At 45.1% G+C, this 68,274-nt stretch overlaps 6 protein-coding genes, 2 long non-coding RNA genes and 1 pseudogene across 13 annotated transcripts in view; 5 read left to right on the forward strand and 4 right to left on the reverse strand.

Annotated features, from left to right (window-relative positions):
- Window positions 1–1,330: 1,330 nt before the first annotated feature.
- Window positions 1,331–20,282, forward strand: SLC1A1 (solute carrier family 1 member 1). The gene is made up of 9 exons (XM_027883493.1): window positions 1,331–1,749; window positions 3,958–4,000; window positions 5,825–5,932; window positions 7,244–7,428; window positions 8,836–8,943; window positions 13,446–13,568; window positions 14,092–14,286; window positions 14,765–14,899; window positions 18,179–20,282. The coding sequence occupies exons 1-9, from the start codon at window positions 1,601–1,603 to the stop codon at window positions 18,423–18,425; spliced, it is 1,293 nt and encodes a 430-aa protein (XP_027739294.1). The 5' UTR covers window positions 1,331–1,600; the 3' UTR covers window positions 18,426–20,282.
- Window positions 20,283–21,738: 1,456 nt separating this feature from the next.
- LOC114057336 (glutamine-rich protein 2-like) lies at window positions 21,739–28,754 on the forward strand. Of its 3 annotated transcripts, none has more exons than XM_027883492.1 (16): window positions 21,739–22,547; window positions 22,797–22,901; window positions 23,169–23,273; window positions 23,672–23,986; window positions 24,120–24,190; window positions 24,339–24,468; window positions 24,622–24,804; window positions 25,081–25,203; window positions 25,422–25,484; window positions 25,839–26,003; window positions 26,160–26,278; window positions 26,956–27,021; window positions 27,327–27,428; window positions 27,841–27,940; window positions 28,107–28,200; window positions 28,586–28,754. In XM_027883492.1, the coding sequence occupies exons 1-16, from the start codon at window positions 22,128–22,130 to the stop codon at window positions 28,615–28,617; spliced, it is 2,193 nt and encodes a 730-aa protein (XP_027739293.1). In that variant the 5' UTR covers window positions 21,739–22,127; the 3' UTR covers window positions 28,618–28,754. The 3 variants fall into 3 exon arrangements, with proteins under 3 accessions (XP_027739293.1, XP_027739292.1, XP_027739291.1); XM_027883491.1 differs by having other exon boundaries at window positions 21,740–22,547; window positions 23,675–23,986; window positions 25,078–25,203; XM_027883490.1 differs by having other exon boundaries at window positions 21,742–22,547; window positions 25,078–25,203.
- A 4,528-nt stretch (window positions 28,755–33,282) lies between these two features.
- LOC114057351 (zinc finger protein RFP-like) lies at window positions 33,283–37,769 on the reverse strand. The gene is given in 9 exon segments (XM_027883518.1): window positions 33,283–33,991; window positions 33,993–34,040; window positions 34,593–34,777; window positions 34,922–34,969; window positions 35,386–35,501; window positions 35,792–35,814; window positions 35,917–36,135; window positions 36,225–36,320; window positions 37,029–37,769. Coding segments are annotated over 9 exon segments (1,296 nt in total). The 5' UTR covers window positions 37,425–37,769; the 3' UTR covers window positions 33,283–33,826.
- A 924-nt stretch (window positions 37,770–38,693) lies between these two features.
- On the reverse strand, window positions 38,694–40,425 carry LOC114057349. The gene is made up of 2 exons (XR_003571193.1): window positions 40,182–40,425; window positions 38,694–39,037 (listed from the first exon to the last, which is right to left on the reverse strand). It is a non-coding gene; the product is annotated as an uncharacterized LOC114057349 (long non-coding RNA).
- Window positions 40,426–41,288: 863 nt separating this feature from the next.
- Window positions 41,289–42,231, reverse strand: LOC114057348. The gene is made up of 3 exons (XR_003571192.1): window positions 42,063–42,231; window positions 41,682–41,957; window positions 41,289–41,350 (listed from the first exon to the last, which is right to left on the reverse strand). It is a non-coding gene; the product is annotated as an uncharacterized LOC114057348 (long non-coding RNA).
- A 26-nt stretch (window positions 42,232–42,257) lies between these two features.
- On the forward strand, window positions 42,258–45,140 carry LOC114057347 (butyrophilin subfamily 1 member A1-like). Of its 4 annotated transcripts, XM_027883517.1 has the most exons (4): window positions 42,373–42,535; window positions 42,693–42,803; window positions 43,569–43,671; window positions 44,091–45,140. In XM_027883517.1, the coding sequence occupies exons 3-4, from the start codon at window positions 43,596–43,598 to the stop codon at window positions 44,600–44,602; spliced, it is 588 nt and encodes a 195-aa protein (XP_027739318.1). In that variant the 5' UTR covers window positions 42,373–42,535; window positions 42,693–42,803; window positions 43,569–43,595; the 3' UTR covers window positions 44,603–45,140. The 4 variants fall into 4 exon arrangements, with proteins under 4 accessions (XP_027739314.1, XP_027739318.1, XP_027739317.1 ...); XM_027883513.1 differs by lacking the exons at window positions 42,373–42,535; window positions 42,693–42,803 and adding an exon at window positions 42,258–42,339; XM_027883516.1 differs by lacking the exon at window positions 42,693–42,803 and having other exon boundaries at window positions 43,573–43,671.
- Window positions 45,141–45,347: 207 nt separating this feature from the next.
- LOC114057335 (C-type lectin domain family 2 member E-like) lies at window positions 45,348–47,406 on the reverse strand. Its single transcript, XM_027883489.1, has 4 exons — window positions 47,320–47,406; window positions 46,450–46,622; window positions 46,015–46,121; window positions 45,348–45,561 (listed from the first exon to the last, which is right to left on the reverse strand). The coding sequence occupies exons 1-4, from the start codon at window positions 47,402–47,404 to the stop codon at window positions 45,348–45,350; spliced, it is 579 nt and encodes a 192-aa protein (XP_027739290.1). The 5' UTR covers window positions 47,405–47,406.
- Window positions 47,407–51,130: 3,724 nt separating this feature from the next.
- LOC114057346 lies at window positions 51,131–54,474 on the forward strand (annotated as a pseudogene).
- Window positions 54,475–64,376: 9,902 nt separating this feature from the next.
- The window catches only part of CDC37L1 (cell division cycle 37 like 1), an 8,251-nt gene continuing 4,353 nt past the window's right edge, over window positions 64,377–68,274 (forward strand). The window contains exons 1-3 of the mRNA XM_027883512.1: window positions 64,377–64,514; window positions 65,773–66,054; window positions 67,276–67,366. Of these exons, the coding sequence (XP_027739313.1) occupies window positions 64,410–64,514; window positions 65,773–66,054; window positions 67,276–67,366 (478 nt within the window). The 5' untranslated portion in view covers window positions 64,377–64,409. The remainder of the gene's footprint in view (window positions 64,515–65,772; window positions 66,055–67,275; window positions 67,367–68,274) is intronic.

A 68,274-nucleotide genomic window follows, 5' to 3' on the forward strand; every position in this document is an offset into this window, starting at 1 on the left:
ACTTTTAAAATCATCAGCATTGCCTAATTACAAATGTACATCACTGTGACATTACTAATTTACCAAGACAGGATGGGGAGAGGAGACAGGGAATACCAGGCAACTTAACATTACTTGTGGCCAGATACAGAGAGAAGTTAGTCCCACTGCTCAAGACTGGGCTGTGTTCATACCCAATATGAAGCCACAGGTAATTTCACCATATATTTCAGCTCGGGGAAGATTACGAGCTGTCTGCTGAGATAAACAGTGACCAGCAGTGGAAAAGCTGACTGAACATCAAAGGCCAACCTCAACTACCAAGTGAATTTCCTCAATAGAAAAGTGCTGGATTGCTCCTGATTCTCAGGTGCAAGAATATATAATGTGTCACACCTGGAAAAATTACATAAAATACTGCTTTCCTTGTCATCTCATCTCCTTCCTTAAAGGGTTTTACCCACTCTGTCACTGCCAGGCTCCACTCCTACCTCTCTGAAGTCCATATCTCCTTTTAAAAGAAGTTTATTCCCTGCAAATGGCCTTGAACTGTTCCATATTTGCTTAAAGAAGCATGTGTAGTCAGCCTTCTTAAATAAGAAACAAAATAAAACTGGCTATCTCATATGTCTGGGAAATTTCTGTGAATACAGAATAGGGTGGAAAATTAATAAAGACATTCATATGTGTCTAAGTTTGAAGTTGTCCCAAGTCTTTGTGGTATGTTAAACAAGAGGCTGTCTGAAAGTTCCTGCTATTCTAAGCTGATTCATGATGTTACAGCATTACTTATTTCATAGTGTAGAGCTACACAGAGGCAGTCCTGCCTTTATTCACAGCTGTCATTAGAAAGACCATTTCCTAGCTGGTTGAAGCATCATCCAAATGCCTCTTTCTCTCTTTACTGAGATTTAGTAATTTCTTTAGGTTGCTTTAGGTTTGTTGGGCTTGGGGCAGGTGGTGGGGAGAGGGGAAGGGGAATAATGTGCCTTTGGAAAAGCCTAGTATTTCATATAATTTAAAAAAAATGCTTAAAATGAGGCCACTAAAGTAAATGAAAAATTTGTTATTGATTTAAGTATTTACAAGGTCAAATCTAGTATTTCTTAATCCACAATTTTTTATTTCTTTTTTCTGAAGCCCTTCTCTTACATAACTTTACTGATAACTGACTTTACCAAAACATTCTGTGACTTTGACGTGACAGGACAATTCACTTGTGTTCATATCTGAAAGCTAGTAACAAGAAGGGCTACAGAAGGGGAAAGCAATTAAAAATATTCACTATGCAAAAGTTGAAGAGTAGTACTCTTCAGTGAACCACTTTCAACTGAACCACCTTCAGCTGAAGAGTACTCAACTCAGCTTCAGCTCTTTGCCTGAAACCCAGCTAAAGTAATTTACTCTCTTGGTGAGCAGTAGTGATTTAGTATCATACACACTGAAGTGCCCAAAGCTGAAGTGCCCAAGTCCAGTGGCAAGACTGCAAGTAGCTCCAGTATTGGGGAACCCACACATTTACTGACACTACCTTATCTGTATGAGCACCCAGGGAAAGCATTCATTGAGTTGAGCTTACAAAGAATTTGGTACACAAGATACACTGAAGAAGAATGCATCAATGCCTCTGCTGCACTCTTGCTTCTCCTTTGCAGGAATTGTCTTAGTTGTGACCATTAAACCTGGAGTGACTCAGAGAGCAAGTGAGATCGACAGGGTAGGCAGTACCCCAGAAGTCAGTACTGTTGATGCCATGCTCGATCTGATCAGGTGAGGCTTTAATTTTTATTTCCTGTATTGCTTTTGCAGAAGTCCAAGCAAACACAACAGATGTTGGGATATGTAGTACAATAAGATGCTTTCTGATGTTGTTTGGATGAATAAGAGGAGAATAATTTGTATTCCAACAGGTTAGATATTTAAAAATACGTTGAAAGCAGCTTGTTTAACACCACAGACTTTAGTTAATAAACCAATGGCGAAAAATCCCTCCTTCGCAGAAATTGGTATGCAAGATTTATCTACTATGAAGAAAAGATCTATAAGGGATTGAATTGTGGATTGCTAACTGGCAGCTTCTGTGTCATCCAGCATAGACAGCCATCTGAAATTGTAGTGCTGTATTCCCCTTCTCAAGGTGGGATGCAGAGTAATCGATGCAGTATGTAAAGGTTTCTAAGGGTTCCACCGTCAGGTTTGCTGCATCACCAGTATCTAAGGCAGCCTTATAAAGAGTCTTTCCCTATCAGCATCCTGGAAAATTATAGATACTTTAAAGTGGTTAGAAGGAGGAAAACCCTAGAAAAGCCTGCAGAAGGCATGTGCAGATTTTCAAAGGTAATGTGTTTAAAGAATTAGAAGAAAAATTCGCAAAAAAAGGGCTGCATTTCCAGTAGTGGCTAGGTAGTTCCCTCAGGAATGTTTCTGTGGATTTTTTTTCTCCAGCTGCAATGAGTCTCTGTTCTGTGGGCTATTCCTGCCCACTGTTTTCTTTTTGTAGAATTTTTACTTTATCTGTAATGTAAGAATCAACTGGCACATATATAAAATTGGATTTCTCAGCATTTTTTTATTTTAGGAAATATGAATGGCATTTGCAGATGCAACTCCAGATAGCCACTATCCTATATATTATCAAATGTCTGGTGTCATTGGGGCAGTTCTGCCCCAACACAGGTCAAGGTAAACGTCTTTGAAAATAATTCAATTTCTCTGAGGTTTGTATATGAGATAGTTGACAGTCCTCAATCCCCAAGCCCCATGTCCAGTAATTCACAGCTCTTCCCAGCCTCTGTCACCTCCTGCCTGTGGATGACCACAATGACAGCTTCTTGGATAGCTCATCTCATTCCTCATGGTCACTTGCCCGGGAATCAATGAGAGGAACTGTGTAATCAGTTTCATTATAAAACCTAATGTAGCCAGTCTGTTACCAGTAACTTCCACATGAACATTTCCATACATACTCACAGGGCTGATGTAGTTCCATGCACAAAAAGTCTTCCTATAGCAAAAAGTGGTGTGAATTGTAATTGGTAGTTGTTTGGGTGTTTGCTATAGTTAATAGCTCAACTTCTTGCAAAAAAATTAAAGACTGTATTTAGGAGTTAGGGACCTGAAATCCTGTTTTAAAGGAATTAGAGTTAATTTTCCTCCATATTTATGCTCATCAGATTTAAGATTCAAATCCAGACAATAAAGGAAATATTGCAGCAATAAAGGAAAACCCCAGGCTTGTACAAACTGCTCTTGCTTTTGAATAGATTTTGCTTTAAAAATTTGAGAACTAAAAGCAGAAGTTTGTGAACATTCTGTGAGGTAGATGAAAACTTGTGCTTCTGTGTATGGACTGGATATTCACTAAATATATAATTAATGCCTTTTTTTTTTTTTTTTTTTTTTTTTTGCAATCATTTGAATCTGAAATTGGCTGTTGGAAAGAAGGTACACAAATGGGTTGAACTAAATTTCCTAATTTTTCAGTGTGTGAAAATGGTTCTGGACCCTGAAATAACACAATGGAGTCTTCCATTAGCCAAGATTAATTTCTGAATTCAAAACTACAATAGAGCACACCAAATATCTTATTCTTTCAGTATAGCCCTTATAAAAAGTTTTTTATTTTTCTTTTCTGCCTATTTCTGACAAATCCTATAAAAGTGGTGTGTCCTGTACTCCTCATGCAAGTGATGGAGATGATGTAGCAGGGAAAAAATACATTGGGTTTAGTATATCAATAGAAATATCAAATACTGAAAAATAAGCCCAAAAATTTAACAGTAGGAAAATGGTCATCTGATCGCTGGGACTCAAACCCTAATTTCTTTGGACTCTATATCTGATGATGCCAAATATACTGCTTTCTGCTTAAAGGAAATGCAATCTGTTTTTTAAGCAGCAAATTTTGTCATTTTGTTTATACAAACAACTTTTTCTTAGTATGCTATAATGTTGAAATGCTTCTATGTTTCCTACCAGGAATATGTTCCCAGAGAACCTTGTTCAGGCCTGTTTTCAACAGGTAAGTTTGAACATTCTTCACTTCTGTGGTTTTTCATTGTTAACTACAAATTGTTCTCTTATGTCCCCAAAAAGATCTATGTCAGGCAAGACTATTTCTGAAAAGTCTAGGAGTTTCTAATCTCCTATAAAGAGGTGAGGTTTTAAGGTATCTTGGTTTCATTTCTATTATGATAAACACTCTATTACCAGCTATATAGTCCTTAATATTCTGTTGCAAAAAGACGCTGTTCAGGAGCTGGATGCAAAAACCAAGCAGTGTATAAGACAGGATTTTTCCTTTTGGGACAAGATTTAGAAAAAACTTCCTATGAGGATCTGGTTCCTTGTTCTTAAGGTCTCTCAGTGTCTGATGATGTCTGCATATTTTAGCCCTCATCCTGATGTGTCTCACATCTAATGTCCATTGCTAGACTAAATAATCCACATTAAGGAAAAGGCAGAGTCTGTTTGAGACATCTTTCAGGAATAGTGAGAGTTGCAAGGTGAAAAAAGAAAGTCTTGTCTATATATTAGATTTCTTTCAGATTCAGTCATCTTTATCTATAAATACATCAACTGGTTTTCCTGTGATGCTCTCAACTTTCCTTTTGTTCTTCCCAGCAGCTGCCTACCAGTTTATCTAAAATTTGTATGTAAGGTAGTTAACCTTTTGCAGGACGTGATGTCAGATGTGCTGCTGTGTACAGCTCAGTATATTTCCCCTTAATAAAACTTCTCCATGTAGTATTTCTTATGTATTAATTACTGTCACCCAACAGTAAGAGGATAGACAGGTTCTTCCAGGGATACTTGGCAGAGTGATGGTGGCATTAAATCATAGTTACTGTTAAAGTTTTATTTTCTTAACAGGATATTATAATTAGCATAGCACAGAATTTATAATCAGAATAGCACAGGATTCCTATGAGCAGAACCAGTGTGGTACGATTTTATTATAGCACCACTTAGCTTATGTTTTCTAATCACCTGGACCCTCTGCAGATTTGGCCAAACCTTAATACTTGGTTTGCTGTATCAACATAGCAACCGTACTGTAGACTTGAGAAACGTCTCAAATAATGTGGGTTGGTCACTTAGTCCCCAGAGGAATCAGACAATGGTGGAGGCATCCCTGACCACCAGGTCTCACTGTCCAACCACAGCTCTGGTCCAAGTTACCCTTAGGACTTGTACCTGCTCATTTTATGGACAGTGCTCTTGCTGCTTTTAGTCCTCCATGTTCTGTAACTGGGGTCATCTGCCTGGGTGCCTGGAACCTCTAAGGCCAATAAGGAGAGGATTGGTCAGCCTGGTGCCCAGGAATCTGGAGGCCAGTGGGGAGAGGAGGAATATCTGGTCTATCTACTTGGTGCTTGGACTTTGAGGGCCTGATAACGAGGGGAAAGGGAACAATTATATGACCAATTCTGCCACAAAGAATGGCTGTTTGCATTGCATTAATGACCGGGGGTAGTTGTATCAGGTGCATCTGCTCCACAGGTGGGGTGACTGTCAGCAATTCTCTCCAGACTGTCTCAGGAAAAAAGTCTCCTTGCCATTGTCAGGAGCTCTATCTCATGGCCCACAAGACTGCAGCAGCTCCATGCAGAATTAATAACGTATCTGTGAATCACCTGTTGAATCTATAGCGTCTGAGTTACAGAATCCTAATGGCTCAAATGAATTGGGAAATAATGTCTTTGAATATGATGCTACCTTCAAGACGGACTGTTTCATTTTTCTCTTATTTTTACTGGTCAGAGGCTATGCCTTTGTCTATTCTTCAGTTTCCTCATGTTTCTAAATAAGTTCTTCTGTTGTTTTTTTTAAAAAACTTTTCCAGTATAAAACCAAACGTGAAAAAGTTAAAGTTACGACTGCTGTGGATAAAAACATCTCCACATTTCCTGGCGAACCCGTTACAACTACTACAACAGCAGCGGCTTCAGAGGTGCGACCTTTATCACTGTATTCCTTCATATTATATGAAGTGGGGAGAAAGAACACAGACTAAATTTGATTTCATTCACGTGGTTAGTGGTGAAGAAAAGGCAGGAAGTGGCACACAGAGGATTTTAGCAAGAGCACAAAAGTTCAAAAGTGCTAGAGATCATTATGAGGATCTTCCAATAAGTTTAAGAGCGTCAGAGGAGTCCACGGGTAATTAAGCAAGCCAGAGATAATAGATGAAGATTGATTAAATCGATATCCTTATGAATTTTTATTTTACTGAGAAATTAAACCAGTCACTGTAGAAAGACTAGATGTTTATCAGCACATGTTCGAGCAGCAGTGACATAGTTGTAAGCACAAAAGAAGAAAAGGAGTCAAAAATCATAAGAAATTGTTTTAATGGAAAGCAAAACAATATAAGGCATTTGTTAATTAATAGTTTGTTTCTCAGAAAAAAAGAATGTACAGAGACAAAGTGAAGGAGAGGTTTAACAAGCCTTTCATTAGAGGTATGGAAGGCTTGTGGATGTTGATGGTTTATAAAGCCTAGACTTACACTGGAGGAGAGGGAGAAAAGGATTAATAGAATGTGAACACAGAACTACAAACATTACCAAATCAATACATATTTTATTATACTCCTTCCGAATTTCATCTCCTTCCAAAATTCATGAAGAGACATGAATTAAATCCTGAAGCAGGATGTAGTGAAGAATTGCACCCTTTCCTTCATATGTTGATATTGCACAAGCTCAGAGGAATGCATGAATACCTACCTATTTGTAGGATGTTTATGTTATGTACATCCAGTTCTGCTCTAAATTATGGAATTTCACTGATGTACCAGTTGTTGCTCAATGATCGGTTTATTTTAAATCAAGACAAATCCTTGAGTTGCTCAGAAATATCCACAATGATTCTACATCTGTGTTTTTTTCTCCACAGTGAGGAGTAAATCGAGTGCAGGGGAGTAAATCTTGAAGCATGAATGTGCATACCTAGACCTTGCCATCATTCATGTCAGAAGTCTATAGAAAGGACAGTATAAATTAAGGGGTGCTTTACTTCCTGCTAGGATTTGATCAGATCCTTGCATGGCTTTAAAATACAAAGTGTTCAAGTTCAGTTTAGTTATAACTTCATTCCTGAACTTGCCCACTTGGCACTTTCAAAAAGGGAATAGAGTGACTTGGAAAGAGCTCCATGCCTTTTCAAAGAAAAATCTAAGTTTGTTTTCCTTTTAGTGAATCCTTAAAGTAAGTTCAGTGTTTTCAGATGGTACTTTTTTTCTCTTTATTCTAATCTGTAGAACAAAACCCAAGAATACAAAATCGTGGGCATGTATTCCAATGGCATCAATGCACTGGGGTTGATTGTCTTTTGTCTTGTTTTTGGAATGGTTATTGGGAAAATGGGAGAGAAAGGACAAGTGCTCTTGGATTTCTTCAATGCACTGAACGAAGCTACAATGAGAATAGTTCAGATAATTATGTGGTAAGTCCAAGGTTATACTGGCATTTTCTAGCAACTTCTTTAAGTGGATTTTGTTATTGAAGAGGTAGGACCAGACTCAGACTTCATGTCTGCTTTTCTATAGTGCTTTACAGCAAGCAACTTCCAAAGAATGGTTGGTAAAAAGAGTTGATTCTTTTGAAGAAACTGGAGACAGAGCTTTCACTTACTATATACTAAAGAAACAGTTCCACTGATGTACAAGAAATCTGAGGTTTTTAGACACTCTTGCTAGAGGTTTATATAAAACCAGTACAACTGCACTAGTTATTTGAGGACTTTGAGGACTGTAGAATCATTATCACCCACATGCCCTTGTCAAGTCTTGAGCATTATTCCCTGACAGCAATTATGTTCACAGGATCTAAGTTCCTTTAGGAAAATGAATTAATGTACAAGCTACACCCCAGGGCAAAATCCAGTATGGTATGCAAAAATACAATTTAGCATCCTTTACCTCCTGCTAATACGTTTCGTGAGACAACATTCATAATATTCTCAGACAGGAAAAACAATTTAAAAATGTAGTAACTCACCTAATAATGTTTGGTTGGACTTCACAGCTATTCACAGAGCTCTTGTCCACACAGATCACAATTACAGTATCAGTACTATAAGCACGCACAATCCCTTCAAGAGTTTGATCCCACATGTGGAGTGCCTTATCCCATTTACAATACTCTGCTCATTTTTGTGAAACACAGTGGAGGAACACAGTGGAGCTGGTGCTAACATAATTCCTGATTTTTGACTTGAATTTTTTGTAGGCAGTAGTCCATGCAGCTTTTCATATCTGTAAGGTGTGGCCTTGTGTAAGTTTACTGTCAGATGGAGACCCCTCCCTCAGGCAACACACTGAGGAGCATACTATCTCATCAAGCTAAAATCACTCTATTTGGTGCAGGTGACACAGATACAGCCCCCTCCCCCCCTTCCATGCTGGAGGGCAGCTCCTGTAATTAGAGACCTTTCCCACCTGGATGTGATTGCAGAATACAGAGATACAGGTCTCAGCTCTGCATACTTCCACCTCCAAGGAAGTTTATGTCTATACAGAAATATATGCTGCCATGGGGTATTAGCCCACACCCCATCCCAACTTGTGTTCTGTGACACCAACTTATATAGTACTTGTTGGACTACACATAGAATTACATTTATTCTAATTTCCTAATCTTTTTTCATCACATCTGTTGTAGTCTTGCTGCAGGTGAATAAAATAAGTTGTATAATGGAGTATTAAAAAAAAAAATCTGCAGTTGAGTAATAGAATACCAAAACATGCTTTCCATCTGTTTTAAGAAGGTATAGTGGGAGAGAAATTATTTCATGGTGAGCATGCAGTATTTCTGAGAATGCATTTTTGATTGCCTTATTTTTGCTTTCTAGGTATATGCCAATTGGTATTGTGTTTTTAATTGCTGGGAAGATAGTAGAAGTTGAGGACTGGGAAATCTTTCGTAAATTGGGTCTTTATATGGCTACAGTAATAAGTGGGTATGTAATTTCTTAAAGGTGAAATTGTATGTGTTCAATTTTTAGTGCTCAGTTGATTACCACTTAATTATCCATTACACCTACTCTTCTAGGTCAGAGACAAAAATTCTTATCAGTGAAAATTATGTAAGAATGTGGGAGGGTAGATTGAATGCATGTTTAGCTGGAGGTATGTTTTGTTTTAAAGAGATACTGCCTTGCATTTTAAAAAAAAAAAAAAAAACCACCCACAGCTTTCCCTGCCAAATCCAATTGCATAGTAAATGCAATGCACAGTGAATAATGCCAAAGAGGAGACTGGTCCCTTCCCTTCCCAGCGCAGAGCAGGCTGCTGACGTCAAAAGATGCCCTGGGAATTGCAATATTTGCTAATTACTCCTTCAAGGCAAAGTTAGATGGTGAAGCTGCAAAAGGAGGCGTTGCAATCTGAGTAACATAGCCAAGCATCCCTTTCTGTTCTTTTTCTAAACCCTTGGCTATGTAGGATAGTCTGTGTAGGGGAAGTTACACCTGCGCAACATGGAGCCTTGCAGGAGCAGAGCCTTAGAACAGCTTAACTGCTCCAAATGATGTTGGTTATAATACAGGTCATTTTATGTCTCTGAAGACTATCCTACAAAGGAGCCATGTGATAGATAAATGGATGTTACAGGCCCAGTAAGTTAAATGCATTTAAATTTCTATTTCCAATTCAGTGAAGCATACCTTCTAAGCTGTCTTGGTTCATTGCTTTAACATCCACTCCTATAATTCCTTCAGTATGCCAAGAATTTATATAGATTTGTCTAGATGCTAGATCCAAAGTTGTTCAAGAGCTTCTTTCCCCACATTATGCATATGCATGTTATTCTTCAAACATCATTCACATGCTTTATGGCAAGCAAGAAGAGAGAAGGGTAATATTTTAGTCTTAAATGCAAACTTCTTGATAAATAGTCAAGAAGGAGTTCTTTTTTTTTTTTTTTCATAAATCTGTGCTAGATAAACACATTTATTTCAAAGCTGTTGTTTTGTTTTATGCATAAATGAGTATGTTTGGACTAGCTGTTTGAAAATCAGAGATAAAATGACTTCCTAAATTAAAATTACAGCTCCAGAAATAGCACTGAATCATGACTTTTTGAAAATGTTATAGAGATGAGTGCAAGTTATGTTCATCTAGTGCATTATGCAGTTTTTTTGTAAGTTTTTGATGACACTTGGAAATTAAGTCAGATTTTTAAAGGTTACAAAAGTTGATGTTTACCAAGAGACTCAAAATCAAGAGTCTAGTATTTTCTATACAATTCATAAATGAGATCCTGACAACAAGTTAGATAGAAGTCATTGACAGAATGACATTGTATCACTTCTGCAGGTTTGCTATGTTATTAAATCCACTTGACTCAGAGGAGGAATATGTTGGATGGATTATTACAGCCTTTTGACTTCAGTGTTACATTAGATACCAAGTTTTACAGCTTTAGATGTGATAGCAAGTTTTGTGACTGTTTATCCATTTATGATTACTATTTGTACTGTGACAAAGCATGTCTTCTTTAGGATGTGTGTGAAGACACAGTGCCTTCTCCAAAGTACTTCAAAGTAAACTGCTACCACATAGTCTCTTGTTCAGCTGGTGGCCATGGGCTTGGCTTGACAGGCACAACGATTTTAAGTAGGTTCCCAGGTGCCATCAAGAAAATGGTATGTAGTGAGGGTGCCCACCTTTACATCCTTGGAGAGAAAAGGTCTCTGTTCCACTGAATTACCTTGCACATGACACCATTTTCCCTCAAGGGTGCTCAGGGAGATCTCTCCAGCATTTCTGTCTCTTGAAGAATGGCGTCCCATGGGGGCTGTTTAAGGTGTTTTGGAGAGCAGCACGTTCTCAGCGAAACTGACCATCAGGGTCATGTTGTAATCAGATAACAGGAGCAGATACAAGGCTATGGGCTGCAGGGAAAAGGTGCTTGTTGTGCGTTTTCCAGCCTGCAAGAACACCCTTTTTCTCACTTCTCAGCAAACAGGAGAAATGTTGCATGTTGTTTTGATTTCTTAGATGGTGCTGTTCTCACCATCTTTTTGGTTTTCATTCTTATTTGTTTGACCTTGCCTATTTGCAGTGTGTTCTGTTCATCAGCATCTTCTGTTTATTGTTGTCCCTTTAAGCTTGATCCTGAGAATTACAGATTGTCTTAAATATTTCTTGTATTCCCTATCAAGAAAGTTGTGCAAGATCATGCAGACTGGTGTTTCTTATCCTCCTCTTCCTTTAGCCTTCATATCCAGCTCATCTTTGATCTCACACCTTCTTCTCAACTTTATTATTCATGACTGAATTTCACATTTTCAGCCCTACCAGCTCTCATCCACCACTGTATGCAGCACATCTCAATTTTATGTCTCACTCAGGTCACCGTGAGGGAATAGACTTTTCCCAGTGCCTTTGGTCCGATTTGCCAGTAAATGTCTTAAGCCTCTTAAGTTTAATGGTTGCAGTGTCAGGATGAGGATATGTTAGCAGTTACAGCACAGGAAAGTCAAAGTAGAAAGCATAATATAAGTGCCAGAGAGAACTCAGCCTGAAGTGGGGAAAAAAGCAAAAAGGAAGCTGCAGCAAGGAGACTCTCCTTGCCCATTCCTTTGTCTCTTCTGAAAGCAGCAAGACATCGGCATCCTTGGATGCTATAAGGAATGGCGGCCTGGGATTCTGAGTGACAAAATTATTCCTATCTTAAAACTAAAAGCTATTAGAACTCCTCTATTTTCAGTTATGATTATGATTTTTGGTCTAAAAATTTCTGCTTCGTGCTGTGAATTGCATTTTGTGCATGAAAATAAATATTACTTCAAATTTGTTTCATGGAAATAAGTAGTAAAGCAGATACACACAAATACTTTATTTTGAAAATTACATGTTCATGCTATCATTAAAAATGTGAGGATCTAAATTTTTCAAAATAACTTAGTCAATAGGCTTTTAGACTAAGACATACTTGAAATGTTTACCCCCACCAACATTTTACTAAGACACCAAATGGCACCCATACCACTTTATATTTTTTCTACATATTCTGCAGAATTGAGTTTGTTCTCAGGCACCATGGTATAAATGGTTAGGTTTCTTTCTAGAGTTACTTGCAAAATTTTATCAATACATGTTGCATGCAGTTATTTACATTCCACTAAATAAATCATATCTTCACATACAGAATGAAAACTTTAATGCCTATTGCTTTTAAAAAGGTAATTTTCCCAAGGGAAAAAATACATAGATTTTGTGGGTGATTTTTGGTGCTGTGTGAATTTCTGTAGTGTGACTACTGCTCTCTTAATTGTCTATTTTTGGCAGAACAAATGCTACCATGATTTATCACTATCTTTATCAGCTGCTCTGAAGTCATAAAGCATTATTACAACACAGTAATGTGCACATTAACATATTGTGAGGACAGAGTAAAAATTCCAAGGTCATACATGGCAACAGTTCTGGGATTTATGTTTCCATGCTATAATTTCTTTTCACAAGAAGCTGATGTTGCTATAATTACTTTCAACTTTCAAACATAGGGAATATTTCACAGACTCTTCACAAATATTTTGTTTCAAATGTAGTTCAAGCATTCTGTTTGTCTCTAATCTTAATGCCCACAACCACTGCAAGCATATGCCTATGGAATTATTACACAGTGTTCAAAATTAATGCTCAAGTTAAAGGATGAATTTGGCCCTGAAACCTACACAAATATGCAGGCACCTGAGCAGCTAAAGTCAAGAGGGGAAGTGAGTCAACACACTTAATTTTAAAAATTAATAGTTTCAAAGGATAATATTTCAGTATCTTTTAATATTAAAGATGCTGAGACTACATATATGTCATTTGTAATATCACTCCATTTTAATTACAGACCTTACACGGTTTTTCTCAGAGTAGGTGTGGATTTTTCTATAGGTTTATGATTGAAGTTTCTGCAGAAGGATGTAGATTTCAGCTGTCCCTAACTGGAAAGCATATTTACATTTAATTACAAAACATGTTCTGTAACAAGGGCAGATAAACTTAGAACAATAATTTGGTTTGGTTTTCTGATTTGTCTCTGGTCTGCATTGTAAGGATTTGAGAGAAGAGTGGAGTGTTTTGGTCTTATTTCAACTCACCGTCTGCACTTCATTTCAAGTATAACGTATTAGTTTAGGCTTCTCATTTTGATCAGTTTAAAATTATTTCTAATAAATCAGTTCAGTCGTGTTCTGCTTAGGAAACAGAGACAAATCATATATGATCTCTCTCTCTCTCCCTTCCAAAAGGAAGTATAGAACAACATTAGTTTGCATTTTATTAACATTTATTAACAATATTACTTATTCTTTCTCAATTTTGCACATAGGTGTCACTGAAGTCACATTTAGTGTTTCATAAGTGTTCTTGAGGACAGAACTAGATACCTATTATTACCATCTTAGTAAAGCAAGACAGTGAGATGGATCCATTTGTTTAACTAGTCCATTTTATTTTGCAGACTTGCAATCCATTCTGGTATAATTCTGCCACTGATCTACTTAATAATAGTAAGGAAAAATCCTTTTCGTTTTGCGATGGGGATGGCTCAGGCACTTCTGACAGCCCTCATGATTTCTTCCAGGTAAACAAAAGAAACATATTTCTGTAATGTTCCTAATAGTAATTGCATTGTTTGTGCTCTGATTTTATTGGTACATTGTTAAAAGTCCTGTTATCAGCTCGACAGTTCAAAGTGCCTTGGAGATTGAAGTATTGCTTTCATCATTATTTCTGTGGTACCCAAAGGGACACTACAGATTGTGCTGGCCAAATGAGGGTCTGCCTCTCCCAGGAGGAGGCAGTTCTTTGCCATTCAGCTCATTAGTCACAAACTTGATAGAGTTGAAGCTGTTGCACAGTTTCCGTGACTACATATGCCAGGGCAATTGTACTCTGTGATTTTGAGAATAACTAAGAATTTGTGAATTCTTCCAGTAACTAGAAGATATAACAAAAGTTGCCTTGCTTTTCCAAAGTGCCGCCTTTCTTCCTGCCTTAGATCTCCATTTGAGTCTTAGGGCAGGTCATGCTCTGAGAAAAAGGAAAGACAAGGGAAATAGTGTGGTTTTGCCTGCGCTTACTTTATGTGTTTCATTATGTGCCAGTTCAGCAACTTTGCCTGTCACCTTCCGCTGTGCAGAAGAAAAAAACCTGATTGACAAAAGAATCACCAGATTTGTTCTTCCAGTTGGAGCTACCATCAACATGGATGGCACAGCTCTTTATGAAGCAGTAGCAGCTGTTTTTATCGCACAGCTGAATGACTTAGAACTGGATATTGGCCAAATAGTTACCATTAGGTAAGAGACTAAAGCCATTACATGTTCTTTGTGGGCAGCAAGGATTTTTGTGAAAAGTACATTAACTTTGGATACCCCACAGGAAAGTTTAGACTATCATTGACAGCACAGGAAATAACAAGCATTTTCACTTCTTGTTCTGAGGCCTTGCCAGTGCAACCTGATGAGGAGATGAGTGGGCCAGGGCATGCAGCTGGTAGACAGCATTGTTCTGGAAATTGTCTTTATTCTTCCCTGCAAACACTTGCAAACCCAGCTCAGCCTCTACCTCTGATCTGTCCAGTTCGCTTGTTATACATATGTTGCCTATTAATCTGCAGTGTAACCGTAACAGTATCTGTACATGACTTGCCCCATAAGCTTGACACTGGACTTTGAGTAGATACAATTCAAGAAGAAACTGGAACATTTGGTTTTCTGTGTTTCTGTGAACAATGTGCATTCTAAATGCCTTTTCTGGGCTTTATTTGGGATTTAGTGTCACAGCTACGGCAGCCAGCATTGGGGCTGCAGGCGTCCCCCAAGCTGGACTTGTCACCATGGTGATTGTACTGAGCGCTGTTGGCCTGCCCGCTGAGGATGTTACTCTGATCATTGCAGTTGACTGGCTTCTGTGAGTTTATGGGACTTGATATTTAATTAGTTTGGTATGGGGGGGGGGGGGGGGTTTATGTTTACATGAGTTGCCTGGGAATATGTGAGTCTGAGAAAGAAAGCAACATAATCATTTAGGACTATTGCAGGAAACGGACAAAGATTATTCTTATGGTCAGGCTTGTTCAGAGTTGAATGCAGTAGTGGCTTTAATAGTGACAGAAGTCCTACTGCATGGGATGGGAGTGAATAATCTCACATTCAGAAGTGCTATCAACCTTAAAGTAGCAGCCACATAAATCATAAGCATAATGCTCAGGAAAGACAAACTTGACAGTACCAAGGAGTGCCTCTGAAATGTCAGCAGATACCACATTATGCTAAATATAGGCACAATTCATAAAAATTAGGTGTAACCACAAGCATAACATAGTGATTGATTTCAACAAAGCACATAAAATGCATACACTGGTGAGGAGGTAGTGAAGGACAACATGAACTAAGCAAAGCTGGCCCTGGACTCCACAGGCATGCACACAGTGGGCTGTTTGTGGGGCTGTGCTGCTGGCACTGCATAGCTAGGGCTGTTCTTCACTAAGAGCACTGGCCCAGCACCTTGATCAGCAAACACATGTAAACTCAGCAGGCTTTCCTTATGCCTGATCCCAACCATCTCAGAGGACTTCAAAACTCCCCAGTCCCATTTGGCAACTCTTTCTGGAGAGAAGCCTTTTCACCAGAAATCTTTTCTGTTTGAGTTGCAGGGAGGTTTTTCTCTGCTATGTTTGCAAAAGCTCAAAGAATCACAGAGTGTATTCTGGAGTTCAGAAGGATGTTGACACTCAGTTTTGTCCCATGATTCACAGGGTGACAGGATTCACAAGTCCAAGTAGTATGATTTTAGTATGCAATACAGCTTTTTTGTCACCTAAACTGTCTGAGTTTTAGTGCTCAGGCCAAGGTCTTGTTCATCTGCAGTAACTCAGCATGGATGATATTTCATTTGTATCAATCCAGAGATCTTAATTGTTTCATAATCTTTGCATATCTTCTTTGGCTCATATTTACACTCAAGGTAAATGCCTTCCTGTTCTTCCTCAACCCTTTCCAGTAACTTTCTTGAAGGATTTCTGGCAGCAACCTATGTATTTCACAGATCTATTTCATTTATTTGATTATATAACTCAATTTTGCAAGTAGAGAGCAATGCCAGTCTCCAGAAAATCAGGGCTGTTAGATGGATCCAAGAATCAATTCAATATTTGCATAAGCATAATTGCTCCAAATTATGCATAAGCATAATTGCTCCAAAACAACCAACTCCAGCCACAAGTACATTCTCCCAGTCATATGTCTGCAACAGGGTCTAATAGCTTTGTTTGCTGTATTCCTGGTGGACATTTAACTTTGTTAAGGATAGTGCAGATCAGTACAAAACACTGTCTTAGAGCAGTTATCTAAAGAGTCTAAGAACAGAACAAACGTATATTGGTTCTTTTCCCAAAGTACTCTTCCAGCCTTCTGCAAATTGCAGCTCACAGAGGTCCTGCGCTAGAGTTGTTTTTTGTCATCTTCTTCCCTGGATGCCTCATTGTTTTGGGACCCATGTTTCCATAATTCCTGTGGAACATGGGAATTCCACATCGTAATAAAGTGTTGTGCAGAGACATATTAAATTTTGTTTGTTCTAGTCAACATCCTAATAATTTTATTTGAAGCCCTCTATTTCTTTTGTGGGACTGAGAGAGAAAGAGAATAGTAATTCCCATTTTCTCATAGCAATCTTAACTTTATGGATCTGATCTTGACTCCATTTTGAAAGTCTACAGTTTCTGTGATTCTTAGGCTCAGTATGAATTGTGGAAGCTACCTGTTCCACCATGAAGCATACAAATAATTCAAGATGTTTCTCGTTGGAACTGAGGCATTTTTCAGACTAAGGTTTCTTGCTGTGTAAAGCAAATTAAAGATTAATTTTTTTGTACCAGGGATCATTGCTAGTGCATTTTGCACCTCAGGAGATGGAATGCACATTGTGATGCCACGTAGATTATTAACACTTTCACCTTTTGTACCTACTGCCTAAAATGTATTATTTTGCAAACTATTTGCTAGTAGTGGCTCATTAACAACCCACCAGTTAATTCTGAACTTACCAAAGTTTTATTGCATAGGCTTGAGGAGTTCTTCCTCACGTTAAATGAAGAATAGAAAAATTAATAGATTACAAGTATTATAATAGATGAGCTTCCAGTTCTGTTGATTTGTCACACTGGTCCTACCAAAATTTTATTTTGCCTCTCTCTTCCTTTCCCTACCACGTATTTTTATTCCACATGGAAAAAAATGTGGGAATTTTTTTAGCTCTGGAGTTCATCAGTTCTAGAAGAAGAATATATATGAGACATGCCAATTCACTTCACTGTTTTGGCAACATTTTGCAAAATATTATGAATATATCAGCCTCAACATCTCTGCGTAGACAGAGAAACCTGTTTTGCCACAGACCCTTTGCATTGTTGTGTAGCTGAAAAGAAAAACAGGGAAGAATGGCCTTCCACTGTCCATACCTTACTTCCACATAGATCTTTAAACTTTGTTATGCTGCATGGGTATGTTGCTCCTATGCCAAGTAGTGGCAGATTTTTAAGGCCTGCAAGTCACATTTCTGTTTGGAGAAAATCAACAATGCAGAATTATCATATTAAGTGACTTGATTTACACTTTCACCTTTTGTACTTACTGCCTAAAATGTATTATTTTGCAAACTATTTGCTAGTAGTATCAAACTTCATCCCTTTAACAATGAGAAGCTAGCAGAAGATAGCCTTTCCCCTCTCCAGGGTTTAGGTCAGAATATTGAATATGCTGGGCTTATCTGGCTGAAGACATGACTGTTAGAATCACAAAAGGCACAGTGTAGACTCTGCTGCACCCCACAGTCTCTCACCACAAAGGAAACCAGCTGCGTAGCATACTTCAGGGCCTGAGAGGTGATCCTTGCAACATTTTGTAAGGGTGTGCCACAGGAGCGGAATTACTGCTCTGGGCAGACAAGTGACGTGACTTGCATTTTTGCATGACTTATACACAGTAACTTGTCATGAAAGTTTCTCCAGGCTTCTTCAAATACATATGGGCAAAATTCTATTTCTTTTTTCTTTTAATTGAAGAATTATCCCAAATTTGAATTGGGAGAGAAACAGTGCTGGATTTGCTAGAGTAGGCTTACTTTTACTTAAAGGATTTTCTAAGTAATGTACTGAATGGTTTGTCTGACAACATTTTTATTCCATAGGGATCGGTTCAGAACAATGGTGAATGTCTTGGGAGACGCCTTTGGTACAGGGGTAGTGGAGAAGCTCTCTAAAAAGGAGCTGGAGCAGATGGATGTCACCTCTGAAGTCAACATAGTCAATCCTTTTGCCTTGGAAACAGCAATGCTTGATAATGATGAAACAGAGACCAAGAAATCTTACATCAATGGAGGCTTTGCTATAGATAAGTCTGACACCATATCCTTCACACAGACATCTCAGTTCTAAAGCCAGTAGCTTTCAGGTAAAACAGGAGCACTAAAGTACATGGCCATATGCAATATCTCAAAAAGGTTAAAGGATAATTGAAAATGAATTACGTCTCACTAGGATTTGATTTACTACACAGATTCTGATTCACCTTACCAGTTCTGCCCCCTTCTCATCATCTTTCTCAACAGTTTGAACTCACCACTCTTAGTACGTGCTGATAGTTGAAGAAAAGGACAGTTGTAAAATACTTTTTTTTTTGCTGGGGCTATGAAATGCCTCCTTGGAATCAGCATGCTCATAAGTGGGTACCTTAGCTGGAACAGCCAAATGTGTTTTACTCAGGAGTAGCACAACATTTCAGACCTTACCACATCACAGAGCACCTATATGAAATACCTTTTAACATCCTTGCCTTCTAAACAGGTCGCACTGTACTTGACACCTCCTGTAACTTGATCATTTGCCAAATTGCTAATTTCTGCAGCTGAGGGGATACTACTTGCGTGATTCAGGAAAAAACAGACCAGAAGGGCCTTGAAATAAGTACATTTTACTGTGAACAGAGTTTAGTTGTTCTTTAATTATGAATTAATTGGGCATGGAAGAATTTCTAGTATTTAGGTAGCTAAGTTTTTCCATGCCTTTCATGTGAGTGCCAGCCGCTGGGATTGGCCTTCAGATGTGAAGTAAGTTGCTACAAGTTTGCTCTTCTGGCATTTGAAGAGCTTTTGTAAAGTGACACTGCACCTATTTAGGTCCACTTGGGTGACCTCCTAGTACATTTCCATCAGAAAGAGAAAAAAGTCTGTTTTCTTTTTTTGACCTTTGATTCTAACAGAACAATAGTCAGCCCAAAAGAAGCAGAGGTCATGAAGATGAAAATGGACAGTGCAAATTCTAAACCTTTTCTCCTTGGAATAAAACCAGATATATTATCAAGATATATAGGAGTCAGACTGTTTTTTCTAGAAAGAAGACACTCTGACTAAACTTTTTACACAGACCAGTTAGTTTTTTTGGCTCCTTGGTTTAGTTTGCCTGTTGAACATGCAAATTTATAGCTGCAACACTACTACAGTGCCAATATGATGGCTAAACTGTATCTTATGAACCATTTCTGGACCCAGAAATTTATGTCCTCGGGTGGCTTGCTATAGAATAAGAAGCACCGAGAACCTCCTCATAAGAAATCTCCATTTTCTAAAACATTTTATACAAGATTTCCATGGTGCAAAAACCACTCTCTCAAGGGAGGAGTTGCTGTAACAAATTTTTTTTTTGCCTTGCACATTGAAGTAGTTAGCCATTTTATATATAAAGTAAACTGAAATTCATATACAATTCTTTGTAAATAAGCTTGTGATAAACATAATATCTCACTCATATGCTAACAAAAAAACCCCTTCAAGTTCCTGCAGTGTTATATACTCAATTCAATCCTACACTTTTGTATTGAAACAAACCAGAAGCGTGCCAAAGAGAACTGATTACGAAAAAATATTTGCTGTAGATTTTGATAAATTGCACCTTAAATTAATGAGACATAATACTGTATTTAAATTAAACATCATAAACTATATGGAAATGTTAATCTAAGTAATGGTATGTTTATACAAAATAAAGAAAATGTACCGATTGAGTAAATCAATCTTTTACCTTTGCAGAAACAGTATGAGACAGTCTTTATTTGTGCAGCTTTGCATATGGGACGAAAAAGCCTACCAGTTTCCATGACTAGCCTATAATCTATGCTTTGTCTTTAACTAGCTTTTTAAGTCACCCTTTTACGATCACCTCATTATGTAGTCACCCTGTTAATGATGTCCTGTGAACAGTGTTCCTAATGTGTTACAAATAAATAATTTCTCTCTTTACTTGTTTTAGCCTGCTATCCTCTCCTTACTATAGAGTATTGAGTTCCTTTAGCTTTAAAAAGAAAACCAAACCCTGTTGAATTCAGGATTTGTGTTATCTTCACTAGTAACTCAGCTGTAACTTTGGCAAGAATTACGCTCTTCTACCATTAAAATAACTCGTTAAGAGCAGAGTGCTGAGATTGCAAGAAAGTCCTCTAGCTACGGATGATCTGGATTGGGAATATGCTATTAAACATGCACTAAGCAGGGGATTGTTTATCTATTAGTTTTTTATATGGATCAGTTCAGCTAAGCAGGGGATGACGGTGCTGTTTTGCCATCCACTTACCACCAAGAGACCAAACCACATACTGAAGATAATGTTAAAATGAAGGATGCTCTTCTTGACACAATATTCCAAGTATGTACCTTACGTATATGTAATGGCCAATGGCCAGTCTCTTCGCGAACGAAGAACCAGGGAAGGTCTTTACACCTTCCAGCCTGCACATTGGATTTTTTAGGTGAGACACAGTGTGCGTGGAACTGAGCCCACCCTTTAATCCTGAGGTTCATCTGCCGGGGCCAAGCACGCTTGGACAGTGGCAGCGAGGTCCTCAGGACGTAGATGGATTGCCTTACAGGGCTAACGAGCTCCATCTGCCCGGGGAGTGTCCTAACCGGGAATCGAACCCAGATCTCAGCGTTGACAACGCTGTGGTTTAGCCACTGCACCACCAGGGGGGCACTTACGTATATGTGGAAACGCCCTGTATGGGCAATGCGTCCTCTTCTCCATAGCCTCCTGGTCTAGAAGCTTTGGAGAGCGGTGGACAGTCTCCCATCAGACAAGTGCCATCAGGTGCACCACCTGGTTGTGGGGGGACACCCAGACATCTGGGCCCCCTCCTGGTTCTGGGAGGCCATCTGGACATCTAGATCCCCTCAGGGTTGTGAAGGGTACCCCAAAATCTGGATCTCTTTGAGGAGCTGCCCAGACAGTTCTGTCCCCTTCTGGTTGCGGTTGGCACCCCAAACATCTGGTTCCTTTGGGGTTTTGCAGTGCCACTTGCCCTGCATTTCTAGGAGCCCAAAGGAAGAGCAGTCAGCAGCACCAGCTCTCTTGCTGACCCTGCATCCAGCCACCTGGGTCTCCCCAGCACTGTGGGACTGTCCAGGGGTCCCCAGCTCAGGCCATGTGTCTGTGTGTGTATGTCCATGCCTAATACTGAAGCACCCTGAGTTCCAGAAGCATGATCTCTGCTCAGCCCCCAGTTCCTGACCCACTGGTAACTCGCAGCACTGTGTGGCTGCATCACTGCCCTCAACTGCACTGTACAGGGGCACCCCAAGGTGGGGCGACACTTGAGGGGATGGAAGAGGTTGGGGTACACCCAACACTGGGTACCTTCCAGCCCAAGGGGGAATGTGGATGACCATCAAGGGAAGCAAGGGAATTTTTGGGTCCCTAACCTCATGTTCCCCCAGCCCAAGGTGGGATAGCTGAAGAAACAGGAAGCCATCAGGTAAGAACCCTACAGCCAGGGGATACTGACCCACCATGGCTGCAAGCCCAGGACTCGATGATCTGTAAAAAGTCCCCTCCGATCAGAACCATTCCATGATTCCATAGCTCTGTTGCAACCGGCTGCCAGGGCTAGGTGTTACCTGGCAACAAGAGAGAGCACAAACACAGGCAGATGCATGCCTGCGGCTGGGGCTCAGAAAGGCCGAGGAGGAGGAGGCGGAGGAGGAAGGGGGCTGCTGGCTGCCCACACTCCTAACTTGCCGGATTCCCTCCAAGCACAAAGTCTCCCATTCCCCCAGGACAGGTGCTGTGGTTTCGGACAGGGCAGCAGCCATGGCCTCAGTCAGCATGTTGCAGCTGCTGGATGATGCCATCGGGACCCCTGAGGTCAACATCAACTTAGAGGCGCTCCGCAAATTGCTGAAGCTCATGTTGGATCACCTGAGCCTGCTGGGCCTGCAAGACGTGCTCCCCTCGGCTGTGGAGGAGATCCAGCCTGCCGGATCATACCCTGGCCTGCAGAAGGAGGGCAGGACCGAGGCCGGAGGCCAGGGCATGCGGCAGCAGCCCCAAGAGCCAGGGAAGCAGCTGTCTGGGAAAGACCTGCTGGAGGGGACCAGGAGTGGCTCTCCAGTCACCTCCATGGCCACCGACGTGGAGAAGACTGAAGCCAAAGAGAGTGGCATCTCTGATGTAGAGGTTCCTCCCAGCCCCCAGGGTGGTCCCCTCAAGATACCCCCATCCTCCTCTGAGGTCTGTGCCCTTAAACCAAAGTTTGATTGAAGCCCAAGCTCACAGCAGCACTTGGGGTTTTACTATGGGAAAGGGAGTTTTGAGGAGGAAGAGCTGGGGATGAAACACTGCTCTGGGTGCTTTGGATCCTCCTCATGAAGAGTCTGTCTCTGCTGACGCAGGCTGTGCCATCAGCTCCCCAGGGCAGGGGCGGGGACTCTCTGGGGAGCTGCTCACTTGGGGCTCACCACTGCTATCCATCTCTCCTAGGCCATAGCTCTATCCCAGGATTCCCATGAAGATATGGCTGGGATAAAGACCACACAGTCCTGCATGGGAGAGGAAATCCAGAGGATCAAGGAGGCACTTGGCCAGGTGAGTTACCACCATCAGCAAGGTGTGGATCCGAGGGAGCAGCCAGTGCCCTTGCCTCTGCTTGCTAGAGGTTCACTACCCCTGGATCTGGCCCTGCTGGATGAATGGAGAGTGCTGTCCACAGTGCCTGGCTACCAGGCTTTGCCAGACCCTTTGCTGTGCCCCACATGGAGAACATGGCAGGGATGAAGGTCCTTCAGGGACCCCCAGATCAGGACCCCCAGATCAGGTCTCCTGGGGCTCAACCTCACCATCCCCCTGTCCTAGGCCACAGATCTCTGTGAGGGTCTCCGCAAAGAGGTCGATGAAATGAGAGCCACACAGTCCCACGTGGGAGAAGACATCCAGATGATCCAGAAAGCTCTTGGCCAGGTGAGCTGCTGCCAGTGCAGGAGGGAGGGAGCTGGGTGCCCACACCCTCCCTGCCTCTCACCATCTTGCCCTGCCACCCTTGGCCTGTGGCCCTCCATTGCCCAGCATGGAGGGCACCAGGACAGAAGAGTGAGAAGGGTCCACCAGGAGACACCCACCTCTGCCTGTGGGTCAGGACAGTGGTAGAGGTCACTGCCTGCCTTAGCCAAAGGGATCCTGAGGCACTTAGAACTAAACAGCCCTGATAAAAGGGAACATAGGTTCTGGGAAAGAGAGAAGATAAGGATGTACCAGTGCAGGACAGCCAGAGCTGCCAAGAGTCCTTCTGGCTTGTGCACAAGTTCAATTGTTAATGTTCCTGTGTCCTGACTGCTGCCCATCTTCTCATCTTACTGCAGTGGACCCTCCAGGATCCTGTTGGCCATCCACTGTCTCTCCATGACCAGTCTGCCCCTACCAAGCCCCAAATTTCAGACATGGAAACCCTGGGGTCATGCCCTGATACCCAGAGCACGACCCCAGGGATACAGACAGGGACCCCCAGTGCTCAAAGTGGCACCACCGGGACACAGCCTGGATCCCAAGCAGGCCACCCAGCAGTGGAGAGAATCACCAGAGACCTGTCTGAGCTCCGGGGCCAGGTGACCTCCCTACAGGGCCTGACCAGTGACCTGCAGGGCTTGGCCAGTGACCTGCAGGGTGAGAAGGAGAAGGTGAGCCTGTGGCAGTCCCTAAGGGGGCTGCAGGGATACCAGGGGGAATTGGCAGGGAGGAGACAGACAAAGAACCCCATGCTGGGAGAACATGAGGTCCATGCTCTGACTCCGCAACAACCACCCTTCCCAGATCAGGCAGCTGGAGGATGCCCTTGGAAAGCTAAGTGTGGCTGATGGCAAAGACGAGACCTCTCAGCTGGGGTAAGAGGATGGGAGAGGGCATTGTATCTCGTGCGGCTGCAAGGGAGCCTGAAAGGTGGCCAGGAGCATACGGTTTGGGCAGTGAGGGACACCTTCCGAGTGGTCCTGTGGAAGCTCAGCCTACCTGTGCCCCTGTCTCACTGGCCAGGTCTGCACTGCAGGAGCTTAAACAGGAGCAGAAGGAGCTAAGAGATGAGCAGAAGGAGCTGAGAGATGAGCAGAAGATTACCAAGGCTGCACTGAAGGAGCTGGTCACAGCCAACCAGCTTAAGGAGAAGGTAAGGTCCAGCGGAAGCACGCCCATTGTCACCCCAAACAGCAGGGTGCTCCTTGTGGGGTTCCTGGCCACATCCGCTGCCTGGCTGGGGCTGTTGAGCCGCCATGGCATGCAGGTCTGTTGGCTGCATCCATCCTACCTCCCCTTCCTGCAGCTGGATGAGCTGAGGGTGATGGTGGGGAGTGCAGGGCAGAAGCAGGCAGAGGCAGCAAGTCCTGACCGCAGCTCAGACACGGAGGTGCTGAAGAAGCTCCTACACAACTATGAGATACTCCAGGAGCGGGTGGACTCCCTGGTGCCACAGCAGGTGCAGAGGTCACTGCCACAGAAGAGCCAGGTGGGCAGATGGCAGCATGGGGGGCTTGAGGGGGGTGACTCAGGAGCCTCTTGTTGGGTTGTGTTCAGTGTAATGTGGGGCAGCCCCTTGCTGTCCTCCCACATTGATTTGGACAAGTCAGCAGCATGGAAGTCAGCAGGAAATTAAAGCCTTGATACAAATGTTGTGCTAGCACTGAGGGCTTGTGGCACTGGCTGAGTACCCTAGATCTCTCTCTCTGGGGCAACCAGACATCACTGGCAAGGCACCATCTCATCATCTTCCTCTCTGCAGCAGGATGAGGAGATGCTGAAGAGCATCCAAGCCACAGTTGTGCGGGTGGAAGGGGACTGTGAGCAGCTTGGCTACGTCACAGGGAGCCTACGGGATGACCATCGCCAACAGCAGAAAGATATTGAGGTGGGTGGCTGAACCCCCTGCAGGGCGGGAGTACAGGGGACACCCCAGCCTAGGAACCACCAGAGATCTGATCGCCCGTTCACCTGCTCATAGTGCTCTGTGGGTTCAAATGGCCTTTCCCAGAGGTTTTTGGATAGCAGAGAACATGGGGTGCTTGGCTGGCCAAGAGGCAGCTCTGACCCTGCTGCGGTGTCATGGAATGCTTTCTGTATTGGAAGGCTCTATTCCGGTCCCTGGAGAGTCTGGAGAAGAAAGCAGACAAGGAGGACCTGCTGCTGCTGGTACAGTCTTGAGGGGCCTGTCACCAATCAAGGAGTCTCAGGCAGGATGACAAATGCCCCTTGTCCTTTGGGCACTCGGTAGCAAAACTGCCTTTGGTGTAGGTGGGAGGGTGTATTTCCAGACTGGCTGCAAATCCCTTCTCAGGTCCCTCTATCTCCTCTTCCTCCCTGGCTCCCTTTGGCCGGTGGGATCAACCCCGCAGGGCTAATGGGGTGAGCATCAGGCCATGCACCCCTGAAAGGGCCACAATGTCCCTGCAGGAGCAGTTTTACCTCTGTCCCTAGCAGACACTGGCCCTGCGTGTTGTACCTCTGCCCTGTTCCCACCACTGTCCTGCCTTTCCTTCCTGCTAGAAAGAGGACAAAGCCGCCCTGGGCAGCAAAGTCAATTGCACCCAATTTGAGGCGAGCATGGAGAGTCTGGAGGAGAGGATGCGGGAGATGCTGAAACGGGTGTTGGGCCAGGAGCAGCACTGGCAGGAGGTCCACCAGCAGCTCCGTGATGTGCTGGACTCCAAGGTACAGGGTGCCTTGTCTCCACTGCAAAGAACTGGCTCCTTGGGGATTTTGAAGCTCAAGGCATCATCCCTCCGAGGATCCCCATCTTGGCTTTTCCCTGGGGACCACCATGTTTCATCCTGGGGCAGCTGTCTGAGGGTGTGCATCTGTCCACAGCTGGATCGCCTAGAACTGGGACCTTTCCAGAAGCAGCTGGAGGACATCTGGGGGAGAATGATCAAGGAGCTCAAGGACGAGATGTCAGTCTCTGCAGATGATGCTGCAGGAATTAAGCAGTGAGTGTGATGGGCATGGTGTTGGCTTTGAGGACATCACTGGCCTCGTTTCCTCCAGCTATCCCAGCCAGTGCCCATGTGGTACCCTGGCATCCGACAAGTATGCCAGCTAGCAAACTGCAGGGATGGTGACAAAGCATGACTCTGCCTTCTCCATCCACCAGTAGCAGGTTCGCCACATCAGAGGAGGTAGCAGGAGGGGCATCTGCAGAATGGAGCCCTCCAAACCAAAACTGGGATGTGGGTGCAGAGGTGCAAGGATGGGGGACAGCAGGTCATTCCCACAGGCAGGAGCACAACACATGGCACCAAGGGGCCAGGTCATGACCTGCCCTCCTGACCAGGCGTAGGGGGGTCATGAGTGCTGACAAGAGGGTGACACTGGGGCAAGGACTGCTTCAGATGGCAGCATGGGCACCTGCACCCTGTCCCTCACATCCCTCCCTACCTGCCCTGGGCAGCCAAACAGTTCAGAGGTGCCAGCATTTGCCAGGGTGAGCTTGTCTCTTTTTTCTCTTGGGGGAGAAATCAGGCTCAACACCCTGCAGTTCCTCGTGCAAACACTGTGACTCCTTGTAGCGACATGCCCAGCATCTGCTGCTGCCTGTGAGCTGCTGTCTGTATGCAGGCAGCACTGCAGCCTCACCAGGAGCTCACCAGACTCTTTCCCCCCTTAGGCAGCTGCTGGTCCCTTACAAGTGCCTATCCTGCGACCGGGACCTCAACATGCAGGTGCCTGGCCCGTGAGTAGCACCCAGCACTGATGTATCAGGGGGCTGCGTGGGTGGGATGGGGGGGATGGGTGCTGACAATGCCCTGTGTCAGGCATGAGGGTTAGGGTGTCTGCCTTGGGATCTGACTCTGCTGAGCCCTCTCCACATTCCCTGTCTGTCAGCCAGGGAATGGGGACCCCTCTGGGAACCTCTCCCTGAAGGCAGCAGGCAGGGGCATGCTGTGCGGTACAAGCCTATGGGTTTTGGGGTGCTGTCCCAGGCTGGGATGGCTTGTTTGTCCCCCATCACCCACCCGTGGCTCCTGTCTTCCCCAGGCACATTGACACACTCCCGTTCTATCCGCCGCTGCCCATCACCCATGCTGCACACCCCACTACCATCATCACAGAGGAGCAAGCACAACAGCATGGTTACAGGTAGGGCACATGGCGACCCATCCCTGGGCCCTGGGGTGCAGGATAGTCCGTCTGCTGGCGGAAACAGAGGGAACCAGGGGACCTGGGCAGGGCAGGTCACACAGAGGGCCAGCTGTCCTTGGTCCAGGTCTCGGGGGTTTTAGAGCTCCTGCTGTGCTGCCCCATCCAGCCCGGTCTCAGTGACACTAGTGCCACATGTCGTCATCACAGTTGTATCTTATCTCAGCCTAACCTCATGCTTGGTGGGGGGGTTGATTTAGCACATTGAGACAGGCATGAGTCTGCTGCAGCAGTTGTAGGGGAGTCGGAAAGGACATGCCCCACCTGGGAACATCCCCTTCCTGGCACTGTGGGATGAAGCTCAGGGTACCACAGAGCTGGACACTGATGATTTCTGTGCCCTGGCCCCCAGGAAGCTGCCCAATGGCAGGTCCCACCTCAAGCTGCAGAATGGCAGGGGCCAGTACACGTCCACTGCACAGCTGAAGGATGTCCTGTGGCTCTCCAAAAAGGTAGGGATGGCAAAGGGAGGGATACATCAGGGAGCACCGAGGCTGGGAGGGAGATTCTGAGCATCTATTCGTGCCTTAGTTTCCTCAGGGAAAGCTGCATGGGGAAGGTTACTTGGGGGTGCTGAATTGGGCTCAACATTTCAACCAGCCACTCTCTCCTTCCCAGCCTGGTGTGACTGAACTGCTGGGTGCAGATGACCGCACTGACCACAGTCAGAAGTGCAGGCCTAAGGTGGCAGTGAGGGCACAGGACAAGCTGGGTATGGCCCTGTGAGGGCACTGGGGAAGGGGGGAGTGAGCTCCAGCTGTTTTCCAGCAATGGGTGAGCACGGCTCTCTGTGCATGACTGAGTAGGTGGAACTGAGGTCTGAGGTGGGCTGAGGAGGGGCAGACACAGGACAGATGGGGAGGACTGGTGGATGGGGATGTTTGAGCTGGAGGGCAGTGTGGGGATGGCCCTAGGCAGTGTGGGACAACAGCCTGTCTGCTGCAGGGCAGGGGCAACACTGTCCCGCAGGGTCTCTGGCCAGGCAGGTCTGCTGCCTGTCCTGTCCTGGAGTGGCAGATCTGCCCCCAGCCAGGGCTGTCCCTGGGCTGGGGGGGCTCACCCCTGTCCCTTGGCCCCAGGCCCTACCGCCTTACTAGAGCACCGCCCAGCCTCGGACCCCAGCCACTGACCCCAGGCACAAATGGCATTTGCTGCAAATCTAGTCCCCCCAGATGAAGCACCTGGACACCCAGCACCTGGGCTGAGAGAGCTGCCCAAAGAAAAGGGATTTCTTCTCAAGTTAATTAAAAAAAAAAAAAATTAACCTGTTGTTGTTTCGAATTTTCTAAGCAAGATTGATTTCAAAACTACCCTCCCGCCCTCTGCCGCAAAGCTGCCGCTGCAAAGCTGGCCAGGTACTGCAGGGAATGGTGAAGGTTCAGTGGCGGCAGGAGCAGGAGAGCATGGGGGGCATCCCCCAGGCTGGGTAGTGTGGGAGGACTGGGGGTGTGCCCCTAGAATGAAGGCAGGGGAAGGAGTGGGGCCAGGGCATGTCCATGAGCCAAGTGGAGGGTCTGGGCCTGCCACCCAAACCCATGGGATGAGGTGGGGGGGCAAGAGGTAGAGTCCCTGGGGTGCTGGTTTCCCCACACAGGTGTTGGTGCAGCAGGCTCAGGGTGCCCCTGCAGTGGAGTTGCTCTTTGGCGGGGCTGGGGTGGGCGGCACTGCGTGACTCGAGGGGAGTCGGGAGGAGCCCAAGCAGCACTGCCGTCTCTCCCACCCCAGACCCAGGGGGGCTTTGACATCATCATCAATCCCTGGGAATGCAGTGAACAGGTGGGACCCCAGCATGGAGTGCTCAGAGCCCCAGGATTCCCATGGAAGGTGCGGCAATGACCCCACTGTCACCGCTGTCCTCACCATTCCTGCCATCTGCTCTGTCCCTTGTGTTTCCTCTCTCCCCACAGGTGACAGTGACCATGCAGCAGGTACAGGAGTTCCTACACCACTCATCCCTCACAGGTCCTCATAGTGCTAGTGACATCATCCTCATCTGTGTCATATTCCCTGGCCCCATGGGGACCCCTCTGTTGTATTAAATCCGAGGATGGCCATGTAAATAAAACTGGGCACTTATGATGATGATGGCCTAAATTCAGCTTTATTCTTTTCATCCAGAATATTACATTGTCTTTACACAGCTGCACACACACACTGTCTCTAGAATCTTACATACTAACACTATTCTTAGTTCTATTATCTATATTTACCACTAGCCTTCACGTATGATTGGATGTTCACCTCTTATTTACATTCTTTTCCATGCTGCTAGGCACCACAGCCTTGCTGCATCCTCCAACACCCCTCAACCCTGCCTTGGAGTGCTTCCCCCAGGTGGGGACCTTCAGGGGGATGGGGACCACGCATTGATTGATCTGTGGGGACAGGGATGTCAGGGGTGTTGGGGTCCTTGGAATGTTGGGCACAACCACAGGAGTTTGGGGACAACTATGGGGTCAGAGACCTCTGGTGCTGATTTGGGAGTTTGGGAAACACCAGGGCATTAGGGGACATGAAGGGTTGTGGGTAAGGGATGGGTGTTTGGGACCTTGGCTCTCCCACCAAGCCACAGTGCTCAGCACCCAGCAGGCTCAGCTGTGGGCACCCAAGGGGAACAGGGGCAATGCCTCTCTCTTCACAACCCTACATCCTGGTGACCACCTACTGCCTGGTGAGAATGGGGTGATGGTGGATGGGTGGGGGGTCCCCTGGAACCATAGGGTGTACTTGTAAGGGAGGGCATGGTGCTGGGCAGGGGTCCCTGGGCCATATGCAGGCAGTCACCATTGCTGGCACTGTCCAACCCAACACCATCAGAAGAGTGTGCTGGGAAGTCAGGCTGAGGAGAGGCGGGACTAGGGGTGCTGGGAGGCTAAAGGTGCTGGAGGAGGATGGGGACATCTTACCCTGCTGCAGGAGATCAGGATGCTGCGGGATGAGGGTAACTTGGAATTTGAAGTGACTGAGAGCCCAGGGCTGGATGCCTGGTGCCACGTGCTGGAGGGTAAGTCCAAGACTGGCTGGCAGGTTCACACCTGTTTCTGGAAGACAGTGGATATTTACTCCAGAAACTTTACCTCATCACTGCTAGGACAATTGTGGGCAGCAGCGTTTCCAGAACCATTCTGGTTCTTTCTCTGGTTCCTCCTGTGTAAGATGCAGTTGGCTTTGCAGCAGTGTTATTTTTCCCCAATTTCATTTGAACCTCTTGCCTCCAGAACTTCTCTGAAAACTTCATATCTTTTTCTGAATTTGCATCAGCCAAAATCTTAGTCATCAAAACTGGCTCTCCACATTTAACAGAAGTTCTCCTGTCTGTGCTTGAGAAGCCAGGGGCTCTGCACGGGATGACATCTCCTCTCCATGTAGTTCTGCTGCAGGGCACATCCAGGAGGGAGGACAGACTTGCCAGCATCCATCTCCTAGCTCCATCCCGTGGGAAGATTACTGCAGCTTCTGTTAGGAAAAGGACATGGGGCCAGGCTCCCAAGCCTTCCCAGGGCCCCTGACAGGATCATTCTGGCTTTTCCAGATCCCAGTGAGCGTTGCATTGGAGGATGCAAGGCCAGCTTGAAATCTGTGGGCAGAAAGCCACTGAGGTGGGGGCCCACAGTAGTAGCTGGAGAGAAGATGTGAGAGCAGGATAAGGCATGGTGCTGTGGACCCATGGGTCCATGATTTCCACTCTGGAACCAGCAGGAGTGAGCTGGAGCATCTCCAAGTGGTCTGAGAGCCAGAGTGCTCTTTCCTGACCTCTTCTCTTGGGACATTGCATTTACAGCGTGAATGCAGTGTGAATCTGGTCTCTACAGTGGACTTGAACATCCTTTAAACTGCCAATGTCTTCCAGCTTCTCAGCACCATGATTTTATGACAACATCAACTACTGCCTGTTAAACATAGGTGCCAGCATAAACTTCATTCTTCCCCAGGACTGACTGTTGAGGACAGAGATACAAGCATGGTGAGTCCTGACCCTGACCCTGGCCCTGTCCCAGAAAACATGTGCAGTGGGAGCAGAGGGTTATGGAGCTGGGGATGGGGCCACTGCAACATGGGCAGGTCACCCATCCCTGACCTGCAGTCCTGTGTGTTGTCTGAGTGCTTTTGGGAGTCCCTGACCTCTCTGGGTAACCAGCAAGACCCCAGAGGTCCTTGTCCCTATGTATGTCCCCATCCACCCTGTCCCATAATTGTCCCCAACCCACCCCAGGTGTCTTTATCTTCACAGATCAAGCCCCCCAGATATCCCCCCCCCCGACTGTTCCCATACCCCTGGCAGTCCCTACCCGTTGGAAGGTCCCCACCCTGGGGGTAGCACCACAGGGCATGGCTGAGGGACCCCAGGGGACCAGGGAATGTGACACAGATGAGGATGTGACACACAATGTGACACTGGCACTTTGAGGACCTGTGAGGGATGAGTGGTGTAGGAACTCCTGTTCGTGCTGCATGGTCACTGTCACCTGTGGGGACAGAGGGGAGGGACATCAGGGACAGAGCAGATGGCAGGAATGGTGAGGACAGCGGTGACAGTGGGGTCATTGCCGCACCTTCCATGGGAATCCTGGGGCTCTGAGCACCCCATGCTGGGGTCCCACCTGTTCACTGCATTCCCAGGGATTGATGATGATGTCAAAGCCCCCCTGGGTCTGGGGTGGGAGAGACGGCAGTGCTGCTTGGGCTCCTCCCGACTCCCCTCGAGTCACGCAGTGCCGCCCACCCCAGCCCCACCAAAGAGCAACTCCACTGCAGGGGCACCCTGAGCCTGCTGCACCAACACCTGTGTGGGGAAACCAGCACCCCAGGGACTCTACCTCTTGCCCCCCCACCTCATCCCATGGGTTTGGGTGGCAGGCCCAGACCCTCCACCTGGCTCATGGACATGCCCCGGCCCTACTCCTTTCCCCAGGCATACACCCGCAGTCCTTCCACACCACCAAGCCTGGGGTGTGCCCCCCATGCTCTCCTGCTCCTGCCATCACTGAACCTTCACCCTGCCCCATGGCACCCTTCCATGCTGCTAACTTCTCCAAGTTAATTTGGGGGACAGCAATGGTTTATGGCCCATTCTAATGATACGACTACTCTTTGGCCCTGCTTCTCATGACTGTGTAGTGGTGCCAGCTGGGCCTCATCAGAAAGGAAGAAATTGGCATGATAAAAAACATTACCACACCTCCACAGGATGCTGCTTCTTATAAGCCTTCTCCCTTATCTGGCTCAAAAACACTTTAAGACATCAATCCCAGGTTACGAGGGACACAACAAATTGCCAAGCTTAACCAGTTTGTTTATTCAAAGTTCAGTCTATCACAATTTGTCCTTTTTTCAGTTTTCTGGGGTTTAGTGTGTTTTCATGTGGAGGATTTGATGTGCTCCTTCACCACATCTCCAGTGCTGCCGTGGGGGAAATTCAGGTCTAAAGCATGTCTGAGTAGAGAAATTATTTCACAGAATAAATGGCAAAAAAGCCTAAAAATCACCCACAATTCAGATTTCTTTTGCTCAGCCCAGCTACCAGCTTCATTCATGCTGCCCAGGCCCTATAATGCACTATAGGGTCTCATCCTCTATATTCAGTTGTTAAAAAAGGCTCCTTTTAGCTTAAATAAACCATCAGATGTGGCTTTTTCGTGGGTATTTTGGACAGTGAGGGAATTTGTGGGGGGAGAAATGTCCAGCTTGGCTTCATTTTGGGGAGAAAAACCTCTTCTCTGAGCAGATGAAGTTATGAAATGGAGAAGATGAAACAAAACAATTACATTTTATCCCAATAAATTGGTTAAGAAGAGGGGAAAATGGAGTGTTTGAAGCTCACCTTTTGGAGCAGGATGCTGCAAAGAAGTACTTATATTTACACATCACTGGGCCTTGTCTGGTAAGGAAGACGGCATCCAGGACCAACCTCACCATGAACCAAACAGGGAAACAACTAATTATACAACTGATCAGGACTGTAATTTGGGTTTAGCGGTGACCTGTGAGTTTGTCAAGGCAGTTAATTAAAATTAGGGCCCTGAAGATAAAAGCAGCTGCCTTCCCTGCTGCCTTTCCTTGTGGTTTCTCCCCTTCCTCAGTCTGATGTCAAGTATGTGTGTGGATAGGGAGGCAAGCCTGGCAGTAAAGGTGGAGTGACTGAGGCTGTAAGAGGCAGAGACCTGCCCAGTCCTGCCTGTGCTTGCTGATAACAGCTCTCTATTACATAGTTTAACCCTAATAACAGCTTTCTGCTGCTTCAAGATAAAAGTTTATTTTTCCCCCTTCTATTCAACTTGTAGGTGTTAATAGGGGATTAAAACAGGGGATAAAATCCTGTCTGTGGCCTCTCTCCCTGCTCATGTTGTGGCAGTGGCAAAACCATAAGCCATAGTGATCCCAGCAGGCACAAAAGGTGGTTTTAGCCCATTTCCCCTGTATTCTCTGCAAAGCCTAAGCAGAAAAGTTTCGACTTGCAAAATCTTATTATGAGCCATCCAGAAGCAAAGCCCATTTTCTGCCTCAAAGTGAGTTTTCAAAATTTTTTAGGGACGTTCTCCCTCTTTTTCTAGGCTATGGTTCCATTGACAAACAGCTAGGGAAATAAAATATCTCTGTTCTCCCACTGAGGAGCAAGAGAGTGAAATGTGATTGTTAAACTACATGTTATAAGGAAAATTAAATGGATCTGGGGGTGGGGAGTTGGGGCCATTTATTGAGTGGAGGGTTTGCTGGGGTGGTGGAAGTGTCTGTGCTTGGGAGGTTCATGGTCGGTTTTGGGGGGATTCAGGGGCAGAAGGTGAGCAGAGCTGGCCCCTCACCCAGCCAGAGCAGTGGCCGGAGTCGCTCACCAGCAAAAGAGGCAGGGGGAAAGACAAAGATTTCGGTCTGGCTGTCAGCATCACGGAAAGCCACCCGCCCACCAGCATAATCCAGAGCTACCTCAATGCGTCGGAGTGTGTAGCTGTGCCGAAGACATGTGGGGCTGGGCCAGGTGAGAGCCTGCAACTGCCCCAACCACTGGCCCACAGCCCAAACTCCACGTTCAGGGCTGAGACCAAAGCAGCCCTTACGAGACACAAATTCCCGAGCCACCCCCAGCGCCCAGTCAGGACCGGGACGAACCTCCACAGCCCAGCAGTGCCGGCCCCCCACAAAGCCCTGCCGACCCAAAACACAGCAGAGAGACTCAAAACGCTCCTTTCCTGAGGGAAGAGGAGCTGGGGGTGATTCCCGGCGGCGCGCAGTCCGGCCATCTGCTGACACCAGGATTTGGGGGTGAGCTGTGGCTGGATCCAGGGTCACAGTTGCTAGAGGGGAGAGAGGTGTTAGTGGGGCTCTATGCATTGGGGTATTAGCTTCAAAAATCACACCAGAGCATCAGCTCCAGGTTCTGCAGCTGAGCCCCAGTTCTGGATGCTGGATCTGAGCATTAGCCTTGAAGCCTGACTCACCTCTCCGATATCCCCCTGAGTCTTCCTCCAGTGAACAGCCCAAGCTGTCTGCAAATAGAAGATGACCCCCGGAGATTTTTACCTCTGGTCCTGTCCCTGGGGCTGCCCCACATCCACCCATCTCCTTGCAGCAAGGAGAAGGCAAGACCACAAGAGGTGGGAGACATAACCCCCTTCATTCGGAGCATCACCCGCCTCCACACATAATTAATGTCCTAACTTGGGTGCCAATTAACCACCAAGAGGCCTCTGCATCTCCCACCTGCAGTTTCCTATGCCTTAAGGTTGCTGTAAAGAGAATAAATCCCTGATTTTCTTTTAATTAATGGAGGACTTAAAGTGATGCTTTTCCTGTCCGACTGAATTTGCCAGCCCTGGGGTTTCTCTTTCCTCCCAGTCCCACCCTAGGTTCCCATTTCTGCTTCACAAATCCCCTTTTTTGCCAATTTTTCCCCTACAAGCACCTTTAAACTGTGTCACTGCCTCTGCCAGCATGTTGGTTTTCCGGGTAACATCCTCAAGCTCTGCTTCCAGCTCTGGCAACGACAGCAGCATCGGCTGCACCTTCCTCTCTGTGCACCTCGAGGGGGGAAAATTGGTGTGTTTAATGCCAAGAAATCCCTAAATTTCCTTTCCCCACCACTAGAAAACCCCAGGGACATCTTTATTTCCCTTGGCAAGAGTCCAGCTCCTGCGAGATGTGATGGCAGATTCCCCCATCTTCACCAACTTCTGGATTAACCACCAATCCCCTCCAGCTAAAAAGCAAAAATCCCAGAGGAAAAGAATGCAGAGTGAGGAGGAGATCCCAGAAATTGAGCATTTTGGCCCACGAGTGGTGTTCCTGCTGATGGTTTTTGGCCCCAGTACCTGCTCAGGGTGGTTTGGGCATCCTGGAGAGGAAGGGAGAGAGATGCTTAGGACTGTTTTCCTGGGAATAAAAGCCAAAGTGGAGTGGGGGAACAGAGGGATTTGTGGGGAAAGTTTTGGCTCACCCGTAGCAGATCAACATCTGGTTGCTGACACTTGGCCTGGAGCTCAGCACGGTGTTGCCGGATCCAGGTTATCCTGGCAGCTTCACCACATTGCTGCTCCTCCAGTCTCCAGCACAGGTGACGGAACCGGGCAAGGAAACATGATTCCTGCTCCCTCAGAACCCACCGGAGCTCTTCCAGCATCACCAGTAGCTTCTGCTTCTCAGCATTGACTCGAGTCTAGGGGATGAAGGAGAATCAGGATGCTGCTGGAGTGGAGAATGAAACAGTTTGCCCCCACAGTGCACCTTAACTGCAGCAGCACTCACCAGCATCTCCTGTCTTGTCTCCTTCACTAACTCACTGAGACTGACGCGTTGCTCATACTCCTCTTGCAGGCTTCTTAGAGAATCTTCAAACTGTTTCTGCAAAAGGGAAAAAGGGGGTTGGGCTCCTGGAGGAGGGGGAAAAGGTGGGGCTGGGACCCCGTAAGGAATTGCAATATGGCCAAAGCAGGTGGCCCATTCCTCAGCCTCCTCTCCAGCTGCACTGAAGCAGATATGTTCATGCATATCCATGTTATAAATAATTTTATAGTAATGCTCTATGGATAGTCTCACCTCATCTGTAGAGATATGTAAATATATACTGATAAATGGGCATTATAGGACTCCCAGACAGGCTGGGAAATCCTATCTCTCCAAATTCTCCTGTAAAAAGGTTTGCACCACCCTTCAGTTCCCATTCCCCCTTTCCCCGCTCCTTGCACCCCCAGCCAGGTCCAAAACCCCTTGGGGACCCCCATTTCTCCTCCACACCCGGAAGCAGAACAGGAATCCTCCACAGCAAAGGCACTGGGTGACAGCAGCAGCTTGAATTCACCAATATGTAGTTTTGGTCCCAAAGCTGCCACACTCCTGCCCTGTTTCATACTTAACCCTCAGCAAATTGCAGCATTTCAGCTCACTTTTGACTTTTGGATGCTCATAGTATTTTTTTTTTCTCCTGGAAAGATGGGGGAAAACTTTGCCCCAACTCAATATACATATTTTGGGGGCAGAGTTTTAAAGGGGAATTGGGGTTTTAGCGTCTCTCAGGCAGGAAAACAGCGTCTGAGACGGGGACTCGCTCACCCTGTACCCGCGAGCGGCTTCTTCGAGGGGCACGGCGGGCTCAGCGCGATGCTCAGCGCACGCAGCGCAGACGAGGATTCCATCCCGGTGACTAAAAAGAGTGAGGGGTTGTTCGTGCTTCCGGCAAAGCTCCTGCGCCGTCGGCGTGTCCAGCTCCCGGACGGCAGCCACCACGTTGGCCAGCTGCCGGTTGGGACGGAAGTCGCCATGCGGGAAAGGGACGCGGCACTGCGGGCAGGAAGCGCGCCCGGCGGCATCCGCCGAGCAACACTCGAGACAACGCCGGCAAAAATTGTGGCCACAGCTGAGGATCATAACAGGGTCGTGGAAGAAGTCCAGGCAGACAGCGCAGGTGGCTTCCCCCTGGAGGTATCTGATGGCATTTCCCGCAGCCATGGTTATTCCTAAAGCGCTCTCGGGGAAGTGTGCACATAAAGGGGCCTGGCCAAGGTTTTCCGGGAAGTGGCGACAGGGCGGGACCCCGGTGTCGGCATCCGGGACCTGCCTGGCAGAAGCAACGTAGAGCTGGTCTGATTTTCCCACTGCCCCAGTGACGAAACCGCCTCCAAGGGCGAGGCCAGCAAGGATTTAAGGACAGAAGTGAACACAGGCAGCGACAGCGGGGGCGGAGAGGGGGGCGTTAGTAGGCATGAATTATTTGCAAGGCAAATTTTTGCCACTCCGGCTGCAGCGGGGGAAGCAAAGTGCGGCCGGAGTGTGGCTGTAGAAAACAGGGATTAAAGGAGGTCCATAGAGCTCACGTGGATATCAGCTGGGGAACGAGGGGCGGGGCAAGGCGGGGGAGTCTTAAGGTGAAATAAAAACCGACCCTTTTCGCTCAGCACCCAAATTGGATGGGAAAAATAAGAAGCAAAGGGGAAAAAGTAAAAGAACTGTGCGGGGAGGAGGTGTTAGAGCAGAAATTCCAGGAGGGTGTAATGTTAATGAAGTTTTGCAATCACGTGAATTCGGAAAGTGAACCAAACGAGGGTCTTGGAGCGGGAAGCTTCACTTCTATAGAATAATAAAAGTATGTTAAATATATATAATCTAGCATAATATTAATATAATTTTATATATTTATTTTAACTATCATAAAAGTGTTAACTGTTTCAGTGTATTTTATGTAATATAAAAATATAATTAGATATATGTTTAACTGAAATTGCAAATCTTAGTATAGAATTATAAAAATAACAAAACCCTCGTAAAAATAATTTAAAAAGTATTAATCAGTTATGAATAAGGCTGATAAAACACACTTTGAGGTGCAGTGGGGCAGAGCACAATAGAACGGGACAGGATGAAACGGGAGGAACCGAGACCAAATCTGAAGTTTGATATCTCAGAGCAGAAAGGAAGAAACACCCTAAAATCCTTTTTTTCCTTTTTTTTCTTCCCCCCCCCCCTTTTTTAAAGTATGCTTTTTTCTAGGAAATGCCTGAAAAATTAGTTAACGGCAGACCGACTTCATGCTTAATTAATTCTTAATTATTTCAGGTATTTACTGTCCTTTTTTAAGAGGAATCTCAGCCTACACGAGGTTTCTGCAGCAGGAGGAAAAACCAGGGATGTAATAGATATAAATATTTTCCGCAGAAATTGTTATTTTGTACGTTTTTGCTATCTCTATGCATGTACGTAAAAGCAAACCGCTGTTTCCACCTTACTTAAGGATTCTTAGTTGGGAGGGGAGTGGGGAAGGGGCCAATAAAACAGCTCTTGGAGCTGCAGCGCCTCGGTGCCCATGTGCATTGCAACCGCTTCGCTTTCTGGGGTAATTTGTACCGTTTTAGCAGAGTTTGTTTTTTTTCGTGGTGGATGGAAGCCCAGCCGACCGATGCCGCAGGAAAGCCGCCCTGGGGCAGGCGCGCAGGCGGTGGTGGCGTGGCTGCACTGAGGAGTGGCTGCTCACCCGAGTCTCTAAGAGCCGCGCCAGGGAGTGACTGTCACCTCGTGTCACTGAAGGACCTGCATCGCGGGACGGCTGTCAGGTGTCGCCAGAAGGGCTGCACTGAGAAGAGGGCGAAGTGTGAATAGAATGTATGGAACAGAATAAAATAAATAGAACTAAAGAGCCGCAGCGAGGAGTGGCCACTGCCGCGCATCCAAAAAGCGGCGGGGGCACCGAGGGGCGGGCGAAACGCGGCCCGGATCGATCCTCCCCGTCCCACACACGCCCCCGCTCGACGAGCGGGGACTCCCCGGGCACCGCGCCGGGGCTGAGAGGCGACAGCCAGAGCCGGGAAAGCGGCTTCCAGCGGCGGGGAGGAGCGGGGCATGGCGTTCTCGGCCAAGTCCCCGAGCTCTTAGGCACCGGGACAGGTCTGCCACTCGGCACCGAAGGACCTGGACCTGTGTATACCGCTGCCTCTTGCTCTCCCGCTGCTGTCTCCCTAGCCTGCGGAGCAATAAATGCCGTAATATCTATCCTATGCACACACTCATAAAAAAATTTTGGAGTCTTTTTTCTTATTTTTTTATTTCATGACCTTCATGTAGAGCAGCAGCACAAGACCACTTGCTAGTTAAAGCAGCAGAGTAACTGTTGGCAGTAAATCTGGGGCAGAACAGATCTTGTTCTGTGGCAAGATCTGAGCTGGGAGGAAGCTCGACTTGTGTCCCAAGGAACACGGACAGCACCCGGGACTCTGGGCTGTGGCAGCATCTTTCAGAGTCCAGCTACCGCATCTGTGTCCTGCATCTCCCAGCGATGACCCCCTGTTGGGTGCCAGCTGGCTCCTGGCCTCGCTGGGCTTCTCCAGCCTCATCCTGCTTCTCCTTCTCATCCCACTGCATGCTTTTTCTGTCTGCCAAGAACTGTGGGAGAGGAGCCATGCCAGGCTCCAGGGTTGCCTTTGCTGCAGGGAGACTCGTGCAGGCACCCGTACCTGGGAGGAGGGAAGGACATGAGCAGTGAGTGGGTGCTGAGCCTCCTGCTGCCTTCCCTGGGACAACCTCATCTTCCTTCTGGCTTCTCCCCAGATAACTGAATTATCCCAAAATACAACTGAATTCCTTCCAAAACAATTCTGAGTTCCCCTCAAATATCTCTGAGTTATGACAAAAATAACTGAATTATCCCAAATACCTCTGCATTCCGCCCCAAATGCCTCCAAATTCTCCTGAAATAGCAGAATTCTCCCCAAACACCTCTGAACTCCTCCAGGGCCTCCTGCAGAGCATTCCACTAGCAGCAGCAGAGCTCAGGCTCTTTTCAACCTCTGTGGGGAGCCCAGAAGGGAAGTGAAGCCTCATTTCACTCCAAGTGGGAAGATAAATGACAGGGATAGATATCACACAAGGGATATTTTGAGCCCCTCTCCACAGGTGGGGTGACAAGGGGGGAAATTGAGCAGTTTCCACATACCTGCTTGGGATGATCCCAACATCCTAAAAATAAAAAGGAGGGATAAAGGGGCGAGGTATGGGGTCAGGATCTCTTAGGCAGCACTTTGGAAGGGCTTCTGGGTAAGGAGGGCTCTCACCTGGGGCAAGCGCTTGGCCTCCAGCTGCCCAATGAGCCCATGGAGCTGTGTGATCCCCTCAGCCACTCAAGAGGATTTTTTGGCCTGGGCAGTTGTGAAGGCATTGTTCAGCTCTGCCAGCCACCCCAGCATCACCCACTCCTACTCCACCAGCAGCCGGCACAGCCACTTGAACTCGGCCTCAGTGCCGAGCCACTCAGCCTTGCTTGTCTCCTAGAGGAGACAGAAAACCCCTGTGTAACCCCAGAGCTGAATTTTCCATTTCAAGCTAAAGGACAAAAGCACTGTGGCTGGAGCTGGGGGTCTGTAACACTGGGGCAGAGCTAAGGATGTGGCTAATTAGCGACTGCAGCATAATTAAGCACTTCAGCCCATGGTTTTCCTTCTTTCTCCTTCACTGTTGTCATTCCTGTTTATATTCTGTCCAAAACCACATCAGGCCCTGGAAAGCATGGGGGAAGGTTAATTCCATATTAACAAATGTCCCTTTAGGATGCAGTCTTGGATGAAAAGGAGCAATGCCATGAAAATGCAGTGATTTAAAATGTGGATAATAAGCACCTGCACATGGAGGTGGTCAAACCTGCCAAGGATCTGCACCAACCACTCTAGCTGGGTATGAGGCTTTGCAAGGCACCAGGATACCTCATGGATGTACGGATACCCCCTGCATGTTTCTTCCACAGGGTTTGGGGGAAAAATAAATATCCATTTGGGTTGTCAAAACACCAAGAGGCCCCCTGTAGCAGGTAGGCCCTTATCTTTCCTCACTCTCCAGCCTAGAAACTCTACCAATATCTTCCTTAGGGATTGCATATGAGACTGAATTTTCTCCTGAATATACAAAAAAGTAAAAAATTATTTTAAAAAAAATGTAAGTGATCAGCCCAGATCATTTGTATAATTCCGCCTTTAAAATCTTAAATTATCTGGGGGAGGAAAGCTAATAATCTTCAAAAAAAGCCCCTGTGCTCCCTTCCCTGGAAAGCAGGGATCAACTCGCTTTATGTTTCTCCTATGACAAGAACCAGGCACTGGAGCTTTCCCACCAAGAAATTAAAATATTTTCATTTTGCACCTTTTTTGAGGGAAGGAGGGGGAAAGAGGGAGAAGGGGAGGAAAGGGAGGGAGCAAAGCCTGATAAGTCTTAGGAGGCTGATCTCACCTCGCGGGTCTCTGCAGGACCCCCAAAAATCTTCATGACCACAGTCTGTGGCGGTTCACCCATTGCCTCCAGCAGCCATGCAACCCCAAGGGGTTTTGTCTCTTCAGCACCGGGAGAGGAAGTTGTGGCTGGTCTCAGCATGCAGGTTTTGTGCCACTGCTGTGGCCCCACTGCCCTCCCAGTGAGGAGAATGCTGGGGGTTGGCAGTGGCGAAGGGTGAAGCTGCCTGCCCTCGAACTGCCCTTGGGTGTTCCTGCGCTCAGATCCCAGCACAACCTGTCCCAGTGGGAAAATCAGATTTCCTCACCCACAGCTGTCTTTAAAGATGTTTTATTTCTCCCAGGTTGTCTCATTTCTAGGCATTGCTGTCTCATCCCTCACCTGGAAGCTGCTCTCAGCCTTGTCCCTGCTTTGCCTTGTTCAGCTCCATTGTGCAGAAGGGGCCACACCCAGATTTGGGCCGCTAGGGGGCAAAATTTAACCAATTTCTTCCTAGTGGTGACGTGCAATACTGCATTTTTTTTTTTGCACTCTCTTAATTTTCCTCCCTTCTCTCTGCAGCGCCTGCGTCCAGAAAGTAAATGGCCCTGAAATGGGGGAAAAAGGTGCAATCAGAGGGTGCAGGAGGCGTCCAAGCACGTCATGGCCCCATCTGGAGGTGAGAGATTGGAGGACTCCTCCCTTCTTGGCGATAAAACCTGGCAGAGGCAGAGACAGGACAGAGCTTTGGCTGAGCCTGTGCCAGAGAGGGGAGAAAAAAATTCCAAGTGGAAACAAATCCAGTGGAGAAGCAGCCAGTGGAGGAAAAACAACCTGAAAACAGCACCAGTGACACCAAGGAAAACACCAAAGAGGTTTGAGAGAGGGGGAAACTTGCAGAGCTGGTAGGTGGTTACATCAACCTGCTGTCTTTTTTGGGGAAAAAGGGGATTTTGAGCTTTCTCTCCATCCCATTAACACAGGAAGGAAAGTGGATTTACCCTTGCTTTGACCTCAGGGTCTTTGTTTCAGATTTCATGATGTTTTGCAGTGGAGGGTCATGGTGATATTTGCTCATAATAATCCATCTGGGGATATCTGGGTGAGAAACAGGATGGCTCCTGCTTTTATCTTCATTTAAGGGTGATTTTCTTACCTTTCCCCCACTTTTACTCATCCCCCTGCTGCTTTAATCCCCCTTTCTGCAGATTTGCCGAGGAAATAAACAGCAAAGGAAATGAAACAACTTTTTCATTTTCAACCATTACAGTGTGGTTTATTCAACCATTTTTGGGCTTTATTTGGGCTTTATTACTCATTTCCAGGTCCCTTTGCATACAAAGCCCCACACTGGGTTCTGGAGGATGGATTTTAGGCCCTTCAGTGCCAGCTCTTATCTCCCCTTCACACATTTTCTTGGGGGCCAGCAGGAAATTTCTCCCCTCTCAGAGGATTTCTCTGGACGTGAGAGGTAGAGGTGGCTTATCTCAATTTTAAGGAGTTTCCTCACTCAAACAAACCTTGTCAGATTTGGTTGATGAATGGTGGAGGCAGAGATGTATTTAAGACAGATTCAGCCCTGAGCCAGCACAAGAAATGGGGTTTTGGGTTATAATAATACCTACAAGGTAGATGGGTCCATCCAAATGTGCTCCTCATGTTCCCTTCATAGTCATTGGGAAATTAATTGATTTAACCTATCTCCATGGGCCTTTACATAAACGAACCAAGTTCTATTACAACTGTTAGTGAAAAAAAATGGCACTTTCTTGAAGTATTTTGATTAAATGTGGTGTTTGAGCCCATTTCCTGCCATAAAAATGGGCAGAAAGCTGATATGTGCCTGTTCGTAGGATAATAATTTGATTTTACTCTTTTTTTCTTTCTTTGTCTTTCTCTTGCCTCCAGCCAGGAGGGGAGGACACTGCAGGCATAATGGCTTTCTTCCTCAAACCACGGCCATGCACATGGGACCTTGCCCTGGACTACCACACTGCCAAACAGTTTGAAGGTAATCAAAGCAGGAGCAAAGTACTAATTCCTGGTGTTTTCTGGGCTGCATCAATGTCTAATGAGTTGGAGATTCTCCAGCTCCACCTTCTGTCTCCCTGGGTTCTCCATCTCCAAACTCCATGTCTTGACTCCTCCATCTCCAACCTGGCTCAGAGATCCTCCATCTCCAGCATCCATATTTTGTCTCTTCCTTCTACAACCTCAAATGGAGAGCCTCCCTTTCTTGACTTCTCTATCGCCAGCCTCAGCTGCATAACCTCTATCTCCAACCTCCACCTCTTCACTCCTCCATCTCCAACCTCACTCCTTCTCTCCCTTTCTCCTTGAAAAGTCAGCAGTGACTTTTGGGTCAGGTTTTTGGGTGCCTCCTTTACACTTAAATGTGGCTTCTGATCTCTCCTCTGTTTTGCTTTTCAGTGGATGTGACCCTGGATCCAGCCACAGTGGGTCCTGAGGTGATCCTCTCCGAGGACCTCAAAGAGGCAACTTGGGGCAGGCCTCAGCGCCAGTGGCCAGAGGGTCCCGGCCGGTTTGACACAGATCCGTGCATGCTGGGCAGCGAGGGCTTCACCTCGGGCCGCCACTACTGGGAGGTAGAGGCCAATGGGCGCTTCTGGGCTGTGGGGGTGGCCCGTGAGTCGGTTCAGAGGAAAGGCCGGGTCCTCTTCAAGCCCAGCGCTGAGATTTGGGGCTTGCAGAAGTACGATGAGCTCTGTGTTGCCCTCACAGCCCCATCCAATACCTCCATCCCGCTCCTCAATGGGGAGATTGGAGTCTACCTGGACTACGAGGTGGGACAGGTCTCCTTCTATGCCGTTGGCAGCCGCCAGTGCATCTTCACCTTCCCTGTGGCTTCCTTCAGTGGGGAGAAGGTTTTCCCCTACTTCTGTGTCCTCCTCTCAACCATCAAACTGTCCCCCAAGGGCTGATGCACTGACGGAATCCTTCCAAAGCTGGTTGCACCATGGTGGTTGAAATGCTCCTTGATGCTCTTCAAGTCTTCTATTCCAGGTCTTGGAGTCATTTCCACCTCAACTCATGGTCCTACCTTCATCTTAGATGTCTTTATTTTGGGTTATGTCCAGGGATTTTGAGTCTGAGCGCAGCACAGTTGGTCTCATCTCAAAGCCACTGTCATTAAATTCATCCAAAGCTTCCTAACATGAGCTGGGATTCACTGAACTGTTTTTGACCTGAAAACTTGATTTTTCCTCCCAGATAGCCTTCTCTGATAATTCCTTTACTGACCTCAATGTCCATCACTGGCTAGGCTTCCAATGTAGATTAAAAATCATAATTTTTGCAGGCTTTGCATTAATGCCAGCTGTTGCCTCATTTTAAAACTGATTTTGTCATCACAAGGATGTGCTTGCACTTACTTCCCCCACTTCCATGCTCAGGTATTTCCAAGTAATTAACATGCAATTGATATAAATGTGCTCTGAATATAATAAATTTTTTTTCTAACAAGCAGAAGATGTCTGCATTTGACCTCTCACCAAGTTGCCCTAGACCTAAAAAGACCCCCTAAGGCTGCCCTAGCCCCCAGGAACCTGTAGGACTGCCCTACATGGGTCTCCAAAGGTTGCCCTTTCCCACCAACACTTTGTTGGTCCCCTGGTACCCTCAAGAACCCCTCACCCAGGGGATTTGAAGCCTTTTTGAGGTTTTCTTTCATGGTGCAGCAGGTATCTGGGTGTGAGAAGACCTCCCTGCAGCACCCAAGGAGCTGACACAGAGGTTTTTAGCCCATCTCATCCCTTTGCCCTTGCCTGAGCTCTGCAGCTCAGGTTTATTACAAATCCAGCTCCTCTCAGTGCTGCAGGGGGAGGAGCTGAGCCCCTTGTCATCCAGGTAAGCGCAGAGCCCACCACCACGGATTTGAAACCTGGAAGGACAGAGGAGACAATCCCCCTCAGACACGCTCAGAAGTAAAAAGGACAAAAGTCACACATGGGTTTCCCCCTATTTCAGTTCTCAGGCATCCTTGTGGGCATCAACATGCCAAAATATCAATATATATTTCTTATACAGGAGTAGAAATAATTCAGCATCAATATGCCAACACTGATGCTGACTTATTATTATTTCTAATAAGAAATCCAAAGCTTTGCAAGAAAAAAAAGAACTTCTAATAAAAAATCTAATCTCAGTATTTTCTCACCAAACACACCACTCCTATATCTTAGGTCAAGGCAAGAAACAAGATGCAGCGTTGCCCTTTCCAAACATAACTGTCCCATTACTACCTCTGGATGCACCTCAAGTGCCAGAAGAAATACACATTTTGTGGCTGGGTAATCACCAACCAACAATGTAATGATGAAAAACACGGACTCACAAGTGCGATAAAAGTGAGTGGTTCACCCATTGCCATGGCTGCTCCTCGTCTTTCCGCAGAAGGCCAACCCAATGCTCTGAGATGCCTTTATATTTAATCACAAAGCTCTAAAAAAGAGAAAAAAAGGTTTTTACCTCCTTCTAGCAAAAAATCTCCATTTTACCAGTTACTTGTGCTTCTCTAGGGCTTCTTTGGGGCTTGAACCTTTCAATCTGCTAAAAAAGTGTGTCTAGCTACAGTTGGCAGCAGTTGGCTTTAGTGAGGAATTTGAAGAGACCCATGATGACCAACCCTCAAGAAAACCCTCTTCCCCAAGTTCTTGCCCCAGATCTCCAAGGAAGATCCTGAAAGACCAGTCAAAGAAACCATGAGGTGTCAAATATGTTGGCTTGGGTTTTTTTTCCTAATGCTAAGCGTGTCCTCTTGTCTCCTTACCAAGTCCTCCATGCTGTCCAGCATGGCCAAGGAAGCACCAAGTGCTGAGCAGTTGTCCTGGCTGGATGTCCAGTTCCCCTCAGTCTCCGAAAAATAGTAGCATTTTCCTCTATATCTGATCCAGTCGAAGGGGCACTGAAAGTAGGACTGGGGATGAGGCTGAAAAGCCTGCACTGTCATTAAAAAATAGAACAGTGTTAAGGAGCAGCATCTTCCCCTTGCCTCTCTTGAGTGGGGAGGTCATCCTCCATCCCATGGTCTCTGAAGGTCTTGCATCTGCCTCAACTGTGAGTTAAGGAAAAAATTAAGATACAAAGAGAAACTGTGGGAGAAAATAAGCTCAAATCATGGCCCAGCTTGTGGTGTTGGCCAAGAAACATGATTGATGCACCTTCAAAGAAAGAAACAGGATGCTAGCCTTCAGAAAAACCAGAGTTTAAGAGGAATTTCAGAATAGTCCTATCCCTAAATATGCCCTTGGGTATTTCTCTCTCTTATTAATACAAATGTAGGAAAAGTGACAGAAAATAAATTCTCTTATTCCTGGAGACTTCGGAGCTTGGTAGGACTCATGCCAACACCTCTAGGCCCATTCCTCTCTGAAAACCATACTTATGAGTGGCTGACTGTGTGTGTGAAATGGCTCTTCCTGTTGATTTTCTACGGACTTCTAGATATCATCAGCTCCTACACCAAGGGGATGAGTTTGGTCTTCTGTAGAAAGGCTGCTCTGAAATGTCCCTCTCCTGGAGAGGACAGCAGCTTGGGTGGGCTCTGTCTTCCACAGAAGAAGGGGAGGTAGATCTGGCACATATGCAACAACCCAAAATATCTCAGAGACATTCCTCATCATTCCTCCTTGACATTTACCTGCAAAAGTGATGGCTGTGACAAGCAGAGCTGTGAAGAGCGCTGCCAGCATCACCTGGCAGGCAACACGTGCCTCCGGCTTCATCTCCAGGCTGTGACCTGCAGGAGAACAGATCTTCAGTGACTCTACGAAGGTTCCCAGGGGAGCAACATGCTCCAGGTCATGCCCAGATGATGACAGGTTGGTCTCTTCCCCATGCCAGGGGGACTTGGTGTCATTTTGGGTGAGAAATAAGAAAAAATTCTTCTCCACATGGAATAATTTTTTTTTTTAATGGGAACTCTATGGGGAGTCTCCTCCACAGCTCCAGCCTGAAACTCCTGAAATGCACCATAATTAAAATCATGCTTTAATTTCTGCGTTCCACCTCTTTATTAAAGTTCAGTAGAGGTTTTTTCTCTAACTCAACTGAGACACTTTGAGTCTTGAAAATTGTCCAAGTCATGGATGTCCTCCATCTCTGGGTCCTGTGATCCAGCATATGCTCTTTCCCTTCACTTTGAGCAAAGAAAAATCTGTTTCTACGCAGTTTTACCTAAAAATCTAAGTGGTTTCACCCAGTGGGGCTACCTCCATTTTTGGTTTAAGCTTTTCCCTTTTTGTCCCCATCTATGACATGAACCAAATCTCATGGGACAAAGTCTCCTTTCCCCTCTTTCTCCTGGAAAAACGCTATTAGAAAGTAAGTCAGAAACCAAATATGTCAGGTAATGAAAAAAAATTATATATAAAAGAAAAATATCAACAAAAAAATCAACAAATAAGAAAAATCAACAAATTTACTAAATTAAAAAAAAAATCCCCAAAAATCTTAGTCCCTGGTTGAATAGATTGAGATAATGGAAAAGACTCCCAAAGCCACTTTTTTACCTTATTGTGGACCAAGAGGATGATAGAGATGGGAGCAAAATCAGGAGACCTGAAACAGGGCAGTGTTGAAGGGAAAGAAGAAATTAATAAATATATTGCTGATGTGTCCAAGTTGCATTTAAAGACCAAACTTCTTTCTGGGGCCTTTTAACAGTTAGGCTCTTCAAAAATTTCTTTATTCTCATCCAAAATATATCAGAAAATTGAAATATTTGTGGAAAAAATATACCCAAAAGAGTCAGGTACTCGAGTGCCTCAGGAAGGGTTAATCCTAAATGAAAATAACCCACAGTGTCTGAAATGGGGCTGTTTAGATCAAAAGTTCCATCTGCTGAGTGACAAAAATTTTCCTTCCAGGGAAGTGCTAGAAAAAGCTTTCCCCACTCCCTTATAACCTCACTTCAGCTGGGCTTTGTTCTCAAATTACGGAAGTATTAAAAAGAAAAACAAACCCAGCAATTCTTCAGTTCATTGCCCTACAGTTACCTGCCCTCTTGCTCCTTTCCATGCCCCAAAATCTGGAATAATCTCTCATTTCCTCCATTTTTGGGATTCCACGTCTACAGCTGTTCCTTCTTCACCTGCCAAGCAAAGTTCCATCTGTCAGAGGTGCCACAAAGGCTGTCAGTACTCAAAGTTTTCTCCCCGTATTTAAAACTTTTTCCCTGGAATGAAACTTTTCTCCTCCAGTTGAAGTTTTCTCCCACAACTAAAATCTACTCCTTGTAATTAAAATTTCAGACTTCCCTCCATTAAAGTTTTCTTCTCCCCTTAATTAGTTTTCTCCCCCAATAATACTTTTCTCCCCTCAATTAAATTTCTCTTCCTGCAATTGAAGTTTTCTTCCCACAATCAAACTTTCACCCCCAATAAAGTTTTCTCCCTCACTTAAAATCTTCTTCCCCTATTAAAATATCTTCAATTAAAATTTTGTACCCATAATTAAAGTTTCCTCCCTGCAAACCTTTTTCCCCAGTTAATATCTTCTCCACTCAGTTAATATTTTGTCTCCAAAATTAAAGTTCTCTCTCCAAAATTAAAGTTTTCTCCTTCAAACTAAAGTTTCCTCCTTCCAATTAAAACAATCTCCCCCTATTAAAATCCTCTTAATTGAAAATTTCTGCCCACAAAAAAAATTTTCTCCTTATAATTAAAGTTTTCTCCCCACAGTCAAACTTTTCTCTCCTCAGTTAAAATTTTCTCCCCCAATTAAACTTTTCTCCAGCAATTAAAACTTCTCCCAGCAATTGAAATTCTCTCCCAAAATTAAAACTTTAGACTACCTCCCCTCTGTCCCCCAGCCCATCCCAAGCCCCCTCACCTGGTGGGAACAATCCAGATGCTGAGGCTCAACCTTCTCCAGTCAAAAGAAACAGAAGCACAGTGTGAAAAAATAAGTTATTTTCGTTTATTTTGTAGTGGTTTTTTTTCCCAGGGATTTTCCTGCACCTCCTACAGGGTTATGGGGCTGCCTGCCCTAGGGCCACCTGCCTGCCCACCCAGCAAACCAGGGGTTCCCCTTCAGCTCCACCCTGCATCCCCTCCAACATCTTTTCCTGCATTTCCAGCTTTTTTTCTCAGCTGGTGAGGACAGATTACCCTAAATTGCTTTTTCTGGTGTGCACGAGGCGGGGGGAACACTGCTGGGGATCGCTCTGCCTGGGGTTGTTGAGGCACCCTAGAAGGGACTTCAGGGATGAAGTGCAGTTCCCTTCAGCAATTTTACCATTTTTTAAATACAGAAAAATAAAAAATAAGTACTCTTGCAATTAAGCTATCCAGCTGCAGGGTTTTACCCTAAAACCTACTTTACTTTATAGTTCTGAGGGTTTTTTTTAATCAATGGTCACACTGGAGCAGCTGCTTTTGCAAAGCGCATGAAAACTGACTGACAGCAGCTGACCACAAAAACTTTCTGTGAGGGTAACAGAGGCTGTGGTTGGAAAATAAAATAAAAATAAACATGAGATAATAAAAATATATAAAAAATAAAAATTAAAATAAAATACTAATTAAAAAATAAAATAATGCAATGCTTTTCCTTCTGGGACCTTTGGACCTCTGGGTTTATCCTCTTTTTATCCCATTTCTTGCTGCTGGCAGGTATTGGGGCAAATTTCTACTTAGCTTCTTGCTGTTTTCTGGGTGTTTCAGGAAAAAAAAATTGGTTTTAACTCTACAAAAAGGGTGCTGCTTGGGGGTGTTACAGCAGTGGCCAAAACCTGGGTTAACACCAAAAAAAAAAATGAAGAAAAGGGGGGAAAAAGGTCAGCACAGGCTGGGAATTGGTGATCATTCCATGCAGTGGCCAAGGTGTCCCAAATGTGGTAGGAAACGTGAGTCTGGATGGATTTGTAAAAGGACACGTCGGAGTCGGAGGGACAGGTTTTCAGGAGAAAACTCAAAATCAAAATAAAATAAAGCAAGACAATGAAATAACATAAAACAATAAAATTCAGTAGCAGCCTGCAGAAAATCCAGACTCTCACCTCCTCCTAGTGAGAACAGGAGCTGAGCAACCCCTGACCATATTGAATCTCTCTGACACAGGATAAAACACAGGCCAAATATTATGTCAAAAACAGCAGAAAAAGTCACACAGAGCAAAAGGCATCCCAAGGCACTCCCAGCCCGTATTTTGGAGAAGAAACACCAAATGCCTCCTGCCTCCTCCTCATCTAATTACCCACCTGTGGCCCCGCTGATCCAGCCCCTGACATGCTTCAGCCTTACCCTGAAAAACCTTATTTAAAGGCTGTATTAAATTATTTTTTATTAATTTCTGCATGCTTTCACAGATGTTTTACACAACCATCAAACCCATAGGTCTTTCTACTCCTCCAGGCACCTACTCCAGATGTGCCATCTCTTCCTGGCTGGAGGACACCAATTCCCTCACTGCCTTTCATTTACAAGGGAAGGCTATAGAATATATACATATATATTAAAAAGGGGAAAAAGCAGATAAAAGCCCTGGTCAATACCATTTCCTGGAGGCGGATGCAGGCATGAGTACATAGGTCACAAGGCAAAAGGTTGTCCAAGGACAGTGTCACTTTTCAACTGCTCCTGTAGCTTTCTGAGTGACCATGGCTGGGGAAATTGTTTATGCTGATTTAAGGCATCTTTGAGGTGGTTCTTCTCCTGCTGAGAAACATCATGGTAAGTCCTGTTTTGGGGGAAAATTGTTATTTCAAGCTTTGGGGAGACTTTTGGGTTTGTTTACTTTTGGGTTTTCTTGCTTCTCTGTCCCCATGCTGAGATTTTCAAGATTGTGGAGTATACTGGATGTGCTAAATGTCTTCTAAGGTGAGATTCTGGCTTGAAAAGAGGAGGAAAAAGAGCAAGAAGGGGATGGGGGAGGCTGACAAACAAATGGAAGTAGAACACTTTTGCTTCTGAGACTCTTTATAGGCAAAATGAGTCCAAGAAGCCCAACATGAGTCAACACATCTGAATGGGAAGGAAAGCTGCTGAGATCCTGTATGGAATCCTGGTGGAGATGAGGTCTGAGGAGACCTGTGTCTCACTGACTCCCCCCTCTACTGGGAGCTCTAAAATTAAGCCAATTTCAGAAGGTTTCAGGTCTCTCGAGCTCTGTCACTGGGTGCCCAAATCTGGTCCTGAGGCTCCTGCAGCCCCTCCACCACCTGAGAAACCACCCGTGGGTGATACCCTCACTCTAGACCTCATCCATGGTGATTTACTTTTTTAGAGGAAGCAAAGAAGTTGTAAACTTCTGCTCCAACTCACCAGCTTGACAAAGGGGCTTTTTCTTTTTCCTCTAAAACCCCAGGTTTTTCATGTGTCATTTTTTAAAGCAAATGCGGCCTCTTTCAGCTCCTGTCTCCCGTCCATGGTGGCATGGGCTCCTCCTCAAAGCTGGGGGTCTGGGGCAATTCATCCTGCTGGTCCTGGTGGTGGTGCTGAGTGTGCAGGGTGAGTAATCACCTCTTACCTACATCTCACACCCCAGAAGGCATCCTGAGAGGGGAATCAGGGTTTATTTCAAGCATTTCAGCCTTTGGAGGGGACAAGGTTGTCCCATAGAGATGGAACATCACCCACCAATAATAAGCTCTCTCTAAGTTAAAAACATTATTGTTAAAGAAAGGTGGAGGATACAAGCCATGTTTTTCAGGCTGGCTTAATTAACTGTGCGAGAAAATGGAACCTGGTTTTGTGGGGTTTGTGGCTTTTATCCCCAAATGTCTGCAGCTTCTCACCCCCGATCACTGCTCCAAGTTTTTCAGGGCTCTCCACAGACAGCGGTGTTCCCCAGCTAGGTGGTGAGATCCAGGGAAGGAACCAGAAGGAGCAATGCATGTTTTCATCCCTGGTGTGGTATTTCTGCAAGCCCTAAGTGGAGAGCCTCACAAGTAATCCTCCGTTCCTCCTGCCTCAGATGGGAATGCTCAGATGAGACCTTTGTGGAAGGATTCTCCTGCAAGGATGCCCTTGAGGCTGCAAGGCTACCAAGGGTTATTTGGAAAAGGAGAGTGTTGCAAGGAAGAATTATCTTTTCCATGCAATTTTTCCTGATCCCTCCTCTGCAGGGAAGCTGGATCAGCCCAAGGGAAGAGATTCCTCACCATGCTTCCTCCCCCCCACCAGGCACTTTTGTCCTTGTGGTCACCCAGCTGCAGTCATCATCCTTCTCTTTGGTGGCTGAGCAGGAAAATCCACAATGATGAGAAAAAACTCAAGGATGGGAAAAGAGCCGGGATGCCTTCAGCTGATGGCTGGGGAAGACCTTGATCACCCTTTGGGGTGTCTCATGGCTTTTTCTTTTCTTGCAGCCTATGCTGACTGCAAGCTGTATCCCCAGGACTGGCAGCTCCATGGGGAAAGATGCTACTGGCTTTCTGAGGAATTGGGAAACTGGACTCAAGGCACAAAAAGCTGCAAAAATCAAGACTCTCAACTGGTGGTGCTCCAGAAGAAGAAAGAAAGGGTAAATAGGGAGAAGGCTTGAAAAGGACCCTAAAGTCCTGTTTTTTAGGTCAGCAGGGAAGCAAAAAGTGCCTAGCAGCAGGAGGATTTGGGAAAGCATTCAAATCATGGGGGACATTCATGTCTCATCAGTTTGGAAATCAGATTTACTACATGGCTTTGCACACTACAAAGCCATCCGCAGAGAGATTTTGGGAGCAACTGGTCACCTCTATTTTCCAGGAGTACATCAAGGTTATTACAGGCAAAAGCCCAACACAGGTGTGGATTGGATTAAGGTCACATCAGAAGGAGTGGAGATGGGTGGATGACACACCCTTCAACCCCAAAATGTGAGTGTATCCTCAGCCTGTTGGTGTAAAAAGCAGCTTTGCTTCATTTCAGACCCTGTTCATGCCCTGATCTATCTCTCCAACATGTTGGAGTCTATGCAATGGTCTCATATTCCCCCTGCCAAAGCTCTGCAGACCAAAAGCTGGGGTACCACGGCAGAGCACAGTAACCCTACAGCTCCCATCAGACCCATGCAGCAACACGGCTTTTCATGCTCCACAAGCACTCCTCACAGATCTTACTCTGCACACACCAATTCCTCTCAAATCTGGGCAAAAACCTCTCCCCGACCCGCCCCCCCCGCCTTCTTTTCTGCAAGTCTAGGAAAATTTCCTCCTCTTGAGCAATGTAATTTTTGTTCTGCAGGTTTGGCACCTCCCTGAAGGAGATGGGTGAAGGGTGCAGGACACTGAAAGCCAAGGGCTTTGAGATTCATTGATGTGATGCCAAACACAAATGGGTTTGCAAAAAAACCCCTTTCCAGCTCTACCCAATGACAGCACAAGGTGAGGAGAAACACAATGCCTCCATCTGACACATGCCCACCCCAAAACACCCATCCCATGAGATGCTGGGTGGAATCAGCCCCATCCTCCTCATCCTGTCTTTGCAGGGGATATCAGGGTTTGCAAATCCACTTCCCACAAGGATCAAGACCAGCTTGGGAGGCACAGATGAGCCCCTGAATGGGAAATCAGAAAAACCTGTGCCTCATGCATATTGTTGATAGAGGATAGAGGTACAACATCAATAAGAGCTTGTCAAAGTGGTTTGCCGTGATTTAGTGAAATAACTCAAGTGAGAGCACAGGTGGTACAGCATGGTTCATATATAAATATGGCAAATTTCAACTCATAAAAGCTTTCCTGAGTGGCAGAAGTTACCTGTGTGCATCTCTCCAGGCACTGCTGAGAGTGTCAGCACAGAGACTGATGCAGACAGACAAGTTTTGCTTGGGTTTTGGGAATTTTTGAAGGTTTTTGTTTGTCTTTTGTGCTTTTTTTTCTGTTTGTTTTGTTGTTGTTGTTGGGGGGGGTGGGGGGGTTATTAGTTGCTACTGTTTTGGAGTGGTTTTTTTGGTTTGGCTTTTGTCTGTGTGCTTGCTCTTTTAGGTTTTTTTGGAGGTAGGTTGGGTTTTTATTTGGTTGGTTGGTTTTGTTGTTTTTACTAAATTTCCCTCCCCACTATTTTTTTATTCTCTTGTCAAGCAGAGAAACCTATTCATTGAAATTAATTCAACCCAAATGCATAGCTTATGCATTGGAGTGACTTTTAGATAAAGTCTGCTTTCAAAATAGCATAGAAATTATCAATAGAATTTGCTGCTGCAGTGCTCCAGCAGCAATGGCCATCCAGCTTGTCTGGGCAGAAAGTCTCATGAAAATAGAAATTCTTATGTGTTAGTGATAGATTCCCATGCAGGGATTTATCAAAGGAAGCTGTGCTCAGTTCTCCCCCATCTCCTGATCAGTCCTGTTTACAGGGTCTCCTGACAACAGGACATAGTTGTCAGGTCTGCTGCAGACCCAGTTGTTATTGTCAAGGATGAGCTGATACTCCCTTAGTTCAATTATGTACATGGCCCACTACCCTGCATCTGAAACCTGTAATGCCAACATGCTCAGGAGAGTGAGAAGAAAAGAAGGAAATTATCTGCAAAACATTGAGAAAAGCTGCGATTTCCTCCCTAGGAGAGAAGGGGTAGTGTTTTGCTGAGGGTATCTAATAGGGGATTGCTGTGCAGTCCTTGGTCCATCCCAAACCTCCTATCAAAAGCCAGGAGCAGTCTAGACATGGTGTCAGGAGAAGGTCCCCATCCCAGGATGGGTCATTCCCAGATCCACTAAGAAATTCCTTCAAGATGAGAGCAGCAATGCAACAGCCCCGCCGGGACCTTTCCAACCATACTAAGAGAGAGACCTGCCCCAGGTGCTGACCCCAAGTTCCCAACATGGACACAGGGACCAACCTGCTGTTGAAGGCTGTGCTATCTGTCCACCGCTACGTGCCATTCGTCTTTTGCAAGCCAGTAGATTGCTTCCACTTTATAGCATATAATGAAAATCTGCAAAGCAAAGAAACATCGTAGTTTAGCCAGTCTTGTCTTCCCCACCTCTTCTTTTCCATCTCTATCCATTACTCCACACAGAGATGGTGCTTTTCCCTAAGTATCTGCTCCTGGCCACATCACTGGGTGCAGTTTGGGGCTGGAATCTTATTGTTTTTGCTTTCATGTTTCCTGTCCTGATGCTGGCATAGAGACTCAAGCACAGATCTTATCACTTCTTCCATGGTGGTGCTTACAATGGCCAGTGAAGCTCTCAGGGCCTTGCAGGTTTCCGAACTGATGGTCCAATTGCTCTCAGCCTCAGAAAAATAATAGCATTTTCTTTGGAAACCAAGACAGGTGTCTGGGCACACATGGAAGAAATCTAGGTGAGGGGAATTCCAGAAGATAACTAAAAAAGAGAAAGCCAAGTGAGATATGTGGGCACTCCTAAAAAGCAGAAGAATGGGATTTATTATTTTTATTCCTAGAAGCTGGGAGAATTGGGGATGATGGTCTTGGGAACGGTGTAATCAAGGGAGGAGCCAGGTGCCTGGATCACAGCTTAGAGACAAAAAGAGAGAATCCTGAAGCAAGCTTTACTTGGTAAACATCTCCTGATGCTGGGAAAATTTTTGGAGATGGAGAATACTGCAGAGCTTGACGACAGACTACATGGTTATGTTGTAGACAATGTTCGAAGCTGTGACAGAGGCTGTCATGCAAGTATAATGCATATTTAACAAAATATGTATAATGTATGTGTTTGTATACAGCATGCTAAATCTTGGTTGAGCTGATTTTTTCCTATTTTCAGTATGACAAGGAGTCACCTCACTGGGAAAAGAACTAAATATTCTAATCATCCTCCTGCAGAAATAAAAAATATTGATATAAAATTTCAACATTCCAAGGTTTGTTCAGCAAATGCGTCATCACTCAATAGTGTTGAAAGACAGTCACTATACCTTTTGAAATGTATTTGTTCCATGGGAGCCCCCGGTGGTCCAGGGGAAAATTCACTGCACTGTCACTGCAGAGACCCGGGTTCGATTCCCGGTCGGGGCCCCTCCCCGGGCAGATGGAGCTCGTTAGCCCGTAAGGCAATCCATCTACGTCCTGAGGACCTCGCTGCCACCGTCCAAGCGGGCTTGGCCCCGGCAGATGAACCTCAGGATTAAAGGGTGGGCTCAGTTCCGCGCACACTGTGTCTCACCTAAAAAATCCAATGCGCAGGCTGGAAGGTGGAAAGACCTTCCCCGGTTCTTCGTTCGCGAAGAGACTGGCCATTCATCATTTGTTCCATAGAGCCAGCATGTAGTAAACAAACATTGTGTAATTTGGCCAACCAACCATGAGAGCAGTGCCCTACTAACTGAGAGTGTAATTATCTGTGTATTACAAGCAAAAAGGAGATGCCAGACCCTCAGGAACAAGGTGCAGCACTCAGCAAGTGAAAGCTTTGGCTTTAGTGAAAGCACGGCATTGCCATGATGGGAGCCCCAGGACACCAACACTAATTAAATGGGGGGACCTGACAGAGTGGAACCCTGCTTGGAAGTATAGCTCAAAGGACAGAATTGTGGATAATAAAACTTGCATTGATCAACTGATTTGCCTTACATATCTACGCAAAGTCCTGTTTTTGTCACTAGTTAACTCTGAAGTAATGCGGGTACTGTGGTCTGAATTCTGAGTTCTGCAGCTGTTCATTACATTGGTGCCTGTGCAAAGGTGGGTGCTATCCAGGGCTACCCTCATGAGATAAAATGTGCTTGGGACTCTGCATATGTGGATGGGAAGAATTTAAGTACCCCAGATTACCATGACAACAAGATACATACTTGGATGAGGGAGATGAACTATCGTGGGTTACCATAGCAAAGACTTCTCGAGCCCTACACCACACTTGTCTCTAGTTCTTCTCTCTCTTCAGAAGCCCATTAACTGTGTTCTGACTGAAAGAGGTCAGCACTGCTCTGTATAGGTGACACAGCCAGAGATAGAAAATACTTTCATAAGCTCCCAGCACAGGAGGCAAGCTATACTGTCAAATATCTGGCTTAGAAACTACAGCTAGGGTTTTGCCTTCCTGAAATGAGACACTAAGCTTATCATAATGGATATTCTGCTATAATAGTTGCTACTGCCTTCACTTGGATGAGTTCTGTATCTTTATAGAGGTGAGGACATGTTCACTTCTAATTAGACTGAAAACAAAACCCGCAGTTTGCCCATTTCCAAACAAAACTATGGTACAAGGTTGACAATTTTCAGAGAAAGCTAATAATGAGACTAACATGTTTAATCCTGTTTCAGGTTTCATTTCCTCTAGTCTCATTTCTTGTCTGCCTTTCTAATGGATCCCAGCTTTACAGTAACCAGTAACTCTTCTGTGAACTTCTGGCTTGTGGAAAGAAGCCAAGTCAGTTTTATCATATGAGATCTGGCTTCTGATGTAGCAAGGACATAGGCAGGCACTGGTTCGTCTCCTGAGGAATACATCTTGTTTTTCTGAATATTTTTTTAATTTAGAGAGTTGAAAGAAGACAACATACCCTACTGTACAAAAAGCAAGCAAAATCTCTAAGCCAGATATTTTCGCAGACAACATCAACAACAAAGCAAGTCCCTGTACTTTGAGTCATGAAAGATATGTAGGTACTATACAGAATAAAGAGGTTCTATAGGGTGTTCTCTATAGGGCCAGAATATCCTGATGAGACTATTATATTCTTTGGCACTATTTAAAATAGTCTCATGTCTTTTAGAGTTATCACTGAACAGTCTTCTCTGACCTGACACATGCAGAAAAAATCTGCTACACGCAGGTGACAACAAGCATTACACACTGCACCTAGATACCTGACAGTGTGATAGCCACAAAGCTTGCATGAAAGCAATCATATGAGAAGATGAGCATTCTCTGTACTAACTCAGATACCTCCCCCCCTTTTTTTTTTTGCCTTGGCTTTTATGTAGAGATAATAATAGATTCTATCAATTTAGTCTTTGCACCTCCTTTTCCAGTGTCACTGATGTTTTTGAACCAGGAATGACATCACAAATTACCCTTTATTATAACAGTAACCCTTAAAAGCAAAGAAGAAAGGGGAAGAATGGGTTCCGAATGAAAGGATTTTGAAAAACAAATACAAAATGTACAAGCAATATTTATTACACAGGGAACATAAAGTACATTTTTAATTTGCCATAAGAGAACAATAACCAATTTTAACAAATTGCCTGCATTTTTGGCATATATACAAATGCTCTGTAATCAGTGACCTCAACAACTGCGCTCATCTGCCACCCAGTGTCTATTTGCTTTTTTCCATCTTACAAAAACACACAACCTGAAGACTATCTGCCAAGTTGAATGAAGGAGAGTAAGGGACCTTTTGGGTTAAGGCAGGAGTGGACCGGCTGATGGGAATTTGAGGAGTTTCAAGGACTAAGTGTTTTTGATAACATGACAAGGACTGGACATCTGCAGGAAGGAGAAAAACAACACCTGCAGACGGGAGGCTGAGCTGGACCTGTCAGGAGGCATATAATTAGAGCATTGTGGTTAGATGTAGAAGAAGAATAATTTAGAAAAATAAGATATGTTGACTAGCCAATAATAATGTAGTTTAATCATGTGAACAGCATGTGTTTCATGTGTGTGACCAATGACAAGTGGTCAAATATGTGGTAGTTGTTGAACTGTAAAAAAGTAAGTATAATTTCCAATAAAGATGAAGCTTCCAAAATATCATATTGGGGTGTATGAAGTTTCCATTGAGGCTTGCATGAGGCAACAGTTGAACTTTACATTATTATGTGTGTTCTAGTTAAATGTTACCAGAAAACTAGACTGCTATCAGAAAATATGAAAATTGGGGCGAAGAAACTAAAGAAACATGACTGATCATAACAAATTATTCAATAAGTCTAATCAGAAAAGTGATTTTTTTTTCACCAAATGTGTACCTAACAAAATGATGGAGTATAAGGAAATACCATTGAGGAGATGCTCAAATTTGTGAGGGAGAGAAAGCTGGGGGGCATGGCATAAAACAAATGCCTACTAATATCCTTTACAGTCTCATATTAATTAGTATGTGGAAAAATATTTACTTGCCTAATCCCTGAAGGCACAAGCTGAGTTAATTCAAACTTTATTACCTGGGACATGAAAACTAAATTATAGCAGTGTGGCTGAATAACTGGAATAGACTGACTGTTTATGCCTGGGACAGTAATCAAAAACTAACCTTACAGAAAGAGATGGAGAATGGAGAGCAAAGGAATCAGAAGAGCAGACAACTGATAAAAGAGAGGGAAGATACTTTCTACTTGGCATCCTCGAGTATTTATTCTAATATTTTTAATATTAGAATAGATACATACATGAAAGAAATATCAGCTACCCTCTGTGGTTGACAACTAATGGTTTTACAGGACAAGGGGACAGTCAGCAGCTTCTGCTTGATCTTCTCTTGATTTTTCAGGAATGGCTTTCTCCAGGACAAAAACCTGTAACACAGCAAGGACAAAGGAATTCCAGCTGAGTTAAAGCTAAGTGATGAAAATACTTTAAATTAACAAAACATCTGCCTTGTAGCCTGGCCAAAGGTTATTAGCAATAACAAAACAGAATGTAGACAGGCCATTGCTAGAAATAATTTTTTTTCTCTCCCCCCCCATCCCCCTACAAAAAATAGATAAGATTTTGGCTTTTAAAAGACTACTTATTCATTAAATAAATGACTTGTCACAGACTTCAAAAGTAATGATAGAAAAATAAAAAGCAGACTGTCAAGTTAGCCTAGTGCTACACTAGGTGCCAGAACACAGACTGTCCAAAGAATGGAAAAATTACGTAATTGACTTGACGGGAGCTAGTAGAGCCTGACATTCAAAGGACTTAATTTAGAGCAATATATAAGGGGACCAATATGTACCAGGTCATGTACTTTAGAAAGACAAACTCAGACGCAGACACACTATGTAAATACATATTCGTTATAGCACCAAGTAATTAAACAACTCGGCATCCCTAGAAACACTTTTTATCTATCCAAAATAATTTCCCTATTCTCTGTGAAGCTGCCACTAAGCAAAAGCAAACTTAGCTAATATTATATAGATCTATGATTGCATACTTTATGTAATATTTTGAAAAAAAAAAAAGATGAAATTTCATATCAGCCATATCTGCATCAACTTCAGAACAGCCTGTACTTTGAATGAAAAAAATATCATGTTTATAGTACTGTAAGTGAAATTCTATGAACTGTAAACAGCAGAACCACAAGGACAATTATATCTGGAAAATACCTGAAATCCTGGCCAATCCTATAGGACACAACCCAAAAGAAAGAATGAAAAGCCCTAAATGCAAATACCTTAAAGCACAGGTAATTTTCCACAGAGATTATGAATGAATGAGAAAATATGAGGATGTTTTCCTTTATGTAAGACTTGCCTGAAAATATTATAAAAATAAAATTAGTTATGATATCACCTTATTATGATGAGGTTCTTTAAAATTATTAGAGAGATGCCTCTGTCCAAATTAAGCTGCAAACAGGCCATATGCCAAAGATAATAGTACAGATTTTTATTTAACAGTAAATATGAGTTGGGAAGTGATATGTAATGTAATGTAATGTAATGGCCAGTCTTCGCGAACGAAGAACCGGGGAAGGTCTTTACACCTTCCAGCCTGCGCATTGGATTTTTTAGGTGAGACACAGTGTGCGTGGAACTGAGCCCACCCTTTAATCCTGAGGTTCATCTGCCGGGGCCAAGCGAGCTTGGACGGTGGCAGCGAGGTCCTCAGGACGTAGATGGATTGCCTTACAGGGCTAGCGAGCTCCATCTGCCCGGGGAGGGGCCCCGACCGGGAATCGAACCCGGGTCTCTGCAGTGACAGTGCAGCGCCTTTACCCCCTAGACCACCAGGGGCTCCCTGGAAGTGATATAAAGGAATAGGAAAGGGGTGGGGGGAAGAGAGAGAGTGACTGAGAGACAAATTAAGTAGAAAAAATATCACCACTCGGTGGATTCCAATGGTATCCCATTGATCCTCTTCTTGGGGTCTTCCTTACAGTTAGGATCTTGTCAAAGTGATGGTTGCAGTCTGACATTAGTCAAGAGAAGCCCAGGATGGTGAAGGAATGTATCAGTCTCAGTGACGTGTGGTGAAGGAAGAATCCTCTATCAGTGAAGGAAGAAGTCTCTGGTGGTAAGGGAAGAAATCTGTTGGTGAGCAAAGTTCACTGTAGTAAGGGAAGATTGTGTGTGTGAGGGAAAAAGCCTTTGTGTGGTGGGAATGTGTGTGGTCCATGGTATGGAAAGTCCAAGTGGTGAGGGAAGAGCATGTGTCGAGTGAAGGCCTATGGTCTTTTACTGGGCTTAGGCCAGGTGGGAATGTGCCTGGTACCTACCCTCTGACCACGAGTTTTTCAGAGGCTGCTGTAATACTGGATCACTGGACATTTCAGGAGCCTTTTACACCCTTTAAGATGTTACATCTGCTTGTTACTTAGCGCAGGCGAGTCAATTCTGGCCCATCAGCAGAGATGAATATCTTCAGGCTATGTGTGAATTGTCCCATTGTTTCCCTGGAGTGGAGTTATGACAGCTGAGTCATTTGTGTAGGAGACAAAGAAAGCTATCCCCCTCTTCTCATGCCTTTGAGTGAAATTCTGACCCCTTTGAAGTAAATGGGAACTTAACACTGAATTTTATTCGGATATTCATGATGGCCATTTTACCTAATTAAAGAAGCTGCCCTCAGCTGTATTCCACTTATTTTACTAACATTTGCTGCTCTTTTTTTTTTTCTGAATGCATCAACATCCTTCTTTAAATTATAGCAGTGTTTTCAGACAATATTTTAGCAAAAGTCTTTTTTTGAGAGGGCTGTGCAAAGTCATGTTTTCTCTAAGAAAATGTGTTGCTTCATGCAAGTTAACACCTACTAATAAAGCTCACAGGCACAAAAGCACACTACTGTGAGGTAAGACAAAAGATGAACTTATCTAACAGCATCTACTTCACGATAATTACTTTCATGCTCCTCTTATGGCTAGGTAAATATGTAAGAAACTGCTCTTCAACTGGAGTGGTTTGTATTTCCTACTTCCTCAGAATATGGGTAGGGGGTTTCATTGCATAGAGACCTAAGAGTCCTGTCTTCAGAGTTGTGTTCACCTTAAGACAGGATAAGGGCCTTGATGAAAATTATACTTTGTAGCCTCCACATGTAGTTTTTCACTTGTGTCAATAATAACCATAGGGGGGAAAGGGAAAGCAATCATGCCAGTCAAAGAAAGGCCTTTTGTGAGCCAGATGTAAAGAATTTCAGAGAAACACACAGGTAGTGAGAGTGTTTTGAAAAAGAATGGAGAAGACTCAGAAGCAAATAGTTAGGAAATAGACTGAGCCTCTAAACTGCCTGCGTTCCTTTTTTGCAATACTTCAGCATGGGCTTGCTATGTCAGTAGACATAGCCACTCTGTCTTACACCATTTTTTAAAACCCAATCTTCAAACACAAATAACATGCATTAACATACAGTAAAGTGCAGGAAAAACACTGAAGACTCCTGTTCTCACCAGTTCTAGGTATTAGAGTGACACATAAAACGGCAGCAGAACCACTCGTCTATCATTTATTTGGATCTTCATTTGCTGTAAAGACATATCTGCTGTAAAGACAAAAATCTTTAATAGATGATAGCCATATTAGAATTGAGGTATCATATCCTTCCAGAACAATCATGTGTGAATCAAAATAAACTCAACTACTATCATATAGACTGTTGTCATATGAACTACCTGAGAGATGACCTTTCATCATCACTTCTGTCAAAACTCCAGATCATAAAATCTTAAAGAAATGTAAAGTTCAGTTTCAGGAATGGGCCAAATACTGCATCTTATTAAGATACATGTGAAACAAGAATAACCTATCAGCTGTAAAGAAAAATAAGATTTTGGAATTATAGTTCATACAAGGCTTGAGACATCAGTTTCTAGGACTGATTTCATAGACCCTAGTGTTATACACAGAAAGCATTTGATTCCTACAAAGAAACGATGAATGAAAACCACAATTTTTGTTCTTATATCATAAGGAGACCTGTTACAACCAACATACAAGTATTATACACTTGCACCACAGCAGTAATCCCTTCGTTCAATTAGTCACACAGAAAGAAGCTTCCCCCCTCCCCTCCATTTAACCTAGCCTTTTCCTTGCACACACTTGCTAGTAGACTTCATACCTAGCAAGGTATGTGCTCAGTGCCTCAGTGCCTCCTGTTTGGAGGAAGAGTTAAATAGCCAACTCAAGGGTGAGAAATTAGGGCTACAACAGGGGCACATTTTAATTTCACGGGTGTATTATCACTGCAGAGGTATGGCCTCATTTTCAGATAACTTCCATTCGCAGAAGAGATCCAAGCTACTGCCAACCAGACAGCACCCCAGGAGCTCCTAGGACTGATGGTCCACATATATATCCAAATACACACCCACGCGCATATATGTAGTTTGCCAGGGCCGTGCCTGCAAGGGGGTGACCGGCCCTCCACCGGCACGGAAGAAGCAGGGACAGGGCAGGGGAGGGGCAGCGGCAGGAACAGGGCAGGAATGGGAACAGAGGCGGGGCAGGGGCAGGAGAAGCAGTAGGGGCAGGAATGGGCAGGGGCAAAGAGAAGGAGACGGCCAGAAGCAGAGCCAGAGACAGCGGTGAGGGCAGCGGCCGGGGCGGAGCAGCGGCCGGCCCAGCCCCGCCCGGCCCGCCCGGCGCTCCGGCCCCGCCCGACTCGGCGGAAGTGTCTGTGCCCAGTTCCGGGGAGGCGGTGGCGCCGCCGGGACGGCTCCTGGCATGGCGCTGTGGCTGCAGCGCTCCCGGGACGGCGGCGCCGCGGAGGAGGAGGGCGAGGAGCGGGCTCAGGCTCCCGCCTGCCGCCAGCGCCCGCCAGAGGTGCAGGTACAGCCGTGCCCCCCGCGCGGGGCCGGCGGGGCCGCGGGCTCCTCGGCCCTGGGGGAGCGGCGGGGGACGCGGGCGGGGCAGGAGGGCCCGCCTGGTGCCTGGCTGGGGTCGGGACAGTCTGGCCTCTGCCGCCGGCCCGGGGCAGCCGTCCCGCCCTGGGCAAGCGGTGTGCGAGGAGCTGGGCTGAGTTATCCCAGCATCCCTGTGCCTGCAGGGAAGGTACATAAGGCGCTGTGTTTCTCTGCTGGCCAAGGCAGATCTGCGATTTATAAACACGTTGTCGGGAATTCTGTGTGTTCTCGCAAGAAGCTGTCATTGCGTTACTTTTCCAAGCAGTGAGATTTTCTTCTTGTTATTGCAGAAGTAAAGATGCTGTAATTCCGAAACAAAGCTAGGACAAGAACTTTGATGTACCTGCATTAAAGTTTCCTTCAGATAATCTTTTACAGCTTGTCCTTCGTGTGCCCCTGTCAGAGGTTATCAGCAGCGCAGATTTCATAACACGGCACTGGAACACTGAGGAACTAATATGGATGCTTTTTTCTTCACCCTTGGTGGAAAAGGCATGACATATGCTATAAAGCATAATTTCTTAAATTACTGAGTGTAAATTCCCAGCACACGCCTGGAAGTAATATAAGCAGAGTTGCTTAAGAGGATACTTTTCTCTCCCAGCTGTGAATGATAACATCCTCAACAGATTTGACCAAAAGGAGCCTATGTTTGTGCTGGGCCTCAGCCACTCTGTAACTTAAATTCCTCTTTCAGTGTCGGTTCAAGGGAAGAAGATATTGGCCATCTGTGTAGTACTAATCCATACTGGAATGCAGGCAGCAGCAGTTACTTTACTGTTGTGATCTGACATCACCAGAATGATACTTTCTCGTCAGAAGTGTATGTTCAGAGTATTGTCACACTTGACTGCTGCTAATGGTCAGCCTAAAGACAGCCAGAGGGGTTCAGCTGTGTTAAAAGTATTTTCACAGTCTGGAGACTTTTACTGATAGCAGTATATGTTCCAGGATTATGCAAATACACTTAATAAATTTAAGGTGGCTTGAATTGGAAATATTTTTGTACAAAACACAGCTGTGCAATGCCATGCTTCATCACTCTTGCTGATATAGTGCTGCATATCTAAGATGCCATCCAGGTGCATTATTATTAACTTTGGGATTTAGGCCAGTCTGCTTCTATACAGACTGTAAACTGACAATTTTCCCTCCATAAATAGCATGTCTGATTTTCTTCACAGACATACAGCCAGGGGATTGAATTAGCCTGTCAAAAAGAAAGAGAGTTTGTCAAGCACTCTGTAGAATGCACATGGAACCTAGCAGAAGCCCAGCAAAAATTTGGTAGCTTAGCACTGCATAATTCAGAATCCTGCGATCAAGAGTCTGCTCAAGCAAGGACGGAAGCTGCAGAGTTGAGATGGAGAGAGGAAGAGTGGAGAAGGAAAGAAGAAGCACTAAACCAGAGGGAAAGACAGAATCTATGGAACACAGATCCTGTTAGTAAGGAAGTATTTAATAAGGTATGGCCCATATTGGTGTGCATGGAAAAGAAGTCTTTGGCTCTTTTGTTCATTCTGGTTGCTGCTATTCTGTGTCTAGTACAGCACAAAAATGGAGTGTGCCTGGGAATGTCATAAAACAGATCCTCCTAAAACCTATGCTAATAAACATGGAGGACAGGGAGATGATTGGGGACATGGATTCACAAAGGGCAAGTCCTGCCTTAACCAACCGAGTGGCCTTAAGATAGAGTTACTACAGCAGTGGACAAGGGAAGGGTTACAGATGTAATTTAACTGCCCCTCTGCTCTGCTCTTGTGAGACCCCCCAGAGTGCTACGTCAAGCTCTGGGTTCCCCAGTACAAAAAATACGTGGACCTGTTAAAGAGCAGGTCCAGAGGAGGGCTACAAGGATAATCAGAGGAGCTCTCCTGTGAGGACAGGCTGAGAGAGTTGGGGTTGTTAAGCCTGGAGAAGAGAAGGCTGCTGGAGAGCCCATATTTATCTTACTGTTTTCTTTCAGCACTTAAAGGGACCTTAGATGCAGAGACACTTTCATCACACTCTGTTGTGACAGGACAAGGGGTAATGGTTTTAAACTGAAAGACAGTAGATTTATATTGGTTATAAGGAAGACATTTTTTTATTATTAGTGTGGTGAGACACTGGAAGAGTTTGCCCAGGGAAGTTGTGGATTCCCCATCCCTGGAAGCAACGGAGTTCAGACTGGATGGGTCTTTGAGCAACCTAATCCAGTAGAAGATAGATGTCCCTGTCTATGTCAGGGAGGAGTGAAACTGTGATCTTTAATTGTCCTAGCCAATCCAAAATGTGAAACTTAGTTTGCTTCTAATGCTCAATACTGTAATACAGATTATTTAGCAGAAAATATTTTTATAGTAGAATCTCAGCTTTGATTTCACAATATAATTTCAACGGCTAGCACATCTCTTAATTTCACTGATTTAGCTGCATCCAGGATGCAGTGTATGTGACTCTTATCAGTGACAGGTCAGTAAGTTTCCATCTGAGGACAGAAGTTTCTCGGAGACTATAATGAGACTTTAAAACTCTATTATGAGGTAATGCATTTTCTAAAAGATAACCTTTTCAAATATGATGTGACTCTAAAATTAGAACATAGTCCTTTAAATAGTAGCATAGTAAAATATAATACTCCGTTATATCACTAAACAGTATGTTTGGAGTTTCTGTCATAGTACAATTTTTCTCTTCCTCAGAGTTTTATTAATCAAAAAAGAAGAGAAATAGAAGATGAAGCTGTGTCTGAACCACTTATGCAAAAACATGAACAAAAGATTAGACACTTTGGTGAGTTTGTTTTTGCAACATTTTGCAGTCCCTACAATATTTGTGTTGGTTTACTCCTTCTTGTATAGAATAAATGCTAACAAATGAAAGACCTGGATAAGGGACTGTTCAGCCTTATTTATCGAGACAGATAATAATTTAAAACCACGACATACCCTCACCCTCTTTTTCATTACAGTTATTGTTAATACCAGATGAAACCAGGACAAGCCATGAAAAGGATAATTCTAGCAACTTTCTCTGCTCTTCAGGGGGAAAAGGCAGGGACATTCATGGAAACTTAAGTCGTGTATAAAAGTGCATGGGATTGTCCATAGCTCTCTCCTTTTAATAAATGTTTTCCTGGCATCTGTTAAGCTACAAGGGTAGTGACTGATTAATGGATATGTTTGTAAACACCTACTGTGTGCACAGAATTGTGCATTTAAAACTACACTCAGTTAACCACTAGGTGTCACTTTGGCTCTGTCATAATTGTTGAACGCAATTAAGAACAAAGCTGATCTTTCAGTAATCTGAAATTTCAATGGTTCTCTGAAGTGCTTTCCATTCTTAGTTGCAGACTGGTTTCAGACTATAGTGTAGCCATATTTGGAATTCCAGAACAATCAAGAGCAGGATGGAGATTGCAAAATTCAATTATTTTAACAAACTTGTTCTTATTAAGCTATTTGGCTTCTAAGGCTATTAAAGCTGTTTTTAAGAAAGGCTTCTAGCCCTGTTAGCCTTAGCAAGGCTTGCAAGTACCAAGTTGAGGCACAATGCTGTCAGAGTATGCAAATAGCAGTAATAGGTGCAGATTCTCTCAATTAGCTTAACTGCTCGGTGTAATGATAGTGGAATCAGGAGACATCTGCCCTGCCATGCACTTCAACAAGAAAAAAAAAAGATGCTTCCTTGCAGGTTTC

This window comes from Empidonax traillii, unplaced genomic scaffold (assembly GCF_003031625.1).
Source record: "Empidonax traillii isolate 1590-97213 ecotype Southwest subspecies unplaced genomic scaffold, ASM303162v1 scaffold127:size982661, whole genome shotgun sequence".
In the NCBI taxonomy this organism is placed as follows: domain Eukaryota; kingdom Metazoa; phylum Chordata; class Aves; order Passeriformes; family Tyrannidae; genus Empidonax; species Empidonax traillii.

What these genes read in the sequence shown, in the direction of transcription:
- SLC1A1 (XM_027883493.1), top strand. Translation starts at nt 1,601, where the DNA reads ATGCCTCTGCTGCACTCTTGCTTCTCCTTTGCAGGAATTGTCTTAGTT. An exon ending in CAACAGCAGCGGCTTCAGAG is followed by an intron (nt 5,933 to 7,243) that starts GTGCGACCTTTA and finishes TCTAATCTGTAG; the next exon opens with AACAAAACCCAAGAATACAA. An exon ending in GCCCTCATGATTTCTTCCAG is followed by an intron (nt 13,569 to 14,091) that starts GTAAACAAAAGA and finishes ATTATGTGCCAG; the next exon opens with TTCAGCAACTTTGCCTGTCA.
- LOC114057336 (XM_027883490.1), top strand. Translation starts at nt 22,128, where the DNA reads ATGGCCTCAGTCAGCATGTTGCAGCTGCTGGATGATGCCATCGGGACC. An exon ending in TGCAGGGTGAGAAGGAGAAG is followed by an intron (nt 23,987 to 24,119) that starts GTGAGCCTGTGG and finishes CACCCTTCCCAG; the next exon opens with ATCAGGCAGCTGGAGGATGC. An exon ending in AGGAGGACCTGCTGCTGCTG is followed by an intron (nt 25,485 to 25,838) that starts GTACAGTCTTGA and finishes CCTTCCTGCTAG; the next exon opens with AAAGAGGACAAAGCCGCCCT.
- LOC114057347 (XM_027883513.1), top strand. Translation starts at nt 42,274, where the DNA reads ATGGGGGAAAAAGGTGCAATCAGAGGGTGCAGGAGGCGTCCAAGCACG. An exon ending in CGTCATGGCCCCATCTGGAG is followed by an intron (nt 42,340 to 43,568) that starts GTGAGAGATTGG and finishes TCTTGCCTCCAG; the next exon opens with CCAGGAGGGGAGGACACTGC. An exon ending in CACTGCCAAACAGTTTGAAG is followed by an intron (nt 43,672 to 44,090) that starts GTAATCAAAGCA and finishes TTTGCTTTTCAG; the next exon opens with TGGATGTGACCCTGGATCCA.
- LOC114057335 (XM_027883489.1), bottom strand. Translation starts at nt 47,404, where the DNA reads ATGAAGCCGGAGGCACGTGTTGCCTGCCAGGTGATGCTGGCAGCGCTC. An exon ending in CACAGCCATCACTTTTGCAG is followed by an intron (nt 46,623 to 47,319) that starts GTAAATGTCAAG and finishes TTTTAATGACAG; the next exon opens with TGCAGGCTTTTCAGCCTCAT. An exon ending in TGGACAGCATGGAGGACTTG is followed by an intron (nt 46,122 to 46,449) that starts GTAAGGAGACAA and finishes TCTCTTTTTTAG; the next exon opens with AGCTTTGTGATTAAATATAA.